Source organism: Cervus elaphus, chromosome 11, assembly GCF_910594005.1.
Source record: "Cervus elaphus chromosome 11, mCerEla1.1, whole genome shotgun sequence".
NCBI classification, from domain to species: Eukaryota; Metazoa; Chordata; class Mammalia; order Artiodactyla; family Cervidae; genus Cervus; species Cervus elaphus.
The window spans coordinates 60771980-60844068 of record NC_057825.1 but is presented as its reverse complement, the minus strand read 5'-3'; the positions used below and the strand labels follow the sequence as shown (position 1 = coordinate 60844068).

The following is a 72089-nucleotide window of genomic DNA, read 5'->3' as shown; positions in this document are numbered from 1 at the left end:
TTTTTTTTGAGTTTTTTTTTTCCATTTATTTTTATTAGTTGGAGGCTAATTAGTTTACAGTATTGTAGTGGTTTTTGCCATACATTGACATGAATCAGCCATGGATTTACATGTATTCCCCATCCCGATCCCCCCTCCCACCTCCCTCCCCACCCCATCCCTCTGGGTCTTCCCAGTGCACCAGCCCTGAGCACTTATCTCATGCATCCAACCTGGGCTGGTGATTTGTTACACCCTTGATAATATACATGTTTCTATGCTGTTCTCTCAAAACATCCCACCCTCGCCTTCTCCCACAGGGTCCAAAAGTCTGTTCTGTACATCTGTGTCTCTTTTTCTGTTTTGCATATAGGGTTATCATTACCATCTTTCTAAATTCCATATATATGCGTTAGTATACTGTAATGGTCTTTATCTTTCTGGCTTACTTCACTCTGTATAATGGGCTCCAATTTCATCCATCTCATTAGAACTGATTCAAATGAATTCTTTTTAATGGCTGAGTAATATTCCATGGTGTGTATGTACCACAGCTTCCTTATCCATTCGTCTGCTGATGGGCATCTAGGTTGCTTCCATGTCCTGGCTATTATAAACAGTGCTGCGATGAACATTGGGCTGCACGTGTCTGTTTCAGATCTGGTTTCCTCAGTGTGTATGCCCAGAAGTGGGATTGCTGGGTCATATGGCAGTTCTATTTCCAGTTTTTTAAGAAACCTCCACACTGTTCTCCATAGCGGCTGTACTAGTTTGCATTCCCACCAACAGTGTAAGAGGGTTCCCTTTTCTCCACACCCTCTCCAGCATTTATTGCTTGTAGACTTTTGGATAGCAGCCATCCTGACTGGCGTGTAATGGTACCTCATTGTGGTTTTGATTTGCATTTCTCTGATAATGAGTGATGTTGAGCATTTTTTCATGTGTTTGTTAGCCATCTGTATGTCTTCTTTGGAGAAGTGTCTGTTTAGATCTTTGGCCCATTTTTTGATTGGGTCATTTATTTTTCTGGTATTGAGCTGCAGGAGTTGCTTGTATATTTTTGAAATTAATCCTTTGTCTGTTGCTTCGTTTGCTATTATTTTCTCCCAGTCTGAGGGCTGTCTTTTCACCTTACTTATAGTTTCCTTTGTTGTGCGAAAGCTTTTAAGTTTCATTAGGTCCCATTTGTTTATTTTTGCTTTTATTTCCAATATTCTGGGAGGTGGGTCATAGAGGATCCTGCTGTGATTTATGTCGGAGAGTGTTTTGCCTATGTTCTCCTTTAGGAGTTTTATAGTTTCTGGTCTTACATTTAGATCTTGAATCCATTTTGAGTTTATTTTTGTGTATGGTGTTAGAAAGTGTTCTAGTTTCATTCTTTTACAAGTGGTTGACCAGTTTTCCCAGCACCACTTGTTAAAGAGGTTGTCTTTTTTCCATTGTATATCCTTGCCTCCTTTGTCGAAGATAAGGTGTCCATAGGTTCGTGGATTTATCTCTGGGCTTTCTATTCTGTTCCATTGATCTATATTTCTGTCTTTGTGCCAGTACCATACTGTCTTGATGACTGTGGCTTTGTAGTAGAGCCTGAAGTCAGGCAGGTTGAGTCCTCCAGTTCCATTCTTCTTTCTCAAGATTACTTTGGCTATTCGTGCAGATTACTTTAGAATTAAAGTATGTTAATCTTGTATTTGTAGCTTTGATGAATGCTTTTTAGTTCTAAAGTTATTGATTCTCTTTGGTTGTCTGTGAAATGCAAATAATGAATTTTATTTCTTCCTGAAAGGCCTTTTACTTTTCTTTCATTTTGACTGTTTTGGCCAGGTTGCCAGTCTATATTTGACAGAGCTGTGGTAGCAGGCATTTTTATCAAATTTCTACTTCAGATTCTAAACTTGCTCTATTAAATGCTATGTCTGCTGTGAGTTTTATTCTAGTTAGTCTTTTTCAAAGGAAGTTCCTGTTTATTGATAATTTATATATGCCTTTGTTCAGGTTTTTTTTTTAATTTTTCACCTTTAGTAATAGTAACATAGAGAATAACATTGATTGCCTGATATTGAGCTATTCTTGCATTCCTACTTGATGTTATTTTTTAATGAAATGATTTCTCAAAAATACAAATATAAATGAGTATGATGGTTTAGTTGCTAAGTTGTGTCCGACTCTTGCAACTCCATGGCCTGGGAACCCACCAGGCTCCTCTGTCCATGGGATTCTCCAGGCAAGAATACTAGAGTGGGTTGCCATTTCCTTCTCCAGGGGATCTTCCCAACCCAGGAATCAAACCCGGTCTCCTGCATTGCAAGGAGATTCTTTACCAACTGAGCTACAAGGGAAGCCCATAAATGAGTATAGAAAATGACTAAAAGTGGGGTATTATGCAGAAATGTAACTGTGTGTTCAGAAAGCAGAATTGCCACTATTTGATGAGGTGTCCTGGAAGAAGATAAGCTGAAAACGAGCTCTGAGTCATGGTCTGGCTTCATTTTCTCTGATATTTTACAAAAGCCTTTTCTGGAGAAAGTCATTGAGTTTATACTGGGAAACCTAGGGTTATCCACATTTTATGTACTGGGTTGGTGGGAAAGATCGTTTGATTTTTCCATACAATAGTACAGAAAAACCTGAACCAACTTTCTGGCCAACCCAATATTTTGAAAGATGTGCCAGCACCTAGAACTAGATACCTGCCTGTAACACAATCAGTGGGATTGGGCTGCTTAGGCTTTTCCATTTTTAAGCTTCTGGTGGCTATTCTTCAGCACTCAGGAGTAGGTCAAAGCAGAACATTTGTGTGTTCTTAAAAGATCCAGGGAGCAAAAGGAAAGAGCTAGACCATCAGCAAGCCAAGTACAGCTAGTAACTTAGGTCAGGCTCATCCAGGCATTGTCAGATTTTTTTTTTTTCCTTAAAAGATACAAAGTTTTATTAAAGAACCTGGAATCAATGGTATCATTCCATAAATTAGCAGAAAAATATGGAACGCAGACTTTTTTAAAAAATATGGTACCATATAAGAAAGTTGAAGAATATAAAAATACAAGAATGTTGAAGTCTCAAGTCATTCTGCACAAATCTGAACTGGCTACTCTATTTGCCTGATACAATTGCCCTGGATTTTGTTTTTATTTTCCTGAAGAGTCCTATGATCTTTCTATTTCTATACCCTACTCTTATGTCTTTCTTGGTTTACTCTCTTTGACGTAAAGCACATTTAGCAACTTCCTCAGAAAGGCTCTATGGGAGATGAAGTATGGGTCCTTGAATGTCTGAAAATTGTCTTTAATTCTGCTCTCGGTTTAAATAATAGTATGATATAAAATTCCAAGCTGGCTGTTGTTTTCCGTTAAAAACTTGAAGGGATTTCTCTGTTGTCTCCAGCTTCCATTGTGATCACTGAGAAGGCTTGAAGCTGTTCTGATTCTTGTTCCTTTATATGTGCCCTGTTTTGTTCTTGTTTGTTTTCCTCTCTAGAAGCTTGTAGGATCTATCTGAGGATATTAATAATTGTAGGTTACTTTGTTTTCAGGTTTCTATTTTCCTACGTAGTCTTTTCCCCCTGTATTACTGTGTGTGTATTTATGTTTTATCTCTATCACAATAAAGATTTTCTCTCAGGTTTCTGCTGAACTTTGGTTGTCTGCTTATGTTTAAGAATAAGAGGCTGAACAGCTGATTGAAGGCTTTGAGCAAACAGGCAGGGCATGTTGTCAGTGAACTTTGTGATAAAGCCAGTTCACAGGGCATGACATAGGATTCGCTAATATTTCCCTGATTTAAGCATTCTATCCAGTCTCAGGCAGAGTGACCCACCAAACTTACAGAATGGTCAGGGAAACAGACCAGAAAGCTCTTCAACTTTAGGTTGGTAGGCAGCTCCAATGAGAGAGTGGAAAACTGCGCATGTATGGTTTCTCCTTCCAAACTCACCATTCAGCTAAATCAGTCCTCACCTAAGAAGCTGCTGGTAAGAGAGAGGGAAGGAGAAAGGCACCAGTGTTGTTATAGGGAAATACTGCTATGTGAAAACAGAGAGTAGGGAATTATGGTAAATTGAACAGTGAATAGATCAGATTTTCTTCTGAAGGTTTGGAAGCTATACATTCTATTTTTATTCTCATTGTGGTTACATCTAACCCATATTTATGATTACCTTTCTCTACCAGTATTTAAAGTTATCAACATTGGAGTCTTATAGTAACACAGAAGTATTGACACATTGTCATTCTCCCTCCTTCCCCCAGACACTTTACCTGTTGTCTCTCTGCTCCTCTTCTTCATCCATGTTGATATCACTTAGAGTGTTTATCCCAGTTAATTTTTCATTTTGCTAATTGAACAAATAACTTGTCTGAGGTTACTCTTTATTTCCTGTATACATTTTATCTATTCATTTATGTGTTTAATCATCAAACTAGTATAATCACCTGGTTTTAAAAACACATAAGGAAATAAGAGCAGTTCCTTGCCTCACTCCAAAGTCCAGATCCCAGAATCAATTGTGTTTAACTCCATGCTATTGTTTTTACCTTCTTACTTGTAAGTAATGTGCTCACCTTGCTATTTTGACTTACCAATGTAAGAGGTTATCTATTACCCTCTCCTTCCCACCCTGCATGGAGGATTTAACTACCGTATACTACTATCCCATACTTCCTCTCACCCTTCTTCCTAATATTATTTTAATTTTTAGTCAGTTCTGTTCAGTTGCTCAGTCATATCCGACTCTTTGCGACCCTATGGAATGTAGCACGCTAGACTTCCCCGTCCATCACCAGCTCCTGGAGCTTGCTCAAACTCATGTCCATCAAGTCGGTGATGCCATCCAACCATCACATTCTCTCTCGTCCCCTTCTCCTCCTGCCTTCAATCTTTCCTAGCATCAGGTTCTTTTCCAGGGAGTCAGTTATTCTCATCAGGTGACCAAAGTATTGAAGCTTCAGCTTCAGTGTCAGTCCTTCCAATGAATATTCAGGACTGGTTTACTTTAGGATTGACTGGTTTGATCTCCTTTTGATCTCCTTGTGGTCTAATTTTTAGTCAAGTCACTGAAAATGTTTGCATTATTGTGACCGTGTAAATATTGTTTCTTTCTTCCCTGTTGTTCATTTCACATATAACTTTCTGGTTTTCCCAGTATTGCCATTGCCTTGCTTTTTTATTTGCCTCATTTCTGTGTACTGTACCTGGCTACAAGTTGTGGTGCCTAATGCTTGCATGCTGGGCCTTTCAAGAGTTCTGCAGTGTAAATGGCTGTCAGAATCCCAGTCTTTGGTATAATCACCTCTGCTAAGTCAGTTACCTCATATTCATTTGCTTTTTTACTCCTTCTGAAAGTCTCATTGTTGTCTTCTCTTTTATGCTTTGACTTGATTTAATACCTCTCATTCTTTTATCATCGTTTTGGGGGAGATTTTGAAGGGAGACGAGAATAAGGTAAATAATTAATCTCTTGTATTTAACTAGAAAACAAACTAGTTTTCTCTAATCATGTTTTATGTACCCTTGACAGACTTATCCATACTGCTGCCCACCCCACCGACCTCCCCCTGTTCTGTGTTGAACTCAATTCATTAAGAGGTTTTTCCCACCACCACCACCCCCATCAAAGAAACTCTTGTTGAGGTCACTAGTGACCATTACACTGCTTTCCAGTGACCAGTTCTGTGTCTTTGTTCTACCTGACTTGCAGGGGCACAGATGATTATTTCCTCCTGCTTGAAAATCCTTTGTTTTTACCCCCTTGCCTTCCAGGACACCATATTCTTCTGCTTTCCCTGCAATATCACTAATCTCTTCTTTTTCAGTCTTCATTGCTGATGTCTCTTCATATCCCCTACCTCTAAATATTGAATGGCCTCAGGGTCTAGATCTTGGACCACTACTCTAAACTTACTCACTTCCCTAATGAGCTTAACCAGTCTACTGACTTATGATACTATATGTTTTGATTCTAGAGTTTGTATCTCTTCTTTTATCTGAACTCCAAAATCATATATCTACCTGCCACTTCACTATCTCCACTTGGTATCTTCTAGGCATCTTCGGTTTAGCATGCTTAAAAATCCTGATTTTTCTTTCAAAACCTATTTCTCTTCCATTCTGTGTCAGTAAATGACAACTCCATCTTTCTTTTTGTTTAGGCTAAAAATTTTGGAATCCTATGTTTCTCTTTTTCGTTAATACCCCATATTTATCAGGAAATCCCACTCGTATTAACTTTAAAATAGATTTTGCATTCAGGTACTCCATCCTCCACTGCCTGCTATCTGGTCTAAGCCGCATCATTGCTTGCCTAGATTATTGCCTTTTGGCTCTGCTCCTGCCTTTACCTCACCAGACCTATAGTCTGTTGTCAAGAGTGGAACAGAGTGATCCTTTTTTTAAAAAAATCTTAATCATTACACTTCTCTGCTGAAAACCCTTCAGTGGCTTCATATTCGACTCAGTAAAAACTCAAAAGTTCTTATATTGGTTCACACGGTGTTATGCTATCTGACCCTCTAGTCTTTGCCTTCTGCTTCCCTCCCAAGAGTCATATTGGCCACGCTTGTAGTTATTTGAATACTTCAGGCATGTTTCCCATAGGAGCTTTGAACATTGTTTTTCTTGTGTCTGGAGCACTTTTCTCTTGGATATCCTCATGGCCCTCTGCACCTTTCTGGTTATTGCCCAAAAGTCGTCTTCTCAGTGAGCCCATCCTTGTCACCTATTTTAACCTGCAACCCTTTGTCCCCCTCTGCATTCCCTTATCCTCCTGCTTTTTTTTTTTTTTTTCTTTGCAGCAGATATTATGTATCCTCCTGCATCCCCATACTTGAAAACAGTACCTGGAAAATTTAGGCACTCAATTATGTTGAAAGAGTGAGTGGATAAATTGTAGTAGTAATTGCCTGTTCCTAATACTCTCATTAATGGCAAAAAGTTTCACTCTAAAAAGAGCATAAATGACTGTTATGAAATTAACAGTAATGTTAATAGTAAACAAAATCAGTTCAAGATAAATTAATGGCTTAAATTTATAACTACTAGCAATCCCTAGATATTTATAGTTCATCAGTGTTCTTTATACTACTAATAGTAACAAAGATTTAAATACATAGAAACATCAAACTATATGCTCTTTATTATTTAAATTTTGTGTAGTTTAAATTTGATTTTTAAACACCAATAATACATTCATAACCTAGCGTACTTAAGGAAATCTTAGTTTAAAGCCAGCTTTATTAAGCTTCAGTTGGAAACTACACCACTGAGAAAAGACTCCAAATCATTTAGATAACATATGCTTTTTAGATGGCATAATTAGAATTGATACTGTAATTGCCCCCAGCAACTTCATTTTATTTATTGTACAACATACATTTGATTTTAGGATCTGTGGATCTTTGGATGCATCTTTAATCAATTCTGGAAATTTTACAATTATCTTGTCCTCTGTAGAATTCATATTAGACATATGTTTAGTCCTCATCCTACCCTTCATGTCTTTGTCTTTCATATTTTTCACCTCTTTGTCTTTGTGCTGCAATCTGGTTAATTTTTCATGTATGTAGTATTTGCATGTTCAAGTATGCTCTGTTAGTGTTAACAAGAACTCCAGATCCGGCAGTCCTTCGAAGTTAAAATGCTTGTTGTTTGTGCTGACTCTCACACATAGTATCTGGCCTCTTCACATTTATGGTAACCTTTATGAATTCATTCCTTGTTAATCTGTAAATTCCGCAGGCCAGATCTGGTCAAGGCTTAATTGTAAAGAATTCACTTCTGCTGGTATAGAGGCATCATTATTTGGGGGCCATTTCAGCCCTTTCTTGAAGGTCTTGAGTGAGAGTAGTTCATTTCCCCTCACCCTCACTCTACTTCTGAGCCCAAAGCTCAGAATCCTCACAGCTAAGTTTCTCTGGGCAGGGGCACTCATACCCCTCGCTTCTGCCTGGAGTTTCCCGCCCATTTTGATTGATTTTGCCTCTCCCCCTACTTCATGTAAGATCAGTACTGCTTTCATGTGCATATCCGAGTCAGAATCTTTCTTGTTAAACAAGAAAACCTCATGTGTAGCCCACCACAGTGCCAAAAGTAGAAGCCCCCTACAATTTCCAGACTCTTGTAGACAGTTATTTCAAATGTTACATTGTGAAATATCAGATATATCTATGTGTTTGTTTTCTTTGAGACTTTTTCATAAAACTAATATTTTACTTTATAAAAACTTACATTGAAGTTAACTGGGAAACTCAATATCTCCAGTGGAACACGAGAGACCAGAATGAAGAAAAAAATATTAATACTGGAAAGTAAACAAAGCATAATTTCTATTGTAAACTTAATAAACCAGCAAGCATGTATATTTCATCTTATTTTTCTCATGTGCTGCAGATCATCACAGGTCCTTAAGATAAACATTCAGGGGCATTCCTGGTGGCTCAGTGGTAAAGAATCTGCCTGCCAATATAGGAGACCGGTTTGATCCCTGATCCAGGAAGATGTCACATGCTGCAGAGCAACTAAGCTCAATAGTGTGCTACAACTATTGAACCTGTGCTCTAGAGCCGAGAAGACACAACTACTGAGCCTGCCTGCCACAACTACTGAAGCCGGTGTACCCTAGAGCCCGTGGTCCCCCACATGAGAAGGCAATGCAATGAGAAGCAATGCACTGCAACTAGAGAGTAGCCCCTGATCACTTCAACTAGAGAAAAGCCTGAGCAGCAATGAAGACCCAGCGCAGTCAGAAATAAAAAGAATTTTTAAAAGCAAACATCTGGAGAGTTTAAGATTTAGGAAGATTCTTAAAGGCCTTCTGACTAAAGGAAAAATCAGATACCTCTTTAATAGTGAAGTTAAATGTATTTTTTGTAGTCTATGGCAATATTCTTTGAAATTCTTTGAAAATTGTTCATCCCTATATGAGGCAACTAAACTCAAATTGATTGGAAAAACCCACTTCTTAACCATTGTATTAAGGATTAAGCATTTAATCCTTTACTCATTTTCCATTTGTATGTGAAAGAACAATTTTTTTAAAGCCAGCAAAAATTAATTTCTTAGTATGAATGGTTAATGCACTTTTCAATCTGAAGCTCAGTAATAGTAAGTTCAAAATAATATCTGTTTAGTTGCTGAGAGGTCCAAAGGATATTCTGCATTAAGCAAAGTACCTGGCATATAATAAGGTCTCTTGCTAAGGTGATAGTGTTAGTCTCTCAGTCGTGCCCGACTCTTTGTGACCCGATGGACTGCAGCCCAACCACAAGGCTCCTCTGTCCGTGAGATTTTCCAGGCAAGGATGCTGGAGTGGGCTGCCATTTCCTTCTCCAGGTGATCTTCCCAACCCAGGGATCGAACCTGGGTCTCCTGCACTGCAGGCAGATTCTTTACCGACTGAGCTACAAGGAAAGCCCAAAGTGATAAGTACTTCTTAATAACAATGTTATCAAAATGCAGTTTTGAATCAGGAGCTGTCTTTAAGGACTAAGGATCTGCTAGGAGAACAGGTAAAATGGTGCCCTATAGGAACAGAGATGTTCTCTGAAAAAAAGCGGAAGTGGTAGTTTCTCAGTCGTGTCCAACTCTTTGCGACCCCATGGGCTGTAGCCGATCAGGCTCCTTTGTCCATGGAATTCTCCAGGCAAGAATACTGGAGTGGGTAGCCATTCCCTTCTCCAGGGGATCTTCCTGACCCAGGTCTCCTGCATTGGCAGGTGGATTCTTTACCCATTAGAAGTGGGGAAAATTATCTCTACCTGTTACTAGCACAGATACTGAGGACAAGCGGAAAAGTTACTGTTCAGGAATAAGCAGTCAAGATTTCTACGATGTTGAGCACTGAGCTGCCCACATAGCACATACGTGTGGACTATGTATGTATATGTGCACAGATGGAGGGCTTGCAGATTGAGCATGTGGCATATGAATTTAAGTGGTTATTGTGAACAGGGACCTCTACTTCATGATAGTTCTGAAAAAAAAAAAAGCTCTATGCTAGGATATGGGACATTTTGGGGAAGTAAATATGGCCCCCAACGCACCCTTTTTCTTTCAGACCTTAAAGCAGATGAAGGAAACGTACCTTTATGGACAACTTTCACTTTACCACATTAATTTTGTTTTTATTGTTTTATACAACCCTTTGCCTTGTCATAAAGAGTTATGTTTAATTTTTTTTAAGAGTAGTTTTTTTAAAAAAATAATTTGGCTGCATTGGGTCTTAGTTGTAAAATGTGGCATCTTCGTTGTGGCCTTTGGGCTTAGTTGCCCTACAGCATGTGGGTTCCTAGTTCCTCGACCAGGGATCAAGCCCACATCGCCTGCATTGCAGGGTGGATTCTTAACCACTGGACCACCAGGCATGTCCCTGTTTAATTTTAAATTTTGTTCTCCAGTAATATTTGATGGTAGCTGAAGTCTGAAAGGTATTTGCTTTTTTTATTGCCTTTTATCCATAAACATTTTTCCATTTGTATGTTTTTTGCAGTGCTAATGAAGTCCCTTTTCAGTTCATATTTCACTGTAGTTAAAAATATTTCAGGGAAAATTCCCTGGTGATCCAGTGGTGAGAACTCAGTGCTTCCACTGCAGAGGGCACAGGTTTGATCCCTGGTCAGGGAATTAAGATTCCTGCAAATTGCGTAGCACAGCAAAAAAATAAAAATTAAAAAAAATTATTCTAGTGATGTGAGTAATAGAAGTCTGAGTATCATATAATCCTAGAAACCAGGCTGCTGGGGAGACTGGTCACTGGCCACCAGTGTTTACTCTCCTGTAATTCAGAAATAGAACTCCCACCTTTTAGTTGGTCATGTAGCTGATCAAATGGTTTCTACCTTTTCTAGTCTTCTCCATTGTAGCCACTGGGATAGAAGTGGAAGTTATGCATGTGACTTCCGGATCCTGCCTTTAACAGTACTGGGCATGCATTCTTTACCCTGTCTCTCATTCCTTCTGTAGGATGTTTAAGTAAGAATGAGTCAAGTAAGAACAGCCATTTCAGAGGTCTGTTTCAGTGATTGTATTTTGGGTCTCTTTGTATTTTGGGTCTCTTTGTTAAAGCAACTTGTGTGTATATGCTCAATCATATCAGACTCTTTGTGAACCCCATGGACTGTAGCCCATCAGGCTCCTCTGTCCATGGAATTTCCCAGGTGAGAATACTGGAGTGGGTTGCTATTCCCTACTCCAGGGGATCTTCTCAACCCAGGGATTGAACCCATGTCTCCTAAATCTCCTGCATTGGCAGGTGGATTCTTTACTACTCTGCTACCTAGGAAGCTCCTAGATTAATTGACTCTGTACTAAAACTAATAGAGGGATAGCTATCTTATGAACACAAAAGGTTTAGACTGGAGAAGGATAGGAAGTGGATCGAAGTCTTAAGTGAGACTGCCTGTTCCATATAAAAGGGCTCAGGACGAAACGTCTGCACAGTGCCAATGATTCTTCCTTGGGCAAAGATTGTTGAACCTAATGAGGTGGCTATTTGACTTTGGACAAGTCACTTAAACTTCCTCTGTTTGATCTTAAAATGAAAAGATTGAAGAAGTTCTCTCAAGGATCCTCTCTAGCTCTGTCATTCTGTAAATGTATATTGTTTTAGAAAAGACTGGAAAGTCATGAGGAAAAACTTCAGACGTTATTAATAAGTATGTAAATTGATCCCTCAGAGAAGGACAATAGCATGTGGATCAGCAGCAGGAGCAGTTATGGATGGAGCCCAGTAGTAGAGCTCTATTCTCTTCTATCTCTGCTTGCAATTGGTTAATTCTTAACTGACTTCATTTCTTTTGGTCAAAACTTGCTAAAACCAAGGAGTGGCAGACAACAAACGCACATTCTGACCTTTTCTAAACCACTTCCGTCAGAGCCATGGGCTTGATAATCAGTCTTTAAAGTTAGTGCAGGTGAAAATACCTTTGGGAAAAGTCACCAGCCTGCAATCTGTTTCTACCCACCAGTGTCCTATGTATCTTAATCTTTGTTATTGCAGTGCACCACTTCCAGGAACCTTATCTTCTAGGGAATACACTAAGCTTCTGTAACAAATAGACACACACCAAAAAATAAACAAACTACAGTAGCTAAAGCAAGACAAACCTTTTCCTCATGTAACAGTCCAGAGGTAGGCAGGCAGTCTAGGGTCTGTTAGGCAGCTTTGCTTCACAAGGTAAACTTCAAAACCCAGGTTCTTTCTGTTACTGCTCTGCATTCTGTCCTGTGTGGGTTCTTGTCTTCATAGTTTAAGCTGGCTCATCACCATTATAACTGAGTTTCAGCTTGTGTGAGAGTGTTACTCGAAAACTGGGTTGCCATAAGGAGAACATGGGATCTTTATCAAGGTGATGTCTCCCTGAACAGCAAATAGGTAAATATTAAGCTAAGGATATATGCATATTCATGAAGGGGTTTGAGCAGAGAGAATTCAGCATAAAATTGGGGCAAAGGTCAACAGAGTTCGAGTCTTATTTGATTGAAGTCAGGAGGGTCAACATCATCATTCCATCCTTCACCTGGATGGGGGGCCTTAATTCCTGCAGAACTCAAAAATACAATTTTATTATATATATCCCTTGAGGAGGAACTAAAATTGCTTTACCACTGCGCTATTGTTTGACTACCTTTTCTCTATTTCTGCTTTCCCTTTGTTCCCTTAAGATCATTAATTACTGAGACTTGTTTAAGGGCAAGCATTGCAGCCAGACTTGGATTATGAAATGGCTTAGGCCCAAATGGCTTCTTTTATGTTCATAGCAGCGCTATTTACAATAGACAAGACATGGAAATAACCTGTCCATCAACATATGAATGAATAAAGATGTGGTTTGTGTGTGTCTGTGTGTGTGTGTGTGATGAAATACTACTTGACCATAAAAAATAATGAAAATGCCATTTGCAGCAACATGGATGGACCTACAGATTATCAACCTAAATGAAATAAGTCGGAGAGAGAAAGACAAACACTATATGCTATCACTTATATGTGGAATCTGAAAAAAAAATACTGTAAATGAACTTATCAATGAAACAGTCTCACAGAACAGATTTGTGGTTGCCAAGGGTAGAAGAGGGTGGAGGAGAGCTAGACTGAGTTTGGGATTAGCAGATGCAAACTATTGTATATAGAATGGATAAACAACAAAGTCCTACTGCATAGCATAGGAAACTATGTTCAACATCTTGTAATAAACTATAATGGAAAATAACACGGAAGAAAAGTAACTAAATCATTTCGCTGTACAGCAGAAGCTAACAACATTGTAAATCAACTAAAATAAAATTTTAAAAGAGAAAAGATACTGACGTGTAGCATTTACCCTATAAGATTGGGCCTTATACATCTGACTAGGTTCCCAGTAGTAGTCACCTAAGTAACGTCCTTCCTGAACCTATTAATGTACAAAACCTCAAGGAGTAACCCAAAGCTATTTACAATTTTCAAGAGACCCCTCCTGATGAAGACCACGCTTCATCCAAGATATTTCTTGCATCCTCAGATCATGCAGTTTTCCCATTCTACCTGACCTAAGCGGGTATATCAAAGCCACCAACAACTTCATTCTTTATGAGTTCTTTCTCCCCCATTTCCCCCTTTCTTCTGGACTCAGAGGCGATCATTCTGAGTGGCGCTCTGGCTCTGGAGGGCATCTGGTTGCTAAGAGACAGGACGCTGGGAGGGTGGGGACGCTGCACTGCGACAGGCCTGAGAAAGAATTCGAGGGGGGCGGGGAAGAAACCGGCAAAGGCGAGGCCGAGTAGCCGCTCTTCGCAGCACCCGCTCCCTGCAGCCCGAAAGGAGCTCGTCGTTCATTGGCTGCGCCGCTGCGGCGCTGGCCTGCGATTGGCCAGGCGGCGTCGATCTCCGCGTTCCCCGCCCCGGGGCGCTGGAACCCCAGCGGTTGGGTTTGCGGGTCTGGTCGCTGCCGTTTCATGGCGTGGGTGGTGCCGGGCTCTGCAGGTGACGGGGGCGAAGCGAGGGCCATTGCGGCCTAGAGGTGAGTGACGAGCCGAGGGAGCTCGGGGGCTGGTCGGGGGCGGAAAGTACGACGAGAGGCGTTACCGCTGGCGGCTAGCGGCCCCCTCTGCGGCCTCCTCCGCTTTAGGGCCGGGCCAGAGTCTCGCTAGTGGAAAGTGCCCCCGAGACGCCCCCACGTGCATCGAGCGGCCCGCCGGCTCTGCCTTCTCTAGATGCCCAAAGCCGGTCTCTCCAGTGAACCAGCCGAGGGAGCACAGCGTCTGCCGTCCTGGCCGCACCCCTAGTCCCTGCCCTGCATCTTCCCCTGCCTCGGCCCATTGCTTTCCCCGCGCCTTTGTCTACCCCTCACCCGCTCAGCGCCCGGAGTGTCTGCCCGGGAGGGGAGGCGGGAGACCTCCAAGGTCCGGGCTGCCCTAGAGGACGTGCCGTGCAGCGAGCCTCTGGACCGAAGGTTGCGGGACTTTGATGTGTTCTTTCTAGGTTTCAATTGTGGTTTTATTTTCTCCTTCACTATGAAAGTCAGATGCCCGTTGTCGTGGTCAGAAAGCCTGGGCACAAGGCTTCTACCCTGGTGATGACTCAGTATTGTCTCCCATCCTCTGTTATGCCAGAGGCCTTTGACCTGCCCTGCTGGCGCCTCTAGCACTTATCCTTCTCAGCCTAAGGGAAAAGTCTGTGTCTACCGTATCTTTTTCTATTTGAAAATAGAAAAAACAGATGCCAGTCTTGGCCCTCTGTTTGGTCTTGTTAGTACATTTAAACTCCCATCGTGGAATGGAGAGGGCATGAGATGTGTTAAAAAGTGTAGAGTATTTAGAGTAGTAAACAATTTTTATTTTTGGTAAATAACATGTTTCATACTAAACATTAGCACCTTTTTCATATTTTATCATGAATGGAAGTAAATCTAGTAATAGTGTAATTTGAGCTTCAAACTTTTTCTTATTGGCAGTTTTTGATAAGTCTGTACTTCTTTTCCAGAAGGGGATGCACAGTTGCAGCTACCCTGAGAGAATTCTGACTCTAGGGATGCTTTCTTGAACATTTGTTTAACTGGAATTAATACTGGGTAGTTTCCCTTGCTTGGTGTGATTCAGTTGTGTAAGGAAAATATCAACAGAAAAAAATTGCTTTTCACATTTAGATGAAATTCAGTTAGTTCAGTCGCTCAGTCATGTCCGACTCTTTGTGACCCCATGGAATACAGCACACCAGGCCTCCCTGTCCATTGCCAACTCCCAGAGTTTACTCAAACTCATGTCTTAGTCAGTGATGCCATCCAACTGTCTCATCCTCTGTCGTCCCCTTCTCCTGCCTTCAATCTTTCCCAGAATCAGGGTCTTTTCCAAGGAGTCAGTTCTTTGCATCAGGTGGCCAAAGTATTGGAGTTTCAGTTTTAACATCAGTCCTTCCAATGAATATTCAGGACTGATTTCCTTTAAGATGGACTGGTTTGATCTCCTTACAGTCCAAGGGACCCTCAAGAGTCTTCTCCAACACCACAGTTCAAAAGCATCAATTCTTCGGCGCTCAGCTTTCTTTATAGTCCAGCTTTCACATCAATACATGACTACTGGAAAAACCATAACTTTGACTAGATGGATCTTTGTTGGCAAAGTAATGTTTCTGCTTTTTAATATGCTGACTATGTTGGTAATAACTTCTCTTCCAAAAGCAAGTGTCTTTTAATTTCATGGCTGCAGTCACCATCTGCAGTGATTTTGGAGCCCCCCAAAAAATAAAGTCTATCACTGTTTCCATTGTCTCCCCATCTATTTGCCATGAAATGATGGGACTGGATGCCATGGTCTTAGTTTTCTCAATGTTGAGCCTCAAGCCAACTTTTTCACTTTCCTCTTTCACTTTCATCAAGAGGCTCTTTAATTCTTCTGCACTTTTTGCCACAAGGGTGGTGTCATGTGCATATCTGAGGTTATTGATGTTTCTCCCAGCAACCTTGATTCCAGCTTTTGCTTCACCCAGCCCAGCGTTTCTCATGATGTACACCTCATATAAGTTAAATAAGCAGGGTGACAATATACAGCCTTGACGTACTCCTTTTCCTATTTGGAACCAGTCTGTTGTTCCATGTCCACTTCTAACCATAGCTTCCTGACCTGCATACAGGTTTCTCAAGAGGGAGGTCAGGTGGTCTGGTATTCCCATCTTTTTTAGAATTTTCCAGAGTTTGTTGTGGTCCACACAGTCAAAGGCTTTGGCATAGTCAATAAAGCAGAAGTAGATGTTTTTCTGGAACTCTCTTGCTTTTCGATGATCCAGCGAATGTTGGCAGTTTGATCTCTGCTTCCTCTGCCTTTTCTAAATCCAGCTTGAACATCTGGAAGTTCACGGTTTACATATTGCTGAAGCCTGGCTTGGAGAACTTTGAGCATTACTTTACTAGCATGTGAGATGAGTGCAATTGTGCGGTAGTTTGAGCATTCTTTGGCATTGCCTTTCTTTGGGATTGGAATGAAAACTGACCTTTTCCAGTCCTGTGGCCACTACTGAGTTTTCCAAATTTGTTGGCATATTGAGTGCAGCACTTTCACAGCATCATCTTTTAGTATTTGAAATAGCTCAACTGGAATTCATCCCTCTACTAGCATTGTTTGTAGTGATGCTTTCTAAGGCCCACTTGACTTCGCATTCCAGAATGTCTGGCTCTAAGTTGGTGATCACACCATCGTGATTATCTGGGTCGTGAAGATCTTTTTTGTACAGTTCTTCTGTGTATTCTTGCCACCTCTTCTTTTTTTTTTTTTTTTTGCCACCTCTTCTTAATATCTTCTGCTTAATATCTTCTGGTCCGTGCCATTTCTGTCCTTTATCGTGCCCATCTTTGCATGAAATGTTCCCTTGGTATCTCTAATTTTCTTGAAGAGCTCTCTAGTCTTTCCCATTCTCTTGTTTTCCTCTATTTCTTTGCATTGATCACTGAGGAAGGCTTTCTTATCTCTCCTGGCTGTTCTTTGGAACTCTACATTCAAATGGGTATATCTTTCCTTTTCTCCTTTACCTTTTGTTTCTCTTCTATTTGCAGCTATTTTTAAGACCTCCTCAGATAACCATTTTGCCTTTTTGCATTTCTTTCCTTGGGGATGGTCTTGATCCCTGTCTCCTGTGCAATGTCACGAACCTCCATCCATAGTTCATCAGGCACTCTATCTATCAGATCTAGTCCCTTAAATCTATTTCTCATTTCCACTGTATAGTCATAAGGGATTTGATTTAGGTCATACCTGAGTGGTCTAGTGGTTTTCCCTACTTTCTTCAGTTTAAGTCTGAATTTGCAATAAGGAGTTCATGATCTGTGCCACAGTCAACTCATGGTCTTGTTTTTGCTGACTGTATAGAACTTCTTCATCTTTGGCTGCAAAGAATATAATCAATCTGATTTCGGTATTGACCATCTGGTGATGTCCATGTGTAGCATTGTCTCTTGTGTTGTTGGAAGAGGGTGTTTGCTATGACCAGTGCATTCTCTTGGCAAAACTCTATTAGCCTTTGCCCTGCTTCATTCTGTACTCCAAGACCAAATTTGCCTGTTACTCCAGGTATTTCTTGATTTCCTACTTTTGCATTCCAGTCTCCTATAAAGAAAAGGACATCTTTTTTGGGTGTTAGTTCTAGAAGGTCTTGTAGGTCTTCATAGAACCATTCAACTTCAGCTTCTTCAGCATTACTGGTCAGGGCATAGACTTAGATTACTGTGTTATTGAATGGTTTACAGTGGAAACGGACAGAGATCATCTTATCGTTTTTGAGATTGCACCGAAGTACTGCATTTCGGACTCTTTTGTTAACTATGATGGTTACTCCATTTCTTCTAAGGGATTCCTGCCCACAGTAGTAGATATAATGGTCATCTGAGTTAAGTTCACCCATTCCAGTCCATTTTAGTTTGCTGATTCCTAAAATGTCAGTGTTAGATGATGTAAATTATTCTTAAACATATGTATTATAAATGAGTATTTATACAAGTATGGAATACACATACAAGTTTGAAAATATTTTATATGAACTGTATTTTTGATTAGCTAACAGGTACCTGCACATTGTAGGTCACAATAAATATTTTAGAAATTTTTAAGTAATCTTTTTGGAAATAAAGTAAAAAAACAACACCCAAATCCTTGCCCTGTATTCTGTTTTCAGACTGTTTTCTATTGAGGCCCAAACAGAATTGTAATAAAATACTCCATGCCCCAACATAGTTCTCAACTTAAGTGTGGTATGAAGTGATGATGTCCTAGGTACACAAGTAGAAAACAATGAAGTTCTGTAAAATCTATTTTCAGCTGAACTCAAGGCAGTGTTTTACAGTTCTTAAAGTAGTTTTTGAAAAATTTTATGCCAGTAAAGTGGCCAAAATAAGAAATAATTTGATCACCTTCTGTATGCCAGGTAGTGTGTTATATGTATTATCTAATCCTTACAATAATGTCAGAGGTAGGTATTATTTTCCTGTGCTATAGCCGATACCATTGAAATCATAGGTTGTACTGCTGGAAATGGTAACTAGATAAGAATCTAGATATGATTTTCCACTCATTTTGTTGAGAGCTTACTTCATTGGAAAGGCACTGTCTCTCCTTTCATCTGTTATATTTATCTTTGTGAATCTTTACTCCTAGGCTCTTTGGAATGATAGTGTTACTATTATAAACATTACATAGTACTAAGTGCCAGGTAACACTGTCCATGTATCTTCAAAACTATATGGGCTAGCTACTATTATTATTTGTTTTACAGATGAGAAAACTGAGGCATAGAGATACGTAATCTGAACCAGATAATACCTTAAGTGGTAGAATCAGGACAGAAATTTGGGCAGTCTAGCTCCAGGTTCCGTACACAACACGATTCTGGGCCTTCTGCAAGGTACCTGTGTGGTTGCTAGGAAGCTGTAATTTTCTTGTTTCTTTCTAATGTTCATGCAGAAACACATAGGATAAATCTATTATGTCTACCACCCGATGTCCGACATCAGTGTTTTACATATACAGTGATGTAGTACTAATCATTGTTAACGCTTCGCTGAGAGTTTCTGCATTCCAGTTCCCCATTCCAACATTTAAACATCTCTCATCCTTAGCTTAATCCTACGTGTTCAGTTCAGTTCAGTCGTTCAGTCGTGTCTAACTCTTTGCAACCCCATGGAATGCAGCACGCCAGGCCTCCGTGTCTATCACCAACTCCCGGAGTTTACTCAAACTCATGTCCATTGAGTTGGTGATGCCATCCAACCATCTCATACTCTGTCATCCCCTTCTCCTCCCCACCTTCAATCTTTCCCAGCATCAGGGTCTTTTCAAATGAGTCAGATCTTCCCATCAGGTGGCCAGAGTATTGGAGTTTCAGCTTCAACATCAGTCCTTCCAATCAGTGTTCAGGACTGATTTCCTTTAGGACGGACTGGATGGATCTCCTTGTAGTCCAAGGGACTATCAAGAGTCTTCTTAAAAAGCATCAATTCTTCAATGTTCAGCTTTCTTTATAGTCCAACTCTCACATCCATATATAACTACTAGAAAAACCATAACTTTGACTAGATGGATCTTTGTTGGCAAAGTAATGTCTCTGCTTTTTAATATGCTGACTAGCTAGGTCATAACTTTCCTTCCAAGGAGTAAGTGTCTTTTATTTTCATGGCTGCAGTCACCATCTGCAGTGATTCTGGAGCCCTAAAAAATAAAGTCTGCCACTGTTTCCACTGTTTCCCCATCTATTGCCATGAAGTGATAGGACCTGATGCCATGATCTTAGTTTTCTCAATGTTGAGCATTAAGTGAACTTTTTCACTCTCCTCTTTCACTTTCATCAAGAGGCTCTTTAGTTCTACTTCACTTTCTGCCACAAGGGCGGTGTCATCTGCATATCTGAGGTTATTGATATTTGTCCCAGCAACCTTGATTCCAGCTTGTGTTTCATCCAGCCCAGCGTTTCTCATGATGCATTCTGCATATAAATTAAATAAGCAGGGTGACAATATACAGCCTTGACGTACTCCTTTTCCTATTTGGAACCTTTCCTATTTGGAACCAGTCTGTTGTTCCATGTCCACTTCTAACCATAGCTTCCTGACCTGCATACAGACTTATCAAGAGGCAGGTCAGATGGCCTGGTGTTCCCATCTCTTTCAGAATTTTCCACAGTTTATTGTGATCCACACAGTCAAAGGCTTTGGCGTAGTCAATAAACCAGATGTAGATGTTTTTCTGGAACTCTCTTGCTTTTTCAATGATCCAATAGACGTTGACAATTGGATCTCTGCTTCCTCTGCCTTTTCTAAATCCAGCTTGAACATCTGGAAGTTCATGGTTCACATATTGTTAAAGTGTGGCTTGGAGAATTTTGAGCATTACTTTACTAGCATGTGAGATGAGTGCAATTGTGCAATAGTTTGAGCATTCTTTGATATTGCCTTTCTTTTGAATTGAAATGAAAACTGACCATTTCCAGTCCTGTGGCCACTGCTGAGTTTTCCAAATTTGCTGGCGTATTGAGTGCAGGACTTTCACAGCATCATCCTTTAGGATTTTAAATAGCTCAACTGGAATTCTATCACCTCCACTAGCTTTGTTCATAGTGATGCTTCCTAAGGCCCACTTGACTTCACATTCCAGGATGTCTGGCTGTAGGTGAGTGATCACACCATCATGATTATCTGGGTCATGAAGATCTTTTTTGTACAGTTCTTCTGTGTATTCTTATTGGAGAAGGAAATGGCAACCCACTTCAGTGTTCTTGCCTGGAGAATCCCATGGACGGAGGAGCCTGGTAGGCTGCAGTCCATGGGGTCACTAAGAGTTGGACACGACTGAGCAACCTCACTTTCTGTGTATTCTTAGCACCTTTTCTTAATATCTTCTGCTTCTGTTAGGTCCTTACCATAGGTACTGTTATTTTATGCTGCATCACATTTGTGAGGTGCTTTTTTCACAGTGCTTTCACAAAATAATCTCTTTGGTTATTTATATAAAGTCAGTTAGAGGTATACCTGATAGCTCAGTTGGTTAAGAATCCGCCTGCAATGCAGGAGACCTGGTTCAATTCCTGGGTCAGGAAGATATGCTGGAGAAGGGATAGGCAACCCATTCCAGTATTCTTGGGCTTCCCTTGTGGCTCAGCTGATAAAGAATCCACCTGCAATGTGGCAGACCTGGGTTCAGTCCCTGGGTTTGGAAGATCCCTTGGAGAAGCGAAAGGCTACCCACTCCAGTATTCTGGCCTGGAGAATTCCATGGACTGTTTAGTCCATGGGGTCACAAAGAGTCTGTCACGACTGAGTGACTTTCACTTTCACTTTTCATAGGTATTACTATCACTTAATTTTCATTGCAGAAGTTCAGATGACCTGCTCTGACTAATTTGTGTGGAGTTAAACCTCAAACCTAAGTTTCAGATTTCTCTGTGCATTGCTTCTTCCACTGTAGTAGTGTGTCGGTTTATCTCCGCTTTATACTGCTTTTCCTAAAATAGGTAACATTTTTCCATAAGAACAGTTTTGTTTGGGGGGATTATATTTCCAGCACAGATTCAGCATCAATAAAGCCATTGTTGTTGTTGTTCAGTTACCCAGTCGTGTCTCATTCTTTGCAACCCCATGAATTGCGTCATGCCAGTCATGCCTGTCCCTCACCATCTCCCGAAGTTTGCCCTAAGTTCATGTCCATTGCATTGGAGATGCCATCTAGCCTTCTCATCCTCAGGTGCCCTCTTCTGCCCTCAATCTGCCCTCAGCATCAGGGACTTTTCCAGTGAGTCAGCTGTTCGCATCTGATGACCAAATACTGGAGTTTCAGTTTCAACATCAGTCCTTCCAGTGAGTGTTCAGGGTTGATTTCCCGTAGGATTGGCTGATTTGATCTCCTTGCTCCAAGGGATTCTCAGGAGTCTTCTCCAGCAACACAGTTCAAAGGCATCGATTCTTTGAGGCTCCACCTTCTTTACGGTCGAGCTCTTACAACCGCACGTGATCACTGAGAAGACCGTAGCCTTGACTATATGAACCTTTGTCAGCAGAGTAATGTGTCTGCTTTTCAACACACTATCTAGGTTTGTCATAGCTTTCCTGCCAAGAAGCAAACGTCTTCTGATTTCATGATTGCAGTCACCATCCGCAGTGATTTTAGAGCCCAAAAAAGTCATAGAACTCAGTCGTGTCCGACTCTTTGCAACCCCATGTACTGTAGCCTACCATGCTCCTCCATCCATGGAATTTTCCAGGCAAGAGTACTGGAGTGGGTTGCCATTTCTGTAAATTTCCATTCTGACTTCAGATACAATGCCTGGTCCATGGTGGAGGCTCAGCAAATGTTAATTTTTTTTTAACAATTTCAGCTTTATTGAAGTATAATTGACATAAATTCTCAAAATTTTTTAAATTTGAAGGGAGTAGCTTCTTTTTTCCTTCAGTACCACAGCCTTTTCTCTCCCTTGGCTCACAAACAGAAGCTTTGGAAATTGCTTCATTGAATCATTACTAACTACATAATGTTTAGACTCTGTCTCTCTCTACCCTAAGCCATCATTCCCATTTGCTATCTCCTCTATACTCTACTTTTCAAATATAATGGAAAGAGCATGAATCTGAGAGTCAGTTTTACGTGGGTCTTTCTTCTGCCTCTTATTAGCTCTGTGGCCTTGTCCAAATTATTTAAGTTTTCTGAATGTGTTTCTTCATCTTGTAAAATTGGGGAAAGACTCTATCTTATAGGGTTGTGATGAGAATTGAAATAAGTTATATAAAAACCTTAGTACAGCTCCAGCCTACTAGTAAACACCTGATAAATAAGTTCTTAAAATTCTCTTAAGGTTGAAGGAGATAGATTCTTTTTCTCCTTAATACTGGTCTTCCCCTCCTCCAAATACAACAGTTATTATTTGTCCCTCCTCTGCCCTTGCATGGCTCGCCTCTGCTTGGCTCTCAGCAGATGATATTAAAATCATTTGTTTGTCTACCTGTATCCTCAGCTCTCTGATAGTAAACTCCTTGAGGACAGGGACCATGCCATATTTTTTATGGTATCCCCAGTGCTTGGCCTGGCTTATAGTTGGTACTCACTGAATGTTTATTGAGGTACATCCCTTTGGAAAGCCTTCTAGAGACTTTTTCTTGGTCATCATGTTGCCTGAAGATTTTGGACACACCTTTAGTCACTTGATTCAAGGTCTCCTGGATTGAACCAGAGGATATGTGATAGTAGGACCAGGGTGGGGAACCTAGTAAAGAAGCAGGGGAAGCTACCATTCTGCAGGAGTGAGTGTGAGTGTGTATGTGTGTGGAGGTGCTGTGGCTTTTTATATATGAGAGTCAGAGTGTGTGTTGGGGTGTGTGTAAGGGTTAAACCTTGTCAGGCCAGTCGCCACATTGCTTCTGAAGACAAGGAATAAGAGAACTTTACAAAAAATGTTTCAAACATATAAAAACAGTGCTAATTACATTTGTTAATATAATCTCCTCACCATATGTAATTCATAATCACATGCACAATAACTTTTATGCTTATCCTAAAATGTCAGATTAACTTGGTTCTAAGTTTCATTTGATCTAGTTCAGTTCAGTCACTCAGTCATGTCCAACTCTTTACATCTATCAAATTAAGTATACTCAGCCTTCATTGTAGCATGGACATTCAATCACAGAGCGAGAAAGTATGGCTTGGGACTGCAATGAAATTATCATGTAACTATTTTTTTTTTTCACCATTTAGCTCCACCATCCATGAACTGCTAATCAAAATATAAATCAGCCACACATAAGGGGTTTTTTAAGGAAGATATATTGTATTCAACTTTTTCTCTGTTTTGTTATGAAAAGCTTTTAACATACAGCAAAATCAAAAGAATTTTATAGTGAACACTTGTATACCCATCACTTATATTCTATCCTTAACATTTTATCATATTTTTTAAATCACATATTTACCCAGCTGTATATCCTTCTAGGCTTCCCCGATGGCGCAGTGAGTAAGGAATCAACCTGCAGTGCAACAGTCTTAGGAGATGTGGGTTTGATCCCTGGGTCGGGAAGATCCCCTGGAGGAGGGTAGGGCAGCCCACTCCAGTGTTCTTGCCTGGAGAATCACATGGACAGAGAAGCCTCGTGGGCTGCAGTCCATGGAGTTGCAAAGAGTTGGACACGACTGAGCAACTAAGCGTGCACATCCTTCTATCCGTGTATCTGCCAGTCCATAATATTCAAGTGCTGTTATATTTGAAGAGACTTGAGCTATATATTCTGTGTTGATTTTTAGTTCAGTTTTATTTTTCTTTTTTTTAGTAGCAGTTAATTCTCAGGAATGAATTATAACTGACTTACAATGTTCTGAAAACATTTGGATTTCAGATGCAAATAAATTTGTCTTCTCTATTTCTAGTTCCAAAAGATGAGTCGTGGATATTCAGAAAACAACAATTTCCTAAACAATAACAACCAAATGGTATTGGACATGATCCTTTACCCATTAATTGGAATCCACCAGACCATCAATTGGGAAACTGTGGCAAGGCTTGTGCCTGGATTAACACCCAAAGAGGTAAATAACAGTCTTCCAGATAGCTAGTGAAAAGAAATCAGAAAAAGTGATCAATTTAAAAGAGTAACTACTAAGAAAGAAGAAGTATTTGAGTTTCACATATTCATATGCATGTAAAAACTAAATATGCATAAAATATGATTTGACTATATATAAAATCTATGTAGATCTATGATTTATTAACCCACCTGCTATGATTAAATTCAGCCTTATTTTACATATTTACAACTGAATAGGTAGGTAAGACTTTTGTAAATCCAATTTTATTATTAAATTGCTAATGCTGTGCTTCCCAGAATTGAGTAATATACAGACCTTTTTAAAAGAAAAAACTTGAAAACTTGCAATGATGACCCAAATTACTATCACAGTGGAAATTAAATGTGCACTAACAATACCAGCTATAAACACACCTGTATAATCATAAACCAAATTTTACATTTTATAGACACAAGTGGAAACTCAAACCAACATAATTCAAACTAATAAACTTAATGTGATCAGTAATAGTGTTTTGCTGAAATTAAATTGCAATTATAATGCAAATATGGTATAGTCTTTTGTGGCACAAAATTTTTTTGTGTTTAGCCTATATTGCTGAAAGCCCCTCAAAGCCTGTATTCTTTCTCCACTTTGCTCTCTTTAACTTGTGGTGAAGCCTTGTTTTGCACCAAGACATTACTTGCCTTCCCTTGGCATTAACACATCTCTTCTCTACTAAGTCTGTTTTCTACTTTGTCTTAAAATATTCTGTCATCCTAATGACTCAAATGATTTTTATTAATGTAATCCTCAGAATCAAAACTTGCAACCTAAAAACTTCTATAGGGTACTCTTTCTGGTAACTCATCTCTGAACTCTAGTTTGAGCACACGGACCTCAGGATTTTTGCTATTGAAAGGAACACTAAAGTGAGTGAATCATCTCAGGTTTCTAGAAGTAGAAAGGACATTAGCGATTTTACCCAGTAGATTTTAAGCATTATCACTAGTGCCTTTCCCATGATACACTCTCAGTACTTACAGAATCAGTGAATGAACCAAGTTCTACCCTCTTCTTTTACAGCTGAGAAAACATACCCACAGAGATTACTTGCCCTTGATTATAAGTCTTTGTGAAATGATGAAGGAACTTACTTAGTATATATTATCATTCCTTAATCTATACTTTTTCATCTTTTGGATTTTTACATGTTAGCTTTTAAAACAAGGCAAAAGTGTGAATTTGACCATTTTTCTAACTTTTTATTGTGAATATTTTCAAACATATAGAAAGGTTAAAAGAAGAGCATAGCATCCCTATATCCTTTATTTGGGGTTAGCAATTCTAGATGTTTGCTTGATTTCTTTATGTAGCTTTTTTTTTTTTTTTTTTTTTTTGACATTTAAAAGTGAATTTCAGGAACTTCCCTGGTGGTCCAGTGGCTTGAGACTCTGAGCTCTCAGTGCAGGGGGCCTGGGTTCAGTTCCTGGTCAAAGAACTAGATCTCATATGCTGCAAATAAGACCTGATGCAGCCAAATAAGTAAATATTCTAAAAAAATAAATAAAAGTAAGTTTCAGACATCACTCCATAGACTGCAGCATACCTCTTAAAATAAGAATATTATTATATAACTACCTAGCTACAGTATCATGGTCAAACCTAGGAAAATTAATAGTAACTCCATTGTATCATCTAATATCCACTGTGTATTCAGATTCACCCAATTGAAAAAAAATTTTTTTTTCTTTTTGGCCACACTGCATGGCTTATAGGATCTTAGTTGCAGGAGCTGGGGTCAAATTTGTACCCCCTGCAGTGGAAGCACAAAGTCTTAACCACTGGACCGCCAGGGAAGTCCTTTACTTATATATCTTTTAAATGTGTTTTCAAAGGACTAAACCTTGAGTAGGCATTTGTTTGTAGTAATAGTACTATAATACTATTAGTAAACAATCTTCATTAAAATGGTGCTCAATATCTGCTGGGCACCTGGTAAATATCTGCGTAGTAAATGAATAATGCCATACCCAATGCATTATTCACTTACCATATATGTGTGTATGTAGATATATTTTTCTCCTTTTGCACCTCCCATATTACTTGGTCTGCTGTGTAACTTGCCATCCACATTGCTGTTGACGGAGGTTTAAACATGAATACTATAGAAGTGCTATCTGACAAAGACCCACATTAAGGAAGGCATTTTGTGTTGTGACCTAGTACGCTCAGAAATGACATTTTCATGGACAACTTAGCCTTACTATGCTTAATGCATTCTTGATATTTTCCAGTCTATTGTATTTTTTTTCACTGCTAATCTGTTCTTTCTAAATTAATTCTATGACTGACAATGAGTTAAGGGAGAACATTGTGCTAGAACAAACTGCCCAAATATGTGGCCATATATTTATAAGTGTTTTCAAGTGTTACTGCAGTATTTTGTGCAAGATGAACCTCACTGTTACTACATAAATAAGTGTTACTACAGTATTTTGTGCAAGGTGAACCTCACTGTTGGTAAGAACAAAGACTCATTATTTTAATGAAGAAAATCTAGGATCACAAATCAGATACTTTTTGATTTGTTTTCTGTTGAAGGTTAGAATTTGGTCTTGTTCCTGGTGAAAACTCAGTGTGAAAATAACAGCCAAGTTTTTAACTAAAGTTTTTAAATTGTCAACTGATAATAGACATAGATCACTGGGAAATATGGTTAGTGAAGGCATTCTTCATTTTCCTACAAGTATATAAATATATTATGGCTTTGAGTTAAAGTATATTTTTAAAGACCTACCCTGAATTTTAAAAAAAATAAAGTAAGTCAGAGGTTTTCATGTATTGAAATATGCACTGGTTTTCTAGATGTTACCCAAGAGATTAATTTTTCACTTATAAAAAATGATTAAAATCCCCAGACCTGCATTTCCTTCCTTTATGCCGTTACAGTGTGCAAAGAGGTTTGATGAGCTGAAGAGCAGTGGAAGTTCACCTGTGGACAACCAGTATAGTCCCCTCATGGCTGCTGGAGAGAGTCCTGTTGAAACGTTAGCCACATACATCAAATCCTCGCTTCTTGACACACAAGGAGAATTTCAGGAGACTCCAGTTGGTCAGGATACAGTTTCTAAAACAGGTAAGGTTTTAAAAGCAAAAGGCAGTATTTGTCCTTATGATAATTCTGAAAAATATTATGCATTCCAGTCAACTTTATTTAAAGGTTAATAGAAACCTTAATGGGAAAAATCTGTTAGTATTTGTATCTTCGTGAGCTTTAGAAATTTGTCTTTGCTATATTTTTAAAAAATTTAGATGTTAACATACATGGCCAACAGTATTACCAAAAAAAAAAGGTTTTCAGTATATTAAAATCTACTACTCCATTATGTTAGCCTATTTGTGTCATAAAATTTAGAGGAATTTGACCTGTATCTCTTACTTAATTTTTTTTTTAACTGAGAGAATCTCGCTTGTCTCTCACGATACCTTTTTTACAGCTCCCCTCTATGAAAGTCAACAGTAGCTTCAGATGACACAAAAGCAGGGTGTGGGAGATGTTCTCCACATTACATTGAAAAGAACAGCTGGTTTTAGAAATCTTCAATGTAGTGAATTGTTTTAATCTCAGCAGTAGCAGAATATTGATACAAAAGTTTGCTTCAGGAAGAGAAATTCTATTGTAGGCTTTTGAACATTTGACCCCTGTCCCTACATACCAGGTTAGTATTTTTTTTTAATCTTCAGTGTAATGTTAGCAGTTTGTGACTGTTTTTCATACTGTTTCTTTCATATACCTTTAGAAATATTAAGGCACCTAACAAAGTACCATCATTAACTACTCTTGGAAACCATGCATTTATAGTATAACCATTCAGTAAGTAAAAACCCACTTTCAGCTAGAAATGCTAACCTCCCCGCTTTGTTTTTGTATGTGTTTGTTTCTGTATTTAAGGAAGACATAGTATAGCTTCCACAAGGAATTGTTCTTCAGAAAGTGAAAATTGTACTACTCATAATGGTGGAGAAAAGACTGAAGAATCTGAAGGGTAGGAGGCTGGTTCTTTGCTAGATAAGCTTTTAATATGAATATCAACTTCAAATTATAAAATATATGAATGATGATTATATATATCAGTTACCATAATTTAGGAATTTCACATTACACAGTTGCTGAAACAGTTGATATCAGGGTAGTTGATGTGTTGAACTATCAACAACTGCTTAGTTAGGTGAACATATGGCTTATTCATACTACTTATAAATTAGACAACAGTTTTCCACTTTAAGAATTCATTTTCATCTTATAAATGTTAGAAATAACATCCATTAATGTAAAGTTTTGGAAAGCAACCTTTAAAACCCAAAGAAAAATCTCTGCCATTAGTTCTGCAACTTTATTAAAGAAACTGGATGTGTATTTTAGAACTATTTGGATATAATTACTCATTATAGAAACATTTTAAAATTAAAATATATATTTCAATGTAATGCAAGTTTTAATAATTTTGTATTGTTTTGTGTATTTTACATACAATAAACTGCACATATTTTGAGTATTCACTTTTGATGAATGCTAGCCATATAACCAATGAAGACAAAGAACATTTTCATTATCTCTAAAGGTTCCTTTGGGTATTTTCAGTTTTGATAGTTTTTTAATAACACATATCATAAAATTTACCCTTTTGAAAAGTTCTGGGGATGGATTCTAGAGATAATTGCATAATTGCATAATAATATGAGTGCATTTACTTTATGTATATTTTACCACAATAAAAAAATTTCACCCTTTTATAGCTTAGTGAAATTTACTTTACTCACATAGATTTTTAAAAATTTTATTTTTACCATGACAGATATTCAAACAATATATTCTTAATGTTCAACAAATACTTTTTCTTGGTTGCATGGCATGTGGGATCTTATTTCCTCAATCAGAGATCAAACCCGTGTCCCCTGCATTGCAAGGCAGATTCTTAACAACTGGACCACCAGGGAAGTCCCCTCAGATAGATTTTTTAACTGATAGGTTTGTTTGTGTAGCATAAAAATTTATCAAGTTAATTTTTTAACTATTATTAGTTAGTATTTCATGTTTTGGCCCAAAAATTCACTGAATTTTCATGTTTCATTATACCAGCCATTACCTGTTTATATTTTGACCGTAATGTCTTTGGAAGAACAGTTTGCAAAGTTGCTTAAATTCCTTTATTTTGACAAGGCACTGATTATTAATCCTTTTTCTGTTGCCAGTTTTACTTCAGATGTAATTTCTTTGTGTTAAAAATTTTTGAAGTTCATTTAAATACATATTAAATTCCTATTGTAGATTAGTGTATCTCTTCCTATTTAATCTCTTCCTTTTGTAATGACATGAAGGCAGTTGTGGATCACACAAGTATTTCTTTTTGAGGTAATATAATTTTCAAGGGCATATACATTCAAAGAGTATACAATTTTTGAAATAGTCTTTCTGATATATCATCTAAACCTATTCTTAAATTGTTTTTTAAATGTGTAAATAAGCACGTTGTAGTGTTCAATTTTTAAACCACATTTACTGATTTATATTTATTGAATGCCTAGAAACAAGCTTTCTAGCTGTTAAAAATAACAAAATAGCTACGCTAATTATTCACTATTCAATGAATAATTTTGACTTTTTCCCATTCATTAATAGTAAGAAAATTCTAGTGTTTCATCTTTATCTCCTTTCTATATCCATTACCATGTAAAAGTGCTGTTTTATGTTGCTCACAAGAACTAGAAATTGTAATTTAATTTTTCTTTGTGAATTGGTATTTTTTAAAAACACTATAATTAACTTATATTTGAAAATAATAAGCTTCAAACCTTTTATTAGTTCTATAGTAAAAAAATTTTGTTTTACTAAGTCAGTAGCTTAACTAAAATTAGTCATAGTTTTCAGATACTGATCAGGGTAGAAAGGTGCTAATGTAAACTTCTGAATGTCAAGTCTTGTAAAACTGATATGTGGTTAAAACCTTGAAAAACATCTGGTTCTCATACTTCCAATAAATGTCAATATTATTGGCTCCTCTTCTAAAACTCTAATAATTTCATTTCTGTGTAACATTTTTCATGAAGGCCAAACATGGTGATCCATGTATGTGATGAAGCAAAAAACTTGAAAGAAGATTTTATTTGCCCACGAGATCTTTTGATATCAGAAATGAAGTACTTTGCTGAATATTTATCTGTGGATGCCCAGCGCTGGGAAGAGGTGGACATTTCAGTTCATTGTGACGTTCACATTTTCAACTGGTTGATAAAATATGTTAAAAGGAACACTAAGGAGAATAAAGATTGTGAGATGCCCTCTTTAGGTAAAAGACAATCTATTACTTACTTTGTAGTGAAATTTTTGTGTCAGTTGATAGTTGCTTCAGGCCAAATAGGAAATGTGGAAAATTGTTCACACCTTAGTATTTATGTTCAGATTAGTAATCACTGTTTAGAAAACTGATACCGCATTCCTTTTTAGCAAATTTTAGTGAGTTTATGGCCAATGGACAGGTCTCTAGATTAGCCATTTTCACTGTATGTTACGATGGCCTACCACTGGCGTCCTAAAGATCCTTTCAGAGGACCCACAACATCAAGGGAATCTGCTTAATAATGCCAGGATGTTATTTATCATTTTTCCCTCTATGTTGACATTTGTTCAGAAAGTGCAGAAGTAATAGAGGATAGAACTGTTGGAGCTTTAGCACACATCAAGGAAGGAGCATCATGTAGTATGAGTGGTCACTGTGTCCTTCAACCCATGTGCTCATCGTAAAAACGGGAAAAAAAGAAAAGGAAAAAATAGTTTCTCTTAGGAATATCCTTGATGAGGCAGTAAAAGTGACTAGTTTTATTAACTTTTGACTCTTGACTGTACATTCTTTTGACATTCTACTTGATGCTGAGGAAGTGCACTCTTGCTGCTCACCGGAGTGTGACGGCTGTCTTAAGGAAAAGCACTCGTACAAGCTGCCTGAGTTGCAAGCTAAATTAGCTGCTTTCTTACAAAACCATTTTTACTTGGAAGAATGGCTGACAGACCCTCACTTAAGCATCTGGCAGATACTTTCCTCCTTTTTTATTTTCTAATTTTTCCTTTGGCTGCACTGCACAACTTGCAGGATCTCAGTTCCCCAAGCAGAGGCTGAACCCAGGTCACGGCAGTGAAAGCTCAGCATGCTGACCGCTAGGACCAGGGCGTGTCCCGGACAGGCGGTTTGTTGAAAATGAATTAAGTTAGCCAGTCAATGAAAGGGAAATAACTAACAATATTTGTTGCCCGTGATAAAATTCATGCTTTCAAGTAAGAATTAAGAGTTTTGGAAAACTTGTATCTGCTTCCACGTGCTTGATAGTTGCTGTATATTTAAAGACTTTTCTTTAAATATTAACAAATAAGACTTTTTAATATAATGTATAATGAAATGTTTCAACATTTGGAAGATCTGCATAACTCAGTAAACAAACCAGTGTCTTTTAAATGATCGATGCATGATGTTAACAAAAAATCTTGCATAGATTAAAGATCCATTCTAAGGGCAAGGCAAATCAGAGAATTTTGAGATAGCAGAATAGGAAATGCTCTTAGTATGATTTTGATTCCCATTGCAACTAACTTTTAAGAAAGACTACCCACAAATTCAGTGTGGAAACAGATGTGAGACTCAAACTATCTGCCTTTAAGTCAGACACTGAAGGGATTTATAGAAAATATCAAACTGTTATTTTCATTTTGTTTTGAAAAATACATTTTCATAAAATTATGTTAATATGTAATGAGTTTATTAATTCACTGAAAAAGAATAATAAATATTTTAATTTTTTTCTGTTTTATTTTCCAGTATAGTAAATACAGTAGATATAACCCACTTAAAGAAAAGCTGTCTAGGAATCTCAGCTTTTAAGATTTTTTTTTGAAAATAGGTTTTGAGAGCAAAAGTTTGAGAACCAGTGTTCTAGATGATAAGAAGAGTAATTACTAAGTAATGTTTTTTGGGCATTGACTAGTATAGGAAATCACTCTAATGGGGTTTAATATAAGTATTTCTGTGCACTAGAATTACAATTTACAGTAATATCAAAATATTTCTAATTTCTTACTAGTAAATAAATTTATACAGACAGTATAAAAGTCTTCTGAGGAAGTTCATAATTTAATACTTTTTTGTGACCAAATTAAGGGAAAAGATTTCTAATGGTTCTTAAAATTGCAAAATTGCTAAATCAAAATTTTCAACCAGTCAAAAGGTAAAAAAAATGGAGCAAACTTGGTCTTTCTGTAATCTTGAACCTTAAATCAGTGGCTACAAATGTTAAGCTTCTATAAAAGCAATCTTTAACTAGGAAAACTAGCAAAATGCTTAATTACATTGCTAATAATCTAGACCTTGGGTCTTAACTGGAATGGGTCATATTATAGTTGAAATTTTTCACCAACTCCTTCCTCTCTTTACCATTTCTCTTTGAGAACCTTCCATCTAGAATTGTTATTTAAGGAAAGATTGGGATTACTTATTATAATTATTGTGTACATAGTCCTTTATTTAGGAGGACTGTCTTAGTACTGTAACAGTAAATATCAAAATGTTTCTTTTTCCTTAAATATAACTCATGGAAAATGACTGAGGTTTACTGAAATGATAGCATCAGCCAGCATCCCCTTTCCCTGGTTGTGCCTTTGAAGTCTGCCTGTAGGAAGTAATTTTTCATTTCTGCAATAGTAAATTTTATATTATCTTTAAGAATCTTTTAAATTAAGCATGTGTTCATAACAAGCATTTGAACCACATTTGAAATAACTTCACTATGATTTTTGTGTGATGAGTTATATTCTCAATTTTAATTATCTTTTCCCCTGGTTTAGTTAAGGAGGAATTAGTATATATCATATCTTTAACTAGAGTCTTTTTACTTGATGTAAATCTAATTCCAGGGCAAATTTGCTATATGTTTTCTCTATACCCTAAATTTTAACTTTGCATTTTCTTTCTTCCTTGCATATAAGCCATAGTAAGATTTTATTAAATTGTTCTTATTAAAGTAACCTCGTCTTTTAAGGTGAGAAGGAGCCTGTTCTAAGGAGACTGAGATGAAAATCAAAAGGAGAATTTAATTTTTTCTCTCTCTCTTTTTTAGAGCCAGGAAATGTCATTTCAATTCTTATTTCTTCAGAGTTTTTGAAAATGGATTCGCTGGTAAGTGTTAACAAAAGATCCAGCTCTTCTATTCACCTGTGCTTGGTGATGTTTTCTTCAAGTGTCTAGAAAATTTGGAGACATCTTCCTAAAGTCGTTGTTGATTGAAGACTGATTCATTAGAATAAGCTGCTGGTGTTTGGAGGACTTTGTTCTATTGGGAAAGGCTAAAGGCTACTGTGTGTCATTTGCATAGGATGCCTATAGAGCTAGCAATTCATCCTCAAGGGAGGAGGTAACAGTAGCATCAGATGAAACTAAACAGAATTAATTTTGCCCCAAAAGGGATTTGGCCATAAAACCAAATTAAAAGAAAATTAATTGGAACATATTTGTTTTACTATTTAAATAATTGGTTTAAGCTTATACTGTTTATTTGTGTCTTTCATTTATAGTTAAGCAAACTAAAAAGTGAATGCCCAGCTGCTAAAAGATGTGATTTTGTATGTGTAAACCACATGCTTATGTCTGTTGTTAAAAGTAGTTGATGAAACATAAAAGCACAATATATACATATCAGACTGTTAACACTGAATATATTTTTCTTCTTTTTCCTTTTATTTAATAAATTTCTTTATCATTCAAATGTTTTTTTTTTTGTTTTTTGTAGTTTTAAATGAATATTTGCTTTTAACCTCTTGTAAAACTACACAGAGCAAAATATTCCTTTACTGTGTTAACAGATGTGAAGTTCATTCATTTGTATGAGGTTTTATTGTATTTTTGTACTTCTTAGTCCCTCCCTCTTCTGTTGTTGGTATTAATTGCTTCAGGGGAGTGTTAATAGGAAAAAAAGAGAGACTAAAAGAGTCTATGAGTTTTGATTTTTGTAATCTAAGACCTAAAGAATGATTTTTATGTCATAGCAAAATATTTAGAAGAATACATAATTAACCAGTGCTGTTTTTCCCCAAAACACAATCTACCCTGAAAAGTAAATAAATATACCTGACATTGAAGAAAGGCAGAAAGCAAGCACAACAGAACTGAGAAAACCCTAAAGTGACTGAAATTGTTTCTGTTAGAGAAATGGAGATGTAAAATTGTCACTAAGTTTATGATAGAAAGTCACATATCTTGTGAAGTAATTAGCCTCCAACTAATAAAAAAATTAAAAAAAAAAAAAATAGATCCTATATATAAACAAGATCCTACCATTTGGTACAGGCACCTATATTCAGTATCTTATAATGACCTATAATGAAAAATAATTATGCATGTATGACTGAATCACTTTGCTATATACCAGAAGCTAATACAACATTGTAAATCAACCATACAGTACTTCAATAAAAATTTTTTACGTTTTGGAAACAAAAAAAAAAAAAAAGAAAGTCACATATCTGTACCCTTGAGTTTGTGGACTTAAAATTTATATCTGCCACAATCATGAAAGATGTTCATTACATTGTTGTTCAAAATATTCTAAGAAGTTTGAAATTTTTTCCAGCTATGTTTGTATAAATTTGACATACTAGACCACTTTGGAACAGTATAGTTTAACGCAAACAGGTAGAGCTAAGTTATTGCTTAGCAATACATGGATTAAGCCTTTAATGAATCTTTATCTTTGAAAAGTGTTGATATGACATTATCCTTTCTGTTTCCACCTTCAACACTTATTTTCTGTGTTTTTTGTTTAGGTTGAACAGTGTATACAGTATTGCCACAAAAATATGAATGCCATTGTAGCTACTCCATGCAACATGAACTGTATTAATGCAAATCTTCTTACACGTATAGCTGATCTGTTTACACACAATGAAGTTGATGATTTAAAGGACAAGAAAGATAAGTTTAGGAGGTAATTTTTAAAATTTAATTTTAAAGGTAATGTTCCTATTAGAATGTGTTATTTTTCTTTTATTTCAGTAAAAATTCTATATTTAGAATATATTTAGAAATCTGTTTCCATTTTATTTTAAATAAATTAAAATATGGGGCTTCTCAGGTGGCTCATGGTAAAGAATGCACCTGCCAATGCAGGAGATGCAGGAGACGTGGGTTCAATCCCTGAGTTGGGAAGATCCCCTGGAGAAGGAACTGACAACCCACTCCAGTCTTCTTGCCTGAAGAATTCCATAGACAGAGAAACCTGGTGGGCTACAGTCCACAGAGTCATAAAGAGTCCGACACGACCGAGCAACTGAGCATACTTGCCTGAAGTAAAATATATTCTGAGCGGATGGCTCGAGGTGAAAAATAGTAACTAAATTAGTTACTTTGTATAAGGCGTATATAAGCAGATCATGATGGTGAATTATGTTAAAAATTATCAAGACAGGGCCTTAGTATAAAGGGGAAGAGTTGTGTGAGATGAGGTCAACAACATTAGGAGCTGTTTAGGTCATACAAGGAGTGTATACTTTATTCTAGGTGGAATGGAAGCAGAGGAGTGGCATGATCTGATTTGTTTTTAAGAAATCAGCCTATTCTGTGTGGAGAAAAGACTATAAGTATATAAGAAGCAAGACCTATTTGAAGTCTAGTGCAGTGGTCTAGTGAGAGATAGAAAGCTTTGGACTAGAGCAGAGGCTGGGGCTCTGGAAGGAAGTAGGTGGATTCAGAGTATGTTATTACAGAGATTTGACAGATTTTCCAATGTGATAATATGGGAAAAGAGAATATTTTAGGATAATTACTAGGTTTTAAGGTTAAGTAACTAAGTGAGTGATAGTATCATTAATAGAGCAGTGACTGGGGTTAGGGGAATCAGAAGGTGTGTTTGGATCTTGTTAAGTTTATTTAAAATATTTAATATACTTCTTGGACATTCAGGTAGGATGGCAGGTAGATGTAAGTCTGAAGTTTAGATCAGAGTTCAGGGCTTAAAATAAAAATATGAGTAGATGATGTTTAAAGCCATAGAACTGAATGAGATTTCCTAGCCAGACCATATGTTCTCTGCTGAATTGCAATGGCACCTTTACCATAAATCAGGAGACTATATATGTGAGGTCTCTTTCTGAATTCTCCATTTTGTTCTGTTGATTTCTTTGTCTATACTTTTATCAGTAGGACACTGTCTTAATTACAGTAGCTTTCTAATATGTTTTCGGTATCTAGTAATCTAAAATTCTGGAGAAGGAAATGGCAGCCCACTCCAGTATTCTTGCCTGGAGTATCCCATGGATAGAGGAGCCTGGCAGGCTACAGTCCATGGGGTTGCAAGAGTCGGACGCAATTTAATGACTAAACCACCACCACCACCACCAATCTAAAATTCTCCAGCTTTGCCGTTCTCCAAGATTGCTATCTTAGTCATTTTATGTCTTTTGCATTTCCATGTGAATTTTATAATCAGCCTGCCCATTTTCTCTTTCTTTTTCTCTCATGTATATACACACACATACACACCTGCAAATTTGAGGGTTAGTATTGAACCTGTAGATTTGGGAAGAGACATCTTAATAATATTGAGTCTTTCCATTCATGAACATGGTATAACTCTCTATTTATTTTAACAGGGTCTTATAGTTTTTAGTATAGAGACATTTTTCCTTTTTTTAAGTTAAATTTATTCCTTGGCATTTGAATTTTTTGGCCCTATTATAAATGCTATTTTTGTTTATTTCCTAATTGTTAACAAGAACATAGTGATAAAGACTGCCCAACATTTGGAAGATTCAACAAAGAAGAGTTAAGGAGCCTGAGAAGGAAGAGACAGAGGGTCAAAGGGAAGGCAAAAGGAAAGAGGGTTTCAAAAAAGAGGAAGCAATTAAGTGGTCAAATATGTGGAATGCTGCTACCATGTAGAGTAAGATGAGGACAGAAATGTGGTTGGTTGGATTTGAACAACTTTTTCCCAGATGTTTGCTCTGAATGATTACAGAAAAATTAAGTTCATGTCTAACATTATTGTATCATGTGCATGCTAAGTCACTTTAGTCATGTCTGACGTTTTGCAACACCATTGATTGTAGCCCACCAGGCTCCTCTGTCCATAGGATTTTCTAGGCAAAAATACTGAAGTGGGTTGCCATACCCTCCTCCAGAGGATCTTCCCAACCCAGGGATTGAGCCTGCATCTCTTAAATCTCTTGCATTGGCAGATGAGTTCTTTACCAGTAGCATCACTTGGGCGATCCAGATTATTATATTATGCATAATAGTAAAGTATTAATATTTATTGAATGTTTAATACTATGCCTGACACTCTTTAAAAACACTAAAACACTATCTCATTTAACCCTCTTAAAATCTTATGCATTTGAAATTAGTAGAAATAAGTTTCAGAGATTTTAAGTTGCCAAAGGTCATGTATGAAATTATTGGTAGACCCAGGATTGCTAAATTTCCCAAATCCTCAATCTGGAATTTTCCTTAACAAAGAACTGAAAGAGAGGTGGATATCCATGTGTCTCATTTTTCTTGTGAAAATTGGTTCTTGATCAAGCAATTCTCATTAGTAGGTTTACTTACTTAGAGCAGCAAAAAATGTATTATAAATTCCCAAGGAAGGACTCTCTAAGGACTTACTAGTCTTATTTTCTACGTGTGCAAATAGGTCAGCATTTATTTTCATCACTATCAAGTAGTTTTGATAAAGTGGATAGAGAAAATTAATTTGTTGGTCATTTGTTGTTACTAGTAAACTTTTTTGTAAGAAGATTGAGAGACTGTTTGATCCTGAGTACTTGAATCCAGATTCTCGGAATAATGCAGCAACATTATACAGGTATATTTTTCTTTAGTATGCTATATATTGCTGCTAAATTCTTTAATTTTAGTACATTTGAAATTTTCTTCTTGAATGTTTTTTGTATCATCTTTCTTTGTGTTGTTTTTTAATTTTTATACAATTTTAAAGGTTAGTTTCCATTTACAGTTATTACAAAATATTGGCTATATTTCTTATGTTGTACAATACATCCTTGAGCTTATCTTATACCCAGCAGTTTGTATTTCCCACTCCCCTACTCCTATTTTGCCCTTCCCTACACTTTCCCCACTGATGACCACTAGTTTGTTTGCTATTAGTCTGCTGCTTTTTTGTTATATTCACTAGTTTGTTGTATTTTTTAGATTCCACATATAAGTGATAACGTACAGCACTTGTCTTTCTTTGTCTGACTTGTTTCACTTAGCGTAATGCCCTCCATGTTTGTTGGTGCAGATGACAAAATTTCAGTTTTATGGTCAAGTAGTATTCCATTGTGTGTGTGTGTGTGTGTGTGTGTGTACTCACCACATCTTCTTTATCCATTCCTCTGTTAATGGACACTTGGGTTGTTAAATATCTTGGCTGTTGTAAATAATGCATCTGTTAACATTGGGGTGTATGTATCTTTTCAAATTAGGTGTGTTTTTTTTTAAATGTATACCCAGGAGTGAAATTGCTAGATCATGTGGTAGTTCTATTTTTAGTTTTTTGTGAGCCCTCATACTGTTTTCCACAGTGGCTGCACCAATTTACATTCTCACTAACAATGTACAGGTGTTCCCTTTCTCCATATCCTCACCAGCATTTGTTATTTGTGTTCTTTTTGATGATGTCCATTCTGACAGGTGTGAGGTGATATCCCATTGTGGTCTTCATTTGCATTTCCTTGATGATTAGATGTTGAAGATCTTTTCATGTGTGTTGGCCATCTATATTTCCTCTGTGGAAAAATGTCTGTTTGGTTCCTCTAGCCATTTTTTAATCAAGGGTTTTTTTTTTTTAATTGTATCTTTGTGTTATTATAGATGCTGTTTGTGTAAGAAACTTTTAACAAAAGAAACAGAAAGAAGAATTCCTTGCATTCCTGGAAAAATCAATGTGGATCAGCATGGAAATATTATATACATTCATATAAGGTGTAGTGAAAATAAAATACAGCTTCTTAAATGTGAATTAATGGTGTATTTATAAAGCAAAACTACTTTTAAAAGGAATGGGACAACATTTTTTCTTCATGTGATTCAACTTTGATTTAGAAAGATGGTACTTTCAAAGCAAAGTTGTTGTAAAAGTATATTTTATCTTGAAAGATGTTCTGATCAGTGCCGTTAAAATGATTTTTCACTGATAGATTTTAAGTGTTATATTGAATTTGACAAGAGAACCAGATTTAGTTTCAGATGAATTTTAGAGTGAGGCAAATTGTCTTTAAAATTGGATTTTCTGTATTTAGTCTTCATACTTCTTCAGTATTATATTAATGCATAGTTCTTTTGCATTCCCCTTAAGTTCAAAACTAGTTCTCATCCTGAGTTGGGGAGTAGGTGAAGAGGGTTATAAATAGGAATAATGTCTCAGGAAAACAAAAACTTTAAAATAACTCTGACAGTATCCTACTGCTAGTGATTTATTCAGAGAGGTAATGTTGATTTATGAAAGCACTTAGTAAGGATATTGATTGCTGTATATAAATAAAAAAATAAGCACTCAAATGATTAAATGAACTAAAATATGTCCATATAATAGTGTATATGTATAAAACACATCTAATTGATTCTGAATGTTCAGTCTTTGAGAATGTAAAAGAATATGTAGTGTGTGTTAGTTGCTCAGTCGTGTCCAACTCTTTGCAACCCCATGGACTGTAGCCCACCAGGCTTCTCTGTCCATGGAATTCTCCAGGCAAGAATACTGGAGTGGGTAGCCATTTCCGTCTCCAGGGGATCCTCTCGACCCCGGGATCAAACCCAGGTCTCCTGCATGACAGGCAGTTTCTTTATCATCTGAGCCACCAGGGAAGCCCAAAAGAATGAATAGTTACATACAAAATTGATAGTAAATTAAATAAGGAAAAAAAAAAAGGTTATAAAACAAAACTCAAGGGTCTTCCGTGGTGGCTCAGTGGTAAAGAATCCGCCTGTCATGCAGGAGACACAGATTCAATACCTGGTCTGGGAAGATCCTACCTGCTGTGGAGCAACTAAACCTGTGAGCCACAACTTCTGAGCCCACCGGCCACAACTGCTGAAGCCCAAACACTCTAGAGTCTATGCTCTGCAAGAAGAGGGCCCACCACAGTGAGAAGCCCATGCACCGCAACTAGAGAGTAACCCCTCCTGCTCGTCACAACTAGAGAAAAAGCCTGTGCACCTAGGAAGACCCAGCACAGCCAAATAAATAAATAAACTTTTTTTTTAAAAAAAACCGGAAACATGTTCATTAAATATTAACTGTGGTGTTACCTTAGAATGACAGTATTATGGATGATTTTCATTTGCTTTTTGCTTTTGTTCCTATATTAGAAATGTGATGTACTTTTATTAAAGAAAAAAATGTACAAATGTTAATTTCATATTGTAAACATTAAAACAGAAATCTAGAGAAAAACATGACATTTGACTCTAGTATTAATAGCACAGTCAACATTAAAATGTTTCATTTTTCTCTTCATATAATAAGGGGAATATAAGCACTTGGGATTTTATACTTTTTTATCTTGAGACTTGACTCACCTTTTGAAAATTACTTCTATTTTGACAGCAATAACTTAATATTACTGTATGAAAAAACAGAAACTAAATTTGACATCTGTTTTGTTGTTTTATTCAAAGTATTTTTCCTGCAAGTTAGCTATTGATGACATTTTTTTAATGTCTTTAAATAACTTAAAACAGATGTAATTTGTAATAACATGATGGCATTTTGTTGTATCTTGAACTAAAGACAAAAATAGCAAAATTCAAAAAGATTAAGGACTTAGAGAAGAATAGGAACTTGTTGCATGTAACGATAGCAAATGGAGTTTTAAGTCTTGTCTGTTTATTTAAATTTATATCATTGAACTTAAAAGTATATATTACTGAGACCTGATTGTATATTACTTTATTACTCCATTACTAGAAAATAATTTTGAAAATAATGTACAGAACTAATATATTAATGGAGTGTTTAAAATTACCAATAATTTATGATAGGTACAATTAAATATGTTCCATTTAGTGATATATGCTTAAGTCCTAACTGTTAGCCTGCTTAAACTGTATTTATTTTTAAGAGACTCCATACTTCTTTTTTCCTTCAGCTGTGCCAGGTCTTTGTTGCTTTGCGCAGGCTTTTTCTAGTTGTGGAGAGCAGGGGTACTCTTTGCTGTGGTGTGTGAGCTTCTCACTGCAGCGACTTCTCTTGTTGCAGAGCACAGGCTCTAGGCACACAGGCTTCAGTAATTGCAGCACGTGGGCTCGGTAGTAGCACTGTGTGGGGTCTAGGACCGGCAGGCTTCAGTTATTATGGCACACAGGCTTAGTAGCTGCAGCTCGCAGGCCTTAGACCATGGGCTCAGTAATCATCATGGTGCATGGGCTTAGTTGCTCTGTGGCATGTGGGATCTTCCTGGACGATGGATCAAACAGTGTTGCCTGCATTGGCAGATAGATTCTTAACCACTGGACTATGGGGGAAGTCCTTAAATTATCTTTAATTTATAACCCTTTATCTTGAGTAGTAAAATAATTTGGCATTCAGTCTGTGACACTTTTTTCTGTTGTCCACAGGAAAAAAACAATAAGATTCCCAAATGAAATTTTATCTAGCATTCAGTGTAGTCCCTTCCGTAGCCATCATTTAGGGAATGGTCTTGAAAATAAGCCACAAATTTAAAATTATTTGTTTAAAGCAAACTGTTTATATTGCTTACTTGTGAAATAATAACTGAGGCTCTTTTCCCTAGAGATAAAACTTGGGATGTTCATGAGTATTTGAATAGTCTTTTTGAAGAATTAAAATCTTGGAGAGATGTATATTGGCGCTTATGGGGAACAGTCAACTGGCTAACTTGTTCAAGATGTTATCAGGTGAGTTTTTTTTTTTTTTTTAAATATCCTGTTGTGTAACCACTGAGAGCAGGCTCTTTTGACATATGCTATTTAATTAGTTAGGATGTGTTTGTACAATATCTGACATCTTTTTAAGAAACTAGTGGCAGAAATAGTGGTGCTGTTAAACATTGCTTGCATCTGACCTCATTTCTCTTACTATGATTCTTCCTTTTTTATTTCCATTGCTGAAACAATCAATGACTTGATGAATTTTTATAAAACCAACAAGTTTTTAAGTGATCAAATTCATTTTTTTCAATGGAAAAAAGATACAGAATTCTTGTTGCCTTTCATTTATTTCCAGTCAAACTGTTTCTCTGTTAGCCCATAAATTTCTTTAGAAATTCAGAAACACCTTTGCAGACAGGATGCTATTGAGATGTGCCCTTCTTGTTATTAATAAAATAATTATGTTACCAAAACTGTTTTGTCCACTTCTTCTAAACGAAGGCTTAAAAGCACAAGGAAACTTACGATTTGAAGGTATTTATAATAAATCCTTTTATAAAATAATTAGATCTATTGGTCACAATCATTCCTATTAGTCCTATGTATAAATTCAGAGTGTTCTGCATAAAATATTTTATGACTCCTGTAGGTCTCCCTGCTCCCTCATTTTCAATAGAGTAAGGCAGCATAAAGAGCAACTTATTACAACCATCAGAGTGACAATTTTTTCAAACTGTGTAAGTTTCTTCCCAGTGACTCCCTATGTCCTCACAGTTTTTAAAAACTTGATTTATTGAAGTATAATTTCCATACAGTAAAATGTATCCTTTTTGTGAGGTTTGACAAACTCATACAGTCGTATAGCTACCACCACAATCAAAGCATAGACTCCTCCTGTCATCCTTAAAAATTCCCTTGTGGCTGTTTTTAGTCAGTTCCTTGTCCCATCTCAGCCTCTGACAACCACTGATCTGTTTACTGTCTCTGTAATTTTGACTTTTCCAGAATGTCATATAAATAGAATCATACAGTATTTAGCTTTTTGAGTCTAGTTTATTTTATGTAGCAAGATGGATTTGAAATTTATTCACATTGTTGTATCTGTCCATGTGTTCCTTTTTAGCCTTAGGTAGTAGCTCACCATAGGAATATACTACCGTATGTTTATCCCCTTACCAATGAAGGACTGCAGGTGCTTCTAGTTTGGGGCCATTATGAAGAAAGCATCTGTAAGCATGCCCATACAGGCTTTCGCATGAACGTTTCTCTTGAGTATTTACCTAGAAATAGGATTGCTGGGTTGTATGGTAAATGTAAACTTAACATTTATACCATGCTTAACAGTTTTTCAAAGTCCCTGAACCACTTTTTATCCTTTCCAGCTATGTATAGGAGTTCCAGTTGCCCCATATCTTTTCTAACACTTGATATTGTCAGGTTGATTTGGATTTTTTTTTCCCTACTTAATAGGTATATAGTTGTCCTCCCAACAGTGGAGTGTCACGTATAATCAAGGATATCAGGCTCCTAAAACCTGATTTGTTTAGCATGTCAGAATGCAGAAAATTTGAAGGATTTTTTTCCCCTTCTTCAAAGCAAATTGAATATTGATTTATAATATTTAATATTTATTGTGGAGAGTTTATAAACTCATAAAATAGTTTGTATGCAAAATACTTTGTATGAGTATGCACCTTACAGCTTTTATCAGACTCAAAAATTTTAATTGAAAGCTATTATTTGACAATCATAATTGGAACTAACTGCTACGAATTCTGAACTACAGACTGTCTTTTGTGTTCAGGATCAGTGCTTAAAATTGTTCATTTTATTTTCTTTATTTTACCAACTTACAAATGTATCTGGACAAGACTATTAATCTTATAATTAAACGTTAGTAAATTTTTCACTAGTGATTCAGTTACTCCATAGTTGTCACAGATAGAGTGATGTTAAGTATTTACCTTAAAAAATATGTCCAAGAATAAGGGAGGCAAAATTTTATTTAATTTTTTCCATTGGAAAACCTCTTTTGTGATAGGCCAATTATAAAATTAGATGTACATCAAGATCAATTTAACTCCTCTGAAATTCAAATAGCATTTTTGATTTTGCTTTTTAACAGCTTTGTTGAGGTATTATTACATGCCATAAAATTATTCATTTTAAGTGTACAATTTCCTGATCTTTAATAAATTTGGAATTGTTCAACCATCACCACCATCCAACTTTAGTACATTTCCATCACCCCAAAAAGATCCCTTGCATCCATTTGCAGCCACTCCCCAACCTAGTCTCACTTTTAATCCCAGGCATCCACAAATCTGCATTTTAGCTCTAGAGATGTGCCTTTTCTGTATATTTTATGTGATGGGACATACAATATGTGGTCTTGAGTATTTTTGAGATGTATAATTTCACTGTGGGAATAATACTTGATTTTATGTATTTCTTTTATTCAGACTTTTCTGTGCATAGAGTTTTCACACTGTCAGTATCACTCAGAGACAGTGATTTATCCTGCTGCAGGAAGTTCACTGAGTACTGTTGGCACTGGAATTTATCCCTGCTGTAACCAAAAGGTTCTTCGATTTGACCCCACTCAGCTTACGAAGGTAGATTTTGAAGGTTGCCCTTTTGTAATTACAGCACTTATTAATTAACACTTTGTATTTAAATATTTTCCTCTTTTATTGTTTTTAAAATGTAAATATATATTCATGTAGAAAAGATTTAACTACATAGGGAAGTATAGTAAAAAGTAGAAATCTCATTTCATACCACTCCCTCATTCTACTTCTCAAAGATAACCACTGTTCACAGCTTCCCTTAAGACCTTGTTTTATACATTTTAGGCACAGACTAAATGTTGTTTTTCACATTGGAAATAGAATCAGACTGTTCATCTTATTCTGTAATTTGCCTTTTTCACTTAACAGTGTACCTAGGTGATCATTCTGTATAATATTAACTGCTTTGTAGACTGTGTAGAGGTTAGGCTACAGATAATAATTTGTAAGTCTTCTTGTAAATGAGTGATCATTGAAACCAACAGATATAGGTGAGCATAAAAACGGGGATGGGGGAAGGGGAACTGGCTTATGCTATCATTTTCATAAACCTCAGTCATCTCCCTATGCAATATTGTTTTTCGGACTTTTATTTCCATCACCAGTCACATACACACCTGGGTGTTGTTTTCGCTTTGGCTCCATCTCTTCATTCTTTCTGGAGTTATTTTTCCACTTTTCTCCAGTAGCATATTGGGCACCTACCAACCTGGGGAGTACCTCTTTCAGTGTCATAGCTTTTTGCCTTTTCATACAGTTCATGGGGTTCTCGGGGCAAGAATACTGAAGTGGCTTGCCATTCCCTTCTCCAGTGGACCACGTTTTGTCAGAACTCTCCACCATGACCCGTCTGTCTTGGGTGGCCCTATACGGCACGGCTCATAGTTTCATTGCATTAAACAAGGCTGTGGTCCATTTGATCAGTTTGATTAGTTTTCTGTGATTATGGTTTTCATTCTGTCTGCCCTCTGACAGATAAAGATAAGAGGCTTATGGAAGCTTCCTGATGGGAGAGACTGACTGGAAAACTAAGAGAAGTAGAAGATATTAAGAAGAGGTGACAAGAATACACAGAAGAACTGTACAAAAAAGATCTTCACGACCCAGATAACCACAGTGGTGGTGTGATCACTCACCTAGAGCCAGACGTCCTGGAATGCGAAGTCAAGTGGGCCTTAGGAAGCCTCACTATGAACAAAGCTAGTGGAGGTGATGGAATTCCAGCTGAGCTATTTCAGAATCCTAAAGGATGATGCTGTGAAAGTTCTGCACTCAATATGCCAGCAAATTTGGAAAACTCAGCAGTGGCCATAGGACTGAAAAAGGTCTGTTTTCATGCCAATCCCAAAGAAAGGCAATGCCAAAGAATGTTCAAACTGCTGCACAATTGCACTCATCTCACATACTAGCAAAGAACTGCTCAAAATTTTCTAAGCCAGGCTTCAACAGTACATGAACCGTGAACTCCCAGTTGTTCAAGCTGGATTTAGAAAAAGCAGAGGAACCAGAGATCAAATTGCCAACATCTGTTGGATCATCAAAAAAGCAAGAGAATTCCAGAAAAACATCTACTTCTGCTTTATTGGCTATGCTAAAGCCTTTGTGTGGATCACAATAAACTGTGGAAAATTCTTAAAAATATGGGAATACCAGACCATCTGACCTGCCCCCTGAGAAATCTGTATGCAGGTCAAGAAGCAACAGTTAGGAGCGGACTTGGAACAACAGACTAGTTCCAAATTGGGAAAGGAGTACGTCAAGGCTGTATATTGTCACCCTGCTTATTTAATTTATATGCAGAGTACATCATGCGAAATGCCAGGCTGGATGATGCACAGGCTGGAATCAAGATTGCCAGGAGAAATTCGAATAACCTCAGATATGCAGATGACACCACCCTTATGGCAGAAAGTGAAGAGGAACTAAAGATCCTCTTGATGAAAGTGAAAGAGGAGAGTGAAGAAGCTGGTGTAAAACTCAACATTCAGAAAACTAAGATCATGGCATCTGGTCCTATCACTTCTTGGCAAATAGATGGGGAAACAGTGGAAACAGTGGCAAATTTATTTTCCTGGGCTCTAAAATCACTGCAGATGGTGACTGCAGCCATGAAATTAAAAGACACGTGCTCCTTGGAAGGAAAGCTATGACCAACCTAGACTGCATATTAAAAAGCAAAGACATAACTTTGCCAACAAAGATCTGTCTAGTCAAGGCTATGGTTTTTCCAGTAGTCATGTATGGATGTGAGATTTGGACTATAAAGAAAGCTGAATGCCAAAGAATTGATGCTTTTTTACTGTGGTGTTGAAGAAGACTCACTGAGAGTCTCTTGGACTACAGGGAGATCGAGCCAGTCAGTTCTGAAGGAAATCAGTCCTGACCGAATGTTCACTGAAAGGACAAACTCCAGTACTTTGGCCATTTGATGCGAAGAACTGACTCATTGGAGAAGACCCTGATGCTGGGAAAGATTGAAGGCAGGAGAAGAAGGCGATGACAGAGGATGAGATGGTTGGATGGCATCACCAACTCGATGTACATGAGTCTGAGCGAGCTCCGGGAGTCGGTGATGGACAGGGGTGCCTGGCATGCTGCATTCCATGGGGTCACAAAGAGTCGGACGTGACTGAGCAACTGAAATGAACTGAACTGAACAGTCGTCTCCCATGAGTTATATTTAAGGAAAAGAAAACTGTGGCTTTTACCATTTTCTAAGACAATCCCCCTAAATAAAGGACTATGTACACAATTATTAAAATAAGTACTTGCAATCTTTCCTTAAATAACAATCCTAGATTAAATATTCTCAAACAGAAATGGCAAAGGGAGGAAGGAGCTGGTGAATAATTTCCTCAGGAAGCTATAATATGACTCACTGCAGTGAAGACCCTGGATTATTAGCAATTTAATTAAACATTTTGGTAGTTTTCTTGGTTAGAATAAAGATTGCTTTCATAAAGGTTACATTTGTAGCCACTGATTTAAGGTCCAAGATTACAGAGTGACTAGTTTTGCTTTTTTTTTTTTTTTACCTTTACTGTATTCATAAACATGCTGAATCAAGTGTTTTTTTCCTTTCTACATATTTTGATTTTTATTTCACACATATATCTCCATGGTCTGGCGTATCTGGGCTCTGACTGGTTGAAAATTCTGACTTAACAATTCTGTAATTTTAAGAACCATCAGAAACTTTTTCTATTAATTTGATCACAAAAATAAATTATGAACTTCCTCAGAAGACTTTTATACTATAATTATCGATTTATTTACTATTTATTGCAATTCTAAGGCACAGAAGGGCTTTACCACCAGTGTGATCTCCTATACATGTCAGTGCCCCAAAAGATTACTTAGTAATTATTCTTTCCATCATTTAGAACATTGGTTCTCAAACTTTTGCACTCAAGATCTCTAACAAAATCCTAAAAGCTGAGATTCCTAGAGAGCTTTTATTTATGTAGGTTATATCTATCACTATTTACCTTTGGAAATTAAAACAGAAAAAGTTAATTCATTGAAAGAGAATAATAAGCTCATTACATGTTAGCATATTTTTATGAAAAATAACTATATTTTCCAAAGCAAAAGAATAAGTGAAACTAACACTGCTTGACATTTTTTATAACTCTCTTCAATGTCTGAATTAAGAGAAAACAGCTAGATTCTCAGATGTGTTTCCACATTGAACTTGTGGGTAGTCTTTCTTAAAGGTTAGTTACAATGGGAATAAAAATCAAGGAACTTTTCCTGTTCTGCTATCTCAAAATCCACTGATGTGGGACTTTGCTGGACATCGGGTGGTTAAGAATCTGCCTTTCAATGCAAGCGACAGAGTTTTGATCCCTGGTCAAGGAACTAAGATCCCTTATGCCACAGGTCATCTGAGCCTGTGTGTCTCAGCTAGGGAACTCTCACACTCTAGAGCCTGTGCTCTACAACTGGAGAAACCCCGATACGGCATCTGGAGAAATGCCACACACTGCAGTGAAAACCCAGCACAGACAAAATAAGTAAATAAATGTTCCCCAACCTGACCTATGTAGATCCATGTGATCTCAGTAAACATCCTAACAGGTTTTCTTTAATCAGGAATGTTGCTAAGCTGATTCTAAAATATTTATGGGAATACAAAAGGCCAAGAATAGGTAAGAGACTCTCAAAGAACGTAAAGGTAGAAGTACTGGGTTGGCCAAAATGACTTATCAGGTTTTTCCATGACAGCTTAGGGATCTGAAAGAACTTTTTGGCCAACCCAATACTTTCTCTGCTTAATATCAAAATTTATTGTAAGTCTTGGTGATTATGACAGGGTGATATTGATGAAGATTAAACAGATGGACCAATAAAAGAGAATGAAATACATTTGAACTTTGAACAACACTGATTTGAACTATGTGGGTCCACTTATACCTGGATTTTTAAACATAAATACGTACGGTACTGTATATATAATATGCAGTTGGTTGAGTCCATGGATTTTTGTATATATGGGACTCGTGGAACCATTTCCCCAGAGATACTGAGGAATTCTGTACTTGAAGCTACCTGGATACTTGACTGTGACAGAGGTGACATTACAGAGCAGTGGGCACATGATGGACTTTCCAGGAAGAGGTACTGGCACATTGGGACATCAAAATGGGAAAAAAATGGTCCAGACTAGTCCCCCAAAAGTCTGTATGTGGAACTTACCTGATAGTCCAGAGGTTGAGAATCCGCCTGCCAAAGCCGGTGACACAGGTTCAGTCCCTGGTTGATCCCTGATCTGGGACGCTGCCACATGCCACCAGACAGCTAAGCCCATGTGCCACAACTACTGAGCCTGCGCCCTAGAGTCTGTGTTCTGCAACTAGAGAAGCCACCGTAATGAGAAGCTCATGCACCGCAGCTAGAGAGTAGTTCCTGCTTGCTGCAGCTAGAGAAAGCCTACTCACAGCCACGAAGACCAATACAGCCTTAAATAAATACATATTTTTTAAAAGCCTATATATGAGGCAAAGCTGATAAAGCTATTAAAAGATAATACCATAAAGGAAGAAATTTTAAATTCAAGTACATTAGCTACATTAAATAACTGAAACTGAGGAGGCAAACTCACAGGTGGGACCGGATATTAGCAACACATAGCCATAAAAGGCTGATATTAAGATTTTTTTAAACTTGTACAAATTAATAGAAAAAGACAATAGGAACTTCACACAAGGACATTCCTCATTGTCCACTAAACATAGAAAGGATTTCAACCTCATTTTTAATTGGGGAAATGCAGATTAAAACCACAGTCAGATACCACTACATGCTCACCAGAATGATTACAATTACCAAGTGTTATCAAGACCGTAAAGAGCACTCTCATACACTTCTGTTAGTCATTTAATTTGGTACACATGAGCACTTGTGTATCAGGAAACATGTTAAAGAATGTTCATAATACTACTACTTAGAATAGTTCCAAACTGGAAACAACCCACCCGCCAACTATGGAATAGATAAGCAAATGATAATTACTCATATAGAGAAATACTGTGCATATATTAATAGTTACATGCAATAACATGGTTGAATCACAAAAACATAGCATTAAAACAAATGAGACAAAACTAAACTACAGTGTTTAGAGATGTATCCTTAAGTGGTAAAAGGATAAAAGCAAGGAAGGAAGTACCAAAAAAGTCAAGGTAGAGGTTATCCTTTGAGAAAGAAGAGGTGGTTTTGGTTGGGAATGGCCCTGTGGGAATCCTGGAGTATTGTCAGTATTCTGTTTTTAGTGTGGATTGTGTTAAATGGATATTAGTTAAGGTATGCATGTATGTTTCATGCTCTTTTCTGTATGAGTAATATTTTTTCTTAAGAAAAAGTTGTAAACTCATTCATGGGATGGTGTGACAGAGCAAAAAGGAACAGAAACCATCATCTTTAAAGGAATGTTTCTATAAAGAACCAGCCTCTCAGATTTAGTCTTTTACATAACAGGGTTGTAAAGTAAAGGACCATATGGTTACTCTTCGTGATCAAGGTGAAGGTGAAGATTTGCTGTCCTGTCCAACTGCCAAAATACTAGATGATCTGCACAAACACAAAGATGTCATCCTTGTGCCTTTTGCTAAAGATACAATTAGGTGAGGTGAGGGAAAGAAGCCCTGTACTGTAGCTTTATTCAATTAGTGGTTCTCATCCTAGAATCTTCTACCCCCAGTGCTTCCCCAAATCAGTAATGGTGGTCCTTAAGTAGTTATTTCAGAAAGCCTAGTTGAAATTGTGTTAGCTTACAATAAGAGCAAGCATGTGTTTATTTGATGGGGGAGGGGGGGGCTCAAAATATTAGAAGTCCAAGAGGAAGAGAAACTAATAATAGGAGTTCCTGGTGACTGAAAGGATGAGGCCCACAATCCAGTTTTTGAGGGTTTCAAAAAATGTTCCCAAGTTACTTGAGACCATCTTAGCTTGACTGATAGAACTAAAAAAAAATTGATGGTTGCAACAAGTTATCTTTGCCTAGATTTGAACTCCTTGGATTCAGTAATTAATGCAGTCACTTCCATCATTCTGCAGTTACAATGGGCTATCAGGTTGGGGGTAGGAGGACCCTCTAACAAAAGCTGTTCTCAAAACAGTATCCACCATTGTAGCCTATTTTACCACCTGGCAGGTATGATGCTTGAGTGTAAGTGGTGCTCCCCCCATACGGGGTGACTTCTGCTGGGGGAATCATGAGATGCATTAAGAAATGTAAATGTTGAATGGCATACCTTATACTTAAGAACTATATTTCTGAAGAGCGATTTATAGAACATTTGCAGTTAAAGCAGTATTGTTTGCATTTAAATTCTTAAGAAATTGTGGCATTCCCTGGTGGTCCAATGGTTAGGACTCTGCGTTTTTATTACTGGGACCTGGGTACAATGCAGGCAAAAAAAAAGAAAGAGCTTAAGAAATTGGACACTTCTTCCTAAAATGTCTTTTTCTTTCAAGTGATTCTGGTGGTCCCTGTGATGAAAAGGGTCTAGACTGTGATGTTTTACTGGAGCCAAATACACCATGGGGCCCCAAGAGTGGGGAGCTTAATGCTGTAAGTAGCTTGTTTCATTTATTTTTTATTTATAAAAACAACTGATGATATCTAATCTTTGACAGAAATATGATCAGTTTAAATTAATACTGCAGTTTTCATTAATAGGCATTTACTGACTATCATAACAAAGTGTTATGCTGAATTAACAGGACTATAAGGCTGATATTTTCCTTGCCCTCAAAGAATTAATAATCAAATTTGGGGGGAAAATATAGTCTTCAGGGTTTATTATGGACAAATAGTGATTTGCAGAATAAAGATAATATGAATGGGATATGTTATCCCCTTAGCCCTATAAACTTTTTTGGTGTAAAATTCTCTTTTTTTAAATTGTATTCAGTAATGCATTTAGTTTTTCCAAGGTTTCAAAACTGAGATGTTTTTAAGGTGACTGGAAAGCTTTGATGCGTTTGATTCCTGTGACTAACAGCCAGGAAGTCTCTATTTGCCTGTGAACATCCTGTCTTTGTGTTAGTTGAAGTAGCATTTACCTAAGAAAGTGAAATATCCCATGTAAAATGTGCTATAAGCTTCAGATTGCTATTAGTGTTTAATTATTGACATTTATTTATAAATTGTATATAAAATAGAAAATTTCTTGAATATCCATATATATATGGTTCTTTAATTTATAATAAAATATAAACATTAAAAAGTGAAATAATTAACAAAATAACAAATTATATTATCTCTGTATGTGATTTATTTGTCCTTTAGAAATGACACTAGGAAATGTTGGGTTTTTTTTCTTTTTTTTTTGTAAACATACACATTTTTCTCTAGGCAGGGAATATAAAAGATCGTACTATATCATTTTTAGATGAGATATTTCACCCTAGAAGGGAGCCATACTTGTAACTTTCTCTAACTCTTCTACACCATCCACATGAAAATAAGGAGCTGCTATCTAAGTAGATGCTTATGTATTAATCTCTTATTTGGCTTTTTTTATAGTTCTTATCACTGAAAAACTGGACTCTGCAGCTGGTAAGTGAGTGACTATATTTCACTTTCATAAATCTTTCTCCCTACATCAAAGTTTAGTTTAATAGAATCTTATAAATATTTTATAGTGAAGTGAGTGAAGTGAAAGTTGCTCAGTCATGTCTGACTCTGTGACCCCATGGACTACTATACAGTCCATGGAATTTCCTAGGCCAGAATACTGGAGTGGATAGCCTTTCCTTTCTCCACAGGATCTTCCCAACCCAGGGATCAAATCTAGGTCTCCCACATTGCAGGCAGATTCTTTATCAACTGAGCTATTGGAGAAAACCCTTATTTTATAGGTGTTAGTTAAATGTGTAGCATCCTTTTCAGCATCTATAATTTCACATTTACTAAAAATATCGTTGTCTTCCCTCATATCTCAGTTGGTAAAGAATCCACCTGCAATGCAGGAGACCCCGGTTTGATTCCTGAGTTGGGAAGATACGTTGGAGAAGGGATAGGCTACCCACTCCAGTATTCTTGGGCTTCCCTTGTGGCTCAGCTGGTAAAGAATCCGCCTGCAATGTGGGAGACCTGGGTTCGATCCCTGGGTTTGGAAGATCCCCTAGAGAAGGGAAAGGCTACCCACTCCAGTATTTTGGCCTGGAGAATTCCATGGACTGTAAAACAGACATATACTCCTTTATCTGGCTGCATAACCCATAAGCTTTCTTCCCCCCCCCCCTTAAGTTTTCTTAAAGGACCTTTTTAGAAAGGCACGTGGAAGTCATATTTAAAATATTGAACAAAACAACAAATCAGTTAAGTTCCATTTATTTGGTTGGTTGATTGACTTATTGTTTGTTCCTGCCTGTTTGCCATTACTATGCCATCTGCCACCAGTATTCACAAGAATGGAATAGAAATTTGAATCAGTGATAACAGACAGGAGGGTGGATAGATGCAGGAAATTGATGTGGATATGTTTAATCCAGGACCACATTCACCCAGAGAATTTGCACATGTGCCTATTTGTTGTTTAGTTGCTAAGTCATGTCTGACTCCTTTTCAACCCCATGGACTGTAGCCCACCAGGCTCCTCTGTCCATGGGATTTCCCAGGCAAGCATACTGGGGTGGGTTGCCATTTCTTTCCCCATTGCTTGTTTATGAGACTACATTAATATTGACAATTATTGTATTTTAACTTAATTTTAATACTCAAGGAAAATATTTTCAGTTGAGAAATAGAGTTGCAGTTCAGCAAATACTAAGTACCTATAATGTGCCCATCACTCTGCTAGAATCTATGAAAATAGTAAATTTTCTAAATATTTCATGTAATGTTATCCTGTCTTAAATGTAGGCATTCTTAGATCCATTTCCCAAATGTTGTGCTAGGCAGTGGTCATTTCATCAGTTCTTGTTTGGCTCATTCATCCAAAATAAGTATATAAATGTGTTTGGAAGAATTCATTGGTGATGTGATAAGATAAAATTTTAATATGGTATGTTTTGTTTTTTATTTTAGAAACAACAGTCATTATTTTCAGAAGAAGAAGAGTATACCACTGGGTCCGAGGTCACTGAAGATGAAGTTGGAGATGAAGAAGAAGTATCCAAGAAACAAAGTATGGATTTCTAGGTTGAGACTCCACTCGCTTTTATAAGGAGGCTGCATCCTGGAGGATTTAGTGCAGGGATGAGGAAGGGGCTTTATAAGTCTGCGTGGTAGGTTACAATGTGGAAAAAATAATAGAGGCTTCCTCAAGATTCTCTAATGCTGACGCTAATACAGAACACTCATAAAGTTATTTTTAAAAAGTGAGGTATTACTAAGAAATAATCCTCCGAGTTTTCGTTTCAGGTATAACTTAATGGGTTTCTCAAAATGTGTAACTACATCAGTATACCTGAGATGATTTGAAATGACACTCAAATTCATTTAATAATAATAATTATTATAATTAAATAATTATTTAATTTAATAAAATTAACAATAATTTTATTATAATAATATATTATAATAATAAATAATAAATTAACTTAATAAAAAATAATAGTCATCAAAGTATGATTTTTTTTTACAATTAAAAATATTATTTCATACAACCGCAAAATGAACTTGTATCAAAAATTTTTAACTCATTAGTGAGAGAAATAGCAGAGAAAAGCTAGGGTTAGAGTTAGGCATTTGACTATTCAGGTATTTATAGGCATTTGAAAAAAGAACGTTAAAAAAAAGATTGCAAATTAGATACAAAACTGATTAATGTTCTACAGGGCAGTAATTCCATAATCTTTGGGGTTATCTTTCCTATTAGAAATAATTTGCTTTTCTCTTAGACATAAAAATTTGCATGGTAACTTGAAACTTCACAGCGTCTAGGCCTTCATCAATAGGCATTTTTCTCTTTATTACTATATTTCACTTGCTTGTATGTACTTTGTTAAAGATTTTTTATTAGTGTTCATGAGGGATATTTGTAGTTTTTTTATGATGTCTTCAAATTTTGTTATCAGGTTAATACTGACCTCATAAAATGAGTTGGAAAATGTTCACTACCCTTTTCTGAAAGAATCTGTGTAGTATTTGTATTCTTTGGCCCTAAAATGTATGATAAAATTTAGCAGTGAAGTCATTTGGGCCTGGAGTTTTCTTTATCGGAAGACTTTTAACTATGAATTCAGTGTCTTTTATTAATATAGTGCTATTCAAGTTTTCTATTTCTTCTTGAATCTGTGTTGACAACTTCTTTCAAGGAATATGTCCATTTTATCCAAATTGTCAGTGTCAGATTTATTAGCATGAGGTTGCTCCTAGTATTTTCTTATCCTTTTCTATCTGCAGGATCTCTGGTAATGTCCCTCTTTCATTCCTGGTATTGTTAATTTGTGTTTTATATTCCTTTTTTCTTGATCAGTTTAGCTACAGGTTTATTAGTTTTATTGATCTTTTCCAGGAACCAGCTTTTGATTTCATAGACTTTCTCTGTAGTTTGTCTATTTTATATTTCATTGATTTTCAGTCTTATATTTACTGTTTCCTTCCTTGAACTTACTTTGGACTTAATTTCCTCTTTTTTCTAGCTTCTTAATGTGGAAACTTAAATCATTGATTTTTTACTTTCTTTTCTAGTATAAGCATTTAAAACTATAAGACTCACTCTAAACACTGCTTTTAACACAGATTTTGGTATATCTTGTTTTCATTTATATATAATACAAAATATTTTCTAATTTCCCTCATGATTTTGTCTTTGACCCATGTATTGCTCAGTAATGTGTTTAATTTCCAAATATTTTCCGATTTTCTGAATACTTTTCAGTTGTGGATTTCTCATATAATTCCATTGTGATCAAAAAATGTACTGTCTGTGCTTTCATCTTCTAAGTTTTATTGACACATGTTCCAGATGTGCATGAAAACAATGTGAATTCTGTTATTGGTGGAGTAGTCTGTAAATGTAGAATGAAGTCAGTTTGATTTTCTAGTGCTCATTTTCTGACTGCTTGTTCTATCAGTTAGTAAGAGATTAGTATTGAAATCTCAAGCTATCATGTTAATTTATATATTTTTCCTTTCAAGTCTGTCAGCTTTCGCTTTATGTATGGGTTAGAGCTTTGTAACTGGGCACATATACAATTACAGTGTATTGACTCTTTTATCATGGTATAGTTTCCCAGATGGCACAGTGGTAAAGAATCTGCCTGCCAATGCAGGAGACTCAAGAGACATGGGTTCAATCCCTGGTTTGAGACAATCCACTGGAGTAGGAAATGGCAACTGACTCCAGTATTCTTGACTGGAAAATTCCATAGAGAGAGGAGCCTGATGGATTACAGTCCATGGGGTCTCAAAGAGTCAAAGACATGGCTGAGCAGCAGGCATGGCATGACATAGTATGTGTTTGAGCTTTGTAACTAGGCATGTATGCATTTATAGTGTGCTGACTATTTCATCATGATGGAGCCCTCTTTATTTATAGTAGAACTGCTTATCTTAAAGTCTGTCTTGTTTAATTTTAAGATAATCACTCTAGATTTGTTTTGTTTACCATTTGAATGACATATCTTTCTTCTATCCTTTTATTTTCAACGTTGGAGTTCTTAATTTGAAGAATATATCTTGTAGATAGCATATTGTTGGAAATTGCTTTCTTGTCCAGTTTGACAATCTCTGCATTTTGATTGGACCATTTATTGTATTTATATTTAATGTGTTTAGTTGATATGGTTGTGTTAGGTTTGCCATTTTGCTATTCATTTTCTAGTTGGCTCAAATGTTTTGTTTCTCTGTTTCTCCTTTCCCGCTTTTTTTGTGCTAAGAAAATAATTTTAGTATATTATTTAAATTATTAGCTTTTTAGTTATATTTCTTTGCATTTGATTGTTCTAAAGATTTCAACATGCCTTTTTAATCTATCACGGTCTACTTAAAGGTAATATGAATTACTCCAGGTAGAATATTAACATAAGAACCTTTAGAGAAGGGAACAAAGAAAAATATATACCTTTAGTCCTTTGTATTTACCAACATGTTTATCATTTGTTTCTATATCTTTGTTACCATCTGATGTTATTTTCTTTCATTCATTCATTCATGAGTGAGTGAAGGTCTCTCAGTGTGTCCGACTCTTTGTGACCCCATGGATTCTTTACCAACTGAGCATGAAGGAGTTCTTATTTCCTGTAGTGCAAGTATACTGCAAGTGCACTAGTGAATTGTTTTTATTCACCTGAAAATGTCTTTATTTTGCTTTTGTTTTTGAAGTACAGTTTTCTCAATTTATAATTCGTGATTAACAACTTTTTTCTTTTAGCACTTCTTTTTAAATTTGGAGGATAATTGCTTTATAATGTTGTGTTGGTTTCTGTCATACAACAGCACTAATCAGCAGTAGCTGTATAACTATATATCTATATATCTCCTTCTTTCAGCGCTTTAAATATGTCATTTCAATGTCTTCTGGCCTCCATTGTTTCTGAGAAGTTAGTCCTTATGATAAAAATTTTCCCGTTATGTATGTAATGTACACTTTTAATCTCGCTGCTTTTGAGATTTATCTTTTTATTTTTGACTTAGAAGCTTGACTATGACACGCCTAGATGTGATTTTCTTTGTGTTTATTTTATTTGGGATTTGTTGAACTTCTTGAATCTATAAATTGTTATCTTACAATCATTATTTCTCTAAGTATTTTTTGTGCCCCTTTCTCACATTTGTTGTCTGGGTCTCCAATATACCTGTGGCCTTTTGATATTGTCTTGGAGGCTCTGGGTGTTTTCTTCAGTCATCTCTCCCCCCGATTGGATAGTTTCTAATCCTTAACTTCATATTCAGTGATTCATTTTTCTGCCATTTCAGATTTTCTTTTGAGCCTATCTGGTACATTTTTTCACTTTTTCATTTCAGTTATACCTTTCAGCTCTAGAATTTCCCCCCTGGTTCTTCTTTTATACTTTATGTGTTGAGATTTTCTCTACCATTTTTCCTTTGAACATATCTGTAACAGTTGCTTTGAAATTATTGTCTCCCAAGTCCAACATGCTGGTCTTCTCAATCAGTTTTTATTAACTATTTCTTCTGAGTGGATCATACTTCTCATTTTCTTTATCTCATGACTTTTGGGTGAAAACTAAATACTGTAGGTTATCTTTGTGCAACTCTGAAACCTTTTATTCTCCTAAGAATTGTTGGTATTTTTGTTCTTATAAGGAGTTAACCTGCCTAAGCCACACTGCAAAATCTGTCTCCCTGCTGGTGTCTTTGCACAGGTTTTTTCACCTGCTAGCTGCTGCTGCTTCTGCCTGCCCCCCACCTCAAAGGCCACACCAGCCTGTGTAGTTTAGTGAGCTTCTTATGGTCCTATGTCTCTGGTTTCTCATAAAGTTCAGGTGGAGGAAAGAAATCTGCTCTGGGTTCCTTCATGGTCGCCAAAACTGTTGACTGAAAAAATATATTCACATTCTGAAAGTAGAGAGCTGTTTGATCTGGTGGGAATGTTTAGGACGCTGAGCCCAGGAGACAGTATCTCAGTAGCTCCGAGAAGACTGCTCCATGGAGGCAGGGGGACGTTAGGCTATATACAGTTCAGTTCAGTTCAGTCGCTCAGTCATGTCTAACTCTTTGCGACCCCATGAATCACAGCACGCCAGGCCTCTCTGTCCGTCACAAACTCCCGGAGTTTACTCAAACTCATGCCCATTGAGTCGGTGATACCATCCAGCCATCTCATCCTCTCATCCCCTTCTCCTCCTGCCCCCAATCCCTCCCAGCATCAGGGTCTTTTTCCAATGAGTCAACTCTTCGCATGAGGTGGCCAAAGTACTGGAGTTTCAGCTTCAGCATCAGTCCTTCCAATGAACACCCAGGACTGATCTCCTTCAGGATGGACTGGTTGGATCTCCTTGCAGTCCAAGGGACTCTCAAGAGTCTTCTCCAACACCACAGTTCAAAAGCATCAATTTTTCGGTGCTCAGCTTTCTTCACAGTCCAACTCTCACATCCATACATGACCACTGGAAAAACCATAGTCTTGACCAGACGGACCTTTGTTGACAAAGTAATGTCTCTGCTTTTTAATATGCTATCTAGGTTGGTCATAACTTTCCTTCCAAGGAGTAAGCGTCTTTTAATTTCATGGCTGCAGTCACCATCTGCAGTGATTTTGGAGCCCAAAAAAATAAAGTCTGACACTATTTCCACTGTCTCCCCATCTATTTCCCATGAGGTGATGGGACCAGATGCCATGATCTTAGTTTTCTGAATGTTGAGCTTTAACCCAACTTTTTCACTCTCCTCTTTCACTTTCTTCAAGAGGCTTTTTAGTTCCTCTTCACTTTCTGCCATAAGGGTGGTGTCATCTGCATATCTGAGGTTATTGATATTTCTCCCAGCAATCTTGATTCCAGCTTGTGCTTCTTCCAGCCCAGCGTTTCTCCTGATGTACTCTGCATATAAGTTAAATAAGCAGGGTGACAATATACAGCCTTGACATACTCCTTTTCCTATTTGGAACCAGTCTATTGTTCCATGTCCAGTTCTAACTGTTGCTTCCTGACCTGCATACGGGTTTCTCAAGAGGCAGGTCAAGTTTGCATAGAGCAGGCAGTCTGAACATCAAGATCAGTTATCAAGTGAAGGAATTTAGCATTCTGTGTATGGGAAGATGCAAGTCTTTGGGCTCACTGAATTTATTTCTTTCATATGTACCTCAGCTCTCTGGGGCCAATCCTGTTTCCTTGTTCACCTTGCTTCTTGCATTCCCCCAACTTCTCAGCAGTCACCATGGAGGGTGGCAGCATCTGCAGGATGACAGTTTGGGGAGTTTAGTGGTCAGCCAAGGAAAGAATTTATTGGGGGGTGCACCTGCTTAGTGGTTTCCCTGCTTTGGGGTTCCCCCTAGATTCCTACTTGTTTTTCCAGTCCCAGGTCTAACCTGTGATAATTCAAGCCAGCAAGACTCTGAGAAGCTCAAGCTAAAAACAGTTTGGGGAAGTCATTCAAAGGCACAGGAAACGTGCCTCCTCTCACAGAGAGCAGTTCTGTCTTGCAGTGCTCAAAACCCCACCCTAATTCATTTGAATCAGTCCTAATGAGATGGATGAAACTGGAGCCCCTTATACAGAGTGAAGTAAACCAGAAAGATAAAGAACATTACAGCATACTAACACATATATATGGAATTTAGAAAGATGGTAACGATAACCCTATATGCAAAACAGAAAAAGAGACACAGAAATACAGAACAGACTTTTGAACTCTGTGGGAGAATGTGAGGGTGGGATATTTCAAAAGAACAGCATGTATACTATCTATGGTGAAACAGATCACCAGCCCAGGTGGGATGCATGAGACAAGTGCTCAGGCCTGGTGCACTGGGAAGACCCAGAGGAATCGGGTGGAGAGGGAGGTGGGAGGGGGGATCGGGATGGGGAATACGTGTAAATCTATGGCTGATTCATATCAGTGTATGACAAAACCCACTGAAATGTTGTAAAGTAATTAGCCTCTAACTAATAAAAAAAAAAAACAAAAAACCCACCCTAGTTTCTGCTTGCCTTTTTAGCTGAGCTTCCTAGGGTTTCCCGTGTACTTGCATAGTTTAACATTCAGCTCAGAATTTGGGCATAGTTCATGTTCACATTTTAGGCCTCAGATCTCTTTCTTGTTTCCAAGTTTTCCCCTTTGAATTCCTAGCTTCTCTGTTGCTTTGAACTCTGTCATTTTCTCCCTGCAACTCAAGGTTATGATTTTCCTCCCTGAGCTGGGGAGGAGGGGGAAGGTGCCCTCAGATAAGGGAGCTTTTTTCACATGTAAACAATGAACTTTCTCTCTTCCTTTGATTATTCTCCAATACCTGCAGATGATTGTTTATACTATTTTTGTTCTGTTTTTATCATTATTTTGGGGGAAGGAATTGTCCACCCTTTCACACTGCTGTTATCATGTAGCCCACCCTGTCATGGATTTTTAGCAATATAACACTTGTTAATCTCCCACATTAACAGAGAGACACATGTCAGGGGCCCAGGGCCAGCACACAGATAAATCTATCTAGATTCTAGATGTTGTTTTGTCTTTATTCTGTTATCTTCAAGGTTGTCTTCTATGTAGCACGTTTTACAGGTTTTTTATTTATGGTAGTGATGAAGTTTCTTTTTTAAGATAGAGCAAAAACTGTAAAGATGGTGTACAAATAATTGATAATTGGGAAACAGCAATCTAATGTATTATTATCAACCTTCCAGCCTTGTTTTTTGATAAATACTTCTTTCCTCTCCCTCTTTTTTTGCCTGTCTCCTTTCTCCACTAAACTGTCAGCCAAGAGTAAGGTCCGAATGTTCACTGCAGGAATGCCCTCATTTCGAATACAGTTTATCCCAGATCTGCATCTTCCCAGGATCATTTATGTTCTACCTCCATTTTTACCCTCATAGCCCAACCTCCTGTGTGAACAAAGGCATTTTAAAGATTGTGTTTGTGTGAACTCTTCTTTCCTCCCCTTCTCAATTTGTGATTTTCTAGGTTACAGTTATTTTTTATATTGAAAAATTTGAAATTAGGAGATGACTCCACTGTCACGTTAGATTCAGGGAAATAAATATGTGTAATTTCTCCAACATTTTTCTACATTTAATTTCATTGGGTCTTGGAATTCATTGCCCTCATTTTTTTCCCTAAGATTTTCACCAAGTAGAAGAAAAGTAAAATGAACCTCTATAAAGCACTTTTAGTTTTATTTCTCCATATATTTACTTTTTATCCAAAGGTAATTTTTTAGTTTTTAAAAGCAGTGTTTTATTTTTTCAGTGATTTTATTGTTTGGATATGACAAGTGCATGGGCTGATAACACTGACGTTCTATTATCAGGGAAAAAGGAGAAGCCAAAGAAGTTCACTAAACAACCAAAGAAGCAGATGTCTTCACCCTGTGGTCAGAAGAAAGAAAAGGCCCTGGAGAAGGTAACTATAAATTGTCTATTCTAATTATTACTATTCTTAAGTTGTATTAAGAAATAAGCAGGTACGTCCAGGAAAAATCTGAAAAAGAAGAGCTACTGTACCGTAGTGGAATGCTAGCAGTGTAAAAATGAGTGAAGAATCTCTGTAAAGACTGAGATTAAAGATCTCTAAGGTATATTGACACATGAAGAAAGGAAAGTGAAGTATAAGAAAGATAAATTAGAAGTTTTGGATTAGCATATACAAACTACTACTATATATAAAATAGACAACAAGATCCTATAGTGCAGGGGACTATATTCAAAGTCTTATAATAAACTACAATGGAAAAGTGTGAAAAAGAATATATACAAATATATATATAATGGGCTTCCCTGGTAGCTCAGACAGTAAAGAATCTGCCTGCAATGTGGGAGACCCAGGTTTGATCCCTGGGTTGGGAAGATCCCCTAGAGAAGGGAATGGCTATCCACTCCAGTATATATACATATATATATATATATATATATATATATGTAAGCTGAATCACTTTATGCCAGAAATTAATACACCATTGCAAATTAACTATAAGAGAAGAAGAAGAAAGGAAAAGTACAGAGCAGTATGTATAGTGGTATATTATGCTACCATTTATGTAGAATAGATAAAGGAATATATATGAATTTTCTTATATATCCATAAAGTAGCTGTAGAAAGCTATATCAGACATTGATAAAATTGGTTGCCTCTAAGGAAGGGAACTGAATATCTAGGGGGAGGGACAGAAACTTTTTTACTATGTGTCCTATTTATACTTCTTGAATTTTGAACCAGTATTACTTATTCAAAAAATAAAACAATTTTTAAACTTGATTATATTTTATGACCATTTAAAATTATTCTTATTTCCTCATGCCTTCAAAGGAAGGAGTAAAAAGCCAGGTAAGAATAAGAGAACAGTATAACTACTGTTGGCTAAAAGAGGAACTGTGGATTCTAAAAATGTGTGAAAACCTGGGGCAGAGACACATTCCACACAGTATATGTTGGATGGATTGCACTTTCATCTCCATGTTAAGGACCACAGGCACAGAATGAGTGAATTCTAAAAGACTGCATTAGAGGTGGGGGGCTTCCAGGTCAGATAAATAAAATGGGTTCTAATTCTAGGTCTCTTTCCCTTTGGATAAGTTTCTTAACTCCTCTGAAACTATTTTAATATAGAGATAATAATAGCATCCATCTCACATGGTTGTTGCAGGGCTTCAATGAAACAATGCTTGTAATGCTCTTGGTACAGTATCTTGTACCCAATAAATGTAAACTCTTTTTTGTTATTACCTATAATGCTAATCAGTAAATATGTTCTAATTGGGCCTTAATGTTGTCTACTTTTTTTTAGTCAACTTCTAGAGATGTGTCTCCTTTCATGTGAGTATTACTCCTTAATCCAGTCAGATGTTCACTCTAAAAACATCAATGCTGATTTCTGTGTAATTTTTTCAATAGTGTGAGTATGCAGAAGAATAAGTGGGATGCCACAAGATCCTTGAGATTCAACCAAGATGCCCAAAGAGAAGATGGTAAGTAGTATTATTTGGGTAATGTACAAATTGGATATAAAGAGTAATGATAGGAGTCTTATGAAGTATGCTGAATAGCTTTAAAGGTTCCAACTAGAATAAGGCCCAAAATTAGCACATTCCCTCAGGCATCAACCAGAGTTTCATTACTAGACAACCCCAGTAGATAATATGTGGTTTCATGCATCCATCATTCTGAGGTCTCTCAGCCTGACTTTCATCCACTGCTTCCACTTTCAAGAAGGCTGAATATGTCTTCAGCTGATTTACAGTCATCTTAAAAGCAGCCCAGTTATATACATATGAGCCATTTTGCCACTTGAAGCCTAAAGTCCTTCAAAGATAAATAGGTGCATGTGTCTGCAAATAATATACAGTGGTGTTTTCATGGACTTTTAATAATTGCAGTCTTCTTTAAGAAATAAAAATTATTAAACATCCTCATAAAATAAGATTTATTAATTTTGACCTTTCAGATCAGCGGCGGATGTCTGAAATTACTGGGCACCTAATAAAGATGAGATTGGGGGATCTGGATCGAGTCAGGTCAAAGGAAGCAAAAGAAGTAAGAATTACGTACTCACGTATGGTGCTTGCTTAGTACTCTTTCCTACTTTATTTTCATCATAAGTATAAAGATGCTTTATGATTTTCAAAGAGTAAATTTTTAATATATTTTTATATTCTGTACCAGTTAGCCAATTCATTCACATAAAAGTTTTTCACCACCTCTTATGGCCCATAGACCTGTGTCACACACATAGTAAAGTACACTGTCACTGAAAGTATAGTATCCAAGAACAGATTAACTTCATCGTGGAAGGTGACCTCCTGGAGTTGCTAATTTCATCAGCTCTGTGTCGGTGCTTAGATGTTATCTTTAAAATAAGATGTTGTCTTACTATAAAAATGATAACAAATACCTGTACTCTTGCTGAATTACATATTAGTTATAACATTATATATCATCATTAGTATCAGTATTATATATTTACAGTAACTTTTGCCCCTAATGCTTTTCTTGAAAAATTTACTTCCCTACAAGAAACAGGAAAAAAAAGTCTTCATCACCATGGGTGAGACAAATATTTCTTAGCTACAACACCAAAAGCATGATCCATAAAAGAAAAAAATTGAATTTCATCAAAATTTAAAACTTCTTTTTGAAAGGCATTATTAAGAGAATGAAAAAACAAGCCATAAACTGAGAGAAAATAAACAGCCCAATAAAAAGAAGTGGGCAAAAAATTAACCATAGACTTCATGAGAGAAGGTAGCAAAGAAGCACAGGAAAAGATGGCAGCATCACTAGTCATCTTTTTTTGTTTGTTTTTGCTAAGTCTTGTCCAACTCTTTTGTGACCTCTGTGCATGGTATTTCCCAGGCAAGAATACTAGAGCAGGTTGCCATTTCCTTCTCCAGAGGATCTTCCTGACCCAGGGATTGAATTCCTGTCTCCTGCAGTGCAGGCAGATTCTTTACTGCTGAGCCACCACCAAAAATGCCATTAGTCATTATTATTGTTGTTCAGTCACTAAGTCTTGTCCTACTCTTTGTGACCCCATGGAATGTAGCATACCAAGGCTCCTCTGTCCTCCACTATCTCCTGAAGTTTGCTCAGACTCTTGTCCATTGGATCAGCCATGCTACTATCTTATCCTCTTCTGCCCACATCTCCTCTTGCCGTCAGTCTTTTTCAGCATCAAAGTCTTCACCAGTGAGTCAGCTCTTCACATCAGGTGACTACAGTATTGGAGCTTCAGCATCAGTCCTTTCAATGAATATTCAGGGTTGATTTCCTTTAGAATTGACTGGTTTGATCTCCTTGCAGTCCAGTGGACTCTCAAGAGTTTTCTCCAGCACCACAATTCTAAAGCATCTGTTCTTCAGTGCTCAGTCTTCTTTATGATCCAAGCTCTCATATCCATACATGACTACTGGGAAAACCATAGCCTTGACTATATGAACCTTTGTCAGCAAAGTGGTAGCTCTGCTTTTGAATATGCTGTCTAGGTTTGGCTTAGTTCTCCTTCTAAGGAGCAAGCATCTTTTAATTTCATGGCTGCAGTCAAAATTTCACCATGAAATTTTGGAGTGTCCACAGTGATTTTAAAGTCCAAGAAGGTAAAATCTGTCACTGCTTCTACTTTTTCTGCTTTATTTGCCATGAAATCATGGGACCAGATGCCATGATCTGAGTTTTTTGATGTTGGGTTTCAAGCCAGCTTTTCACTACCCGCCATCGAGAGGCTCTTCCGCTCCTCTTCACTTCCTGCCATTAGAGTGGTGTCATCTGCATATCTGAGATTGTTGATATTTCCCCTAGCAGTCTTGATTCCAGCTTGTGATTCATCCAGCTCAGCATTTCACATGATATACTCTGTGTAAAAGTTAAATAAGCAAGTTGATAGTTTTTAGCCTTGACGTATTCCTTTCCCAGTTTTGAACCAGTCCATTGTTCCATGTCTGATTCTAGCTGTTGCTTCTTGACCCACAAACAGTTTCTCAGGAGACAGGTAAGGTGGTCTGGTATTCCCACTTCTTTAAGAATTTTCCAGCTGTTACGATCCACACAGTCAAAGGCTTTAGCGTAGTCAATGAAGCAGAAGTAGACATTTTTCTGGAATCCTGTTGCTCTTTCCATGATCCAACAAATGTTGACAGTTTGACCTCTGTTTCCTCTGCCTTTTGTATACCCAGCTGTACATCTGGAAGTTCTCAGTTCACATACAGTTGAAGCCTAGCTTGAAGGATTTTGAGCATGACCATGCTAGCATGTGAAATGAGTACAATTGTGCAGTAGTTTGAACATTCTTTGACATTGCCCTTCTTTGGAATGGAATGAAAACTGACCTTTTCCAGTCGTGTGGCCACTGCTGAGTTTTCCAAATTTGCTGACATATTGAGTGTAGCACTTTAACAGCATCATCTTTTAGAATTTGAAATAGCTAAACTGGAATTCCATCACCTCCACTAGCTTTGTTTACAGTGATGCTTCTTAAGGCCCACTTGACTTCATACTCCAGGATGTCTGGCTCTAGGTGAGTGACACCACCATGGTGGTTATCTGGGTCATTAAGACCTTTCTTGTATAGTTCTTCTGTATATTCTTGCCACCTCTTCTTCATCCCTTCTGCTTCTGTTAGGTTCGTACCATTTCTTTCCTTTATCGTGCCCATCCTTGCATACAATGTTCCCTTGACACCTCCAGTTTTCTTAAAGAAATGTCTAGTCTTTCCCATTCTGTTGTTTTCCTCTGTTTCTTTGCATTGTTCATTGTAGAAGGCCTTCTTATCTCTCTTTGCTTTTCTCTGGAACTCTGCATTCAGTTGGGTATATCTTTCCTTTTTTCCTTTGCCTTTCACTTCACTTCTTTCCTCAGCTGTTAGTAAAGCCTCCTGAGACAGCCTCTTTGCCTTCTTAGTCATGAGGGAAATGTAAATTAATCCCTCAACAAGATACCACTATACACCCACTAAAATGTCTAAAAAATTTTTTTTAATATGCTAACAAGGATATAGAGCAACTGGAACTGTCATATATAACTAGTACGGATGCAAAAGGGAATGGCTACTTTGGAAAACAGTTTGGCTCTTTCTTGTATTAATGTTTACTCACCATGCAGATCATTTCACACATCTTTACAGGGGCTTTATTTAGAATTGTTAAAAACTAGAAACAACCCAAATGTCCTTTACTTGATAAATGAATAAGACTGTGGTATATATAAAAAAGAATGAGCTACTGATACATGCTGCAACATAGATGAATCTCCTACACATCATGGTAAGTGCAAGAGGCCTTATTCAAAAGGCTGTAAGCTATATGATTATATAAGGTTCTGGAAAATGCAAAGGTATAGGGACATAAAACAGATAAGTAGGGGAATTCCCTGGTTGTCCAGTGGTTAGGACTCTGTCCTTTCACTGCCAAGGGCACAAGTTCTATCCTTGGTCAGGGAACTAAGATCCTGTAAACTACACAGACCAGCCAAGAAAAAAAACCCAAAAGTTGATGCTTGCCAGAATTTGTACTGTAAAGTCATCAAATCATTGGCCTTAAAAGGGGGCACTAGGGGATTTTCTTGGGGTGATGGAACTGGGTTATGTCTCCATTACAAGTGTTCATATAACTGTATGCATTTGTCAAAACTCAGAACAGTACACTAAATAGGGTGAATTTTAAAGTAAAATAGTATGTATAAATTATAACTCCAAAGAGCTAAACTTTTTAATTTAAAAAATCAAAATAAAATTGCTTCTAAATTAAAAAGTAATGCTGTTTCAATAAAGCTGAGCTTCTGTTGGTTCCATATAGATAGTAACTTAATTGTGCTCCTTTACAGTTTGCAGGAGGGATTTATTCCAGGCTTGAAGCACAAATCAAGGCCTCAGTGCCAGTCAGTGCTCGGCAGAGCAGCTCGGAAAAAAACACAAGGTAAATCAGCATAAGTGAATTCAGAATGCCAGCTTTGAAGTGATGATTTTTTTTTTTTTTCTTAAGGGAAAAATCATATGAACACTAGAAGCACATAATTTGATTTCTGTTTTATTTTGTTTGGAGATTAGATCATCAAGACATTAGTCAGGACCAGATTTTAACTTAAGAGTTAAGACTTTAAAAGGTCATGATGGCAAAATTTAATGGAAGTATAGTTTTTTTAAATCAATTTTCTGTTTATTGAGTCAGCTCGGTTCTGAGCCAACAGCTGACGAATGTAAGCTGTGGTGCCACTGCAAACTAGCAGGATTTTTATGCTGTTTATTGATAACATATTACTACTTTATATAAATCATTGAAATTTTCTAATTTCTTGTTCTCTCTTTATAAAATCTAACCTGTGGGACTTCCCTGGAGGTTCAGTGGTTAAGACTCCATGCTTCCACTGCAGGGGGCTAGGGTTCAATTCCTGGTCCGGGAACTAAGATCCTTCATACTGTGCAATGGGGCCAAAGAAAAAGAATATCTAACTTGTTTGTTCTGTGTCATTTTATAGCACAAACTTTCTTTGAAAGATTAGCAGTTACTGAAATGTGATCATTAATACTACAGATCCAAATGCCTTATCTGCAATTCTGAAATCCAGAACACTCAGAAAGCCAAAAGTTTTTTTCATACATTTGTGGCAACTCAAACCTGATCTGAGCTACTGTGGTGCTATTTGTAGTTTTTATTTATCCCATTTAATATAAGTGCTCATTTGTATCAGTGAAGAAATATTCATGTGTTTGGTTATGGGGCACTACTCCAGATTCATAATATACAATGTATGTATATACTAACTCCACCAAATTAAAAAATACCTGAATTCCAAAATACATTTCACTCCAAGGATTTTTAAAGTGAATTATGGAGATACATGAATTTTCATTAAATTTTGACAGTGTCAGTCAGACTTAATGTAAAGCAGTGGCAGCTTCTTATTGTTTTTGAACCACCTCTTACCTTCTTTTCTGTTTAAAAAAATCTAGGTCTAAAAGTCGTTTTGGTCAAGGTCGGCCTGCGTAAAGCACCTTAAAATATAAGAAGACAGAAGACATACCTCTGGACACTTGAAATTGCTTACTTGAAGATCTTCGGAATGATTACTTCTAAATGTTTTAAGTTATTTATTAAATATTCTTGCAAGCCACGTAAATCATAGTGGTAAGGGAAATACGTGGTTAAGTCTCATGAAATTATAAATATGAAACTTCTTAAATATGATTTTCCTTTGGTTTTGAGAGAATTCATTCTTAGGTAGGTTGATAAGGAGTCTGGGGCCCTCAAGGAGAAAAGGACATACATTCTTTTTCTACATTAGTCACATAATACAGTTTTTCTTTAAGCCCAGAGCTAATGACCCAAGGGTATGTTTTTCCTTAAGCTCTGTACTAATGATTATGTAACAGCAATGTATCTTGCTCTAGGACATGTTTATGTTCTTAACAAGAACCTTCTGACTAATCTTGTTATGATAAGATGTTTGCTGTGGGAGTGGGCCTGATAAAAGTATATAAGGCCTTGATAAGACTATGGATGGGGGGCACTCTCTATCCCCTTTCTGATGTCTATGTCAGAAGCTTTCTCTGTCCCTTTTTATACTTTAATAGAACTCTGCTACACAAAAGCTCTTGTTGATCAAGCTTGGTCCCTAGTCCTGAAGCTGAAATCATCCTCAGAGATCACGAATCCAACATCATTCACCATTAGCTATCAGTGTGATGCTAGCCTATATAAAAAATTAGTATTTAGAAATTTACATATTTAAGACTCCCAGGTATTTGTTATACTTTATTTATTTGAAAGAGAAGAGGCCTAAACTCTCAAATAGCTAAGAGTTTTTTAAGATCTTAAAAAATTAGGGGAACACATCTAGTAGTGGTACTGTACATGTGCACTGATTATAGTATGTCTTTGGGCTGTAAATTTTGTGATAGCTTTGAGAACTGCCATTTATGTAATGAAATTTCCAGTGATGCTAATTTTATGTTTGCATGACTTTTAAGGAGTGACAGATCTCAAAACTGAATTAAGTAAAGTTTTAAGGTGAAGTATTTCCTGTGTTGGCAGAATGCTTAATTTTTTTCAGTGTTATTCCAGAGAAATCACAATGTTAATCCAACTCTTTTTTTTAGTTTTTGATATGTATTTATTGGTTTGGAATTACTGATTATTACTTCTTTCTTCTGTGAAGCTAGTTAAAACAGCTGGATTTGTTAAAACAAATTTGGATTCTGAATTTGTTAAAACAACTGTTGATAGTTTTAGGATAGTAAATCATTTCAGTTGTATAAGATACCCACTGTACAGTTCTCAGGGCACTAAAACTCAACCATTAATCTATAGCCAGTCAAATAGCCCCTTAAAATGTTTATAATCAGTTATTACTTTAGAAATGTCTGGAAGGAAAGATTCCCAGATACACTTGATGGATGAAAAATTGAATTATTCAGGAGAAATCAGTTTTTCTAACCACGCAGAAAGAGTGCTCAGGGAAATTTTGTTCCAAACCGTAATCATATAACAATTATGTGTTTGGAAATTACTTATATATAGGTCTCTAAAACACTTCAATTTGCATTGTTTTTATTTTTAATCTTCATTTATCTTATAATTGAAATCTTCTTCAAATTATTTAGAAAACAGACTTGATAATGGATAACAGAACAGCAATTTCTATTGAAATGTTGAAGTGTTATGTGTTTTTTAGTTGGTAAATAAAGCTAGATTTTATTTGATGTTACATGCATAGCTTTGCCAAGATTTTTGAACTTCTGTTTGGAAGTTTTGTTGCAGTCAACATTCAATTGTTTGACATTTTTGAAATAGTTTATAAAATTTTTATTTGCAAAAGAAAATGTTTTATACTACATGACCTATAAGACCTATTAAATACCAGTCTTGTTTACTGTATTCTCTGATCAAAAGGATTTAGGTTTGTATGTGTTATATAGTGCTGTGACGGTCACAACTGAAATATCTCATTTGATTTTTAATTGATGTTAACAAGGCAGATTGCTTCTCCCCCAGGGGGACTGTACCACTGAATTGATTTTTACAAACAGAATTTATCAAAATTTTATTTTCTTCAGGATGTGCTTTAAATTTTGTGAATGTCTGTAGTTCATAACACAGGTAACAGAAACGTTTTAATCATACTCATAATAGCATTTGTTTTGCCAAATACTTTGAGGTTTTATCTTACATTAATTCTGAATTCACATTTATTTAATTGAAATAAACATTAATGACAAAAGTTAATTGCAGAGTCCCTTGAACTGAATCATTCCATCTTCTCAAAAAGTTCAGATGGGCTCCAGATCATAGGTTTCATGGAAGAAATGAATTTTGTACATTTTAAGATTGTTTAAATTAGATTATCCTGGTAAAATTTCAGCAAACATTTAAGGGATAAAATATTGCAGAAAAGATGATTGATAACTGTTGCATCATTTTGTTATTGTCCTTCTTCAGAACACTTAGCCAGATATTGTGAGCTGTGCTGAGTGCTTTGAGAGCTGAAGCTGAAGCCCTGTCATGCTAATTGTGTGTGTGCGTGCGCGCTTGCACGCCCACTCAGTTGTGTTGTAATCCA

The 72089-nt window shown here is 36.9% G+C and overlaps 1 protein-coding gene across 4 annotated transcripts; it reads left to right on the top strand.

Moving 5' to 3' along the window:
* The first annotated feature begins 13839 nt into the window (after nucleotides 1-13839).
* On the top strand, nucleotides 13840-71755 carry SANBR (SANT and BTB domain regulator of CSR). 4 transcript variants are annotated; one of them, XM_043917924.1, is made up of 21 exons: nucleotides 13840-13970; nucleotides 24337-24495; nucleotides 27427-27613; nucleotides 28430-28523; nucleotides 30586-30824; nucleotides 33640-33698; nucleotides 35342-35502; nucleotides 38290-38376; nucleotides 39387-39497; nucleotides 42308-42431; nucleotides 44867-45019; nucleotides 50954-51099; nucleotides 51953-52049; nucleotides 53007-53039; nucleotides 54513-54612; nucleotides 62359-62450; nucleotides 63832-63860; nucleotides 63939-64012; nucleotides 64489-64577; nucleotides 68358-68449; nucleotides 69484-71755. In XM_043917924.1, exons 2-21 carry the CDS (start codon nucleotides 24346-24348, stop codon nucleotides 69518-69520), a joined length of 2154 nt encoding a protein of 717 aa, XP_043773859.1. In that variant the 5' UTR covers nucleotides 13840-13970; nucleotides 24337-24345; the 3' UTR covers nucleotides 69521-71755. The 4 variants fall into 4 exon arrangements, with proteins under 4 accessions (XP_043773859.1, XP_043773861.1, XP_043773860.1 ...); XM_043917926.1 differs by lacking the exons at nucleotides 28430-28523; nucleotides 30586-30824; XM_043917927.1 differs by lacking the exons at nucleotides 13840-13970; nucleotides 24337-24495; nucleotides 28430-28523 and having other exon boundaries at nucleotides 27476-27613.
* Nucleotides 71756-72089: the final 334 nt, after the last annotated feature.

Coding starts and splice junctions, on each gene's coding strand:
- SANBR (XM_043917924.1), top strand. CDS start 24,346: ATGAGTCGTGGATATTCAGAAAACAACAATTTCCTAAACAATAACAAC. Junction 42,432..44,866: donor CTTGTTCAAGATGTTATCAG/GTGAGTTTTTTT, acceptor TCTTTTATTCAG/ACTTTTCTGTGCATAGAGTT. Junction 53,040..54,512: donor AAAACTGGACTCTGCAGCTG/GTAAGTGAGTGA, acceptor TTTTTATTTTAG/AAACAACAGTCATTATTTTC.